The following is a 72089-nucleotide window of genomic DNA, read 5'->3' on the forward strand; positions in this document are numbered from 1 at the left end:
CAACTTCGACAACCACCTCCGACTATTATAAGACTGATGACTGTTAAAGTATGTTGTAAGGTTGTTGATTATATAAAAAATATATATATTATTTTATCTACATTAAGTGCAATATTTATACATAAAAAATATTTTTAGTTAATTGAATTCACATATCAAATGAATGTTAAGAATATTTAGACGAAAAGTAAGTATGTAGTTGAAAAGTATGTAACATATAAAAAAAAAACATAAAATGAAAAATTTTTCCTGGAACATTTTCTAGCAAAAATTAGTGAAAAATAAAGTTTTGTTCTCCGAGATCCTCTAAATTTAGAGGAATTGAAAATGAAACTGTTGAAGAAATATAGTGACAGTCCATTGGTTGCTAAGATGATGGGAGAGATTTGTAAGAGTGTATTAACATGCAGTGGAAATAACAAAGATCAATAAGCATTCAAATTCACTAATTTTGGTAGAAACTAAAGCATGCTCATCTAAAATAAGAGGGTTTGTAATCATATCTTTGTAGAACTCTTCAAGATCTCGATCAATCAGCAGTAGTCTTCTCCAAAGAACACCGTGAACCACTTCAAATCTTCCCCACTATCCTCTTGGAGCTTTAAAACGAGTTGTGGGACTCAAGAATAGCTTGAAGCAATGAAAACACAAGGAGAAGCTCACAGCAACACACTACTTGAAGAACCTTTCTTCCAGCCGAAATTTTCTCTAAAATTTCTATAGAATGCATCCCCCAAACTCACTCCATTCTTCTTTATTTATTGCAGGTGAACGTGCAAAAAAAAAAATGTTGCATGACTTGCAGCTCATGCTTGGAGTTAATGAAGATGAGGAAATGGGTTTTGTGTGAGCATGAAGAAGATGGTAATGGAAAATCTTGTGCATGTATTTCAACTTCCCAATTTTTCTTTAAAATCATAACCGATTTCAAAATTCAATTTTGATTTCAAAACTGAAAATTTAATTTTCTAAAATTAATTTCATTAAATTAATTTATAAATAATACTAATTAATTTAATATCAAATATTAAATTAGATTTTGCATAAATTCATCTTCATATATTTAAATCATATTTAAATATATATTCTCCTATTCCGTTTAATTTTAATTTGAACATTTCAAATTAACTTATCAAGCTACTCTAAAGCTTATCTATTTACGAGCTAGTAGGGGGACCTCACGGATCTACAGATCATGGGCCCCAACGATCCGAAATTAATCGGCTAAACTCATTAAACCGATCTGTTAGAGTGTAATAACATGCAGCGGAAGTATCAAGAATCCATAAGTATTCAAATTCACTAATTTTGGCAGAAACTAAAACATGCTTATCTAAATAAGATGTTCTTCATGGCTTGCAGCTCATACTTGGAGTTAATGAAGTAGAGAAAATGGGCCCAGGATTCAGCACCTGATGGCCCTGACATTCCCCTGCATCCCCTCGACCTGGCTAGGTTATCCCTCACGTGACCTGAATGCTTTATTTGTCCTCACTCACATGCATCCTAGGAAAATTCCCAGGAGGTCACCCAACATATGATTACCTAAGCACGCTTAACTTTGGAGTTTTTATGATTGAGCAACCGAAAAGGATGGTGCACCTTGTTGGTATAGGTAGTAACTTTCAATTCTTTTAAGCCTTTCTTAACCATACTTTCATGTTCTCAGAATCCCTCTCATTCAGATGTGATATCGGTTCATTTATGTACCCTCCTGAACTCGGGTCGTTACATGAAAAAATTTGGACAATTTCTCAATTTGTGCGTGTCACATCTTTGCGCAGGGGCCTTTCTAACTTTGGAGTTCTTAGAAAGTAACATGATATTGTTTCAAATAAGTTATACAATTCATGGTAGGAGGTGAAGACTTTCTGAAACGTGGAGTTAATGCTAATTAAAAATTCTTTGGCAGAATTATTGGTCTAAAGAAGCAATTTGGAAACATGAGAATGAGATAAGAACTAAGTATCACGAGCCTTTAAGGATTTGAACTTTTGAGGGCGAAAGTTTCTTAAGGAGGGAAGAATGTAACATCCCGAATTTCAGAAAAATTTAAGTTAATTATCTAAAATTATTAAGTTTAAATTTTCCTTTCATTTGGAAAATTGAGGTTAAATTGAAATAATTGAAAAACTTTTATTGATTAAATTGAATTTAATTGATTAGATATTCGAACTGATTATCTTGAAAATATTGAATTTTGTTTCCCTTTGATTTTGGATTTTAGGGCCAATTTAAAAAATAATAATTAAGAGATAATTAATTTCATGTGGTTTAATTGATTTAAATATTTGGAATGATTTAATTTGTATCAAATTGATAGATTTTATGCCCTTTAATTTTGGTTTTTGAAGCCTAAATTAAGATAATTTGAAAAGTTAATTGATTTATAAAATTAATAGAACCTTTGGAGATTTTGGAGATATTGTGATAAAATATTTTATTTATATTTTAAAATTTTGAAAAAAAAAATAAAAGAGTTGAGATTTTTTTCGAAATTAAAGGAGAGTGAAAAGAGGTAAAAAAAAAAGTTGGGGAGAAAGCAATTCGATTTTTCAGCGACAACTTTCACTTCTAAAAAGCATTCAAGGCAAGGGAGGATGACATAGCCAGGTCGCAGGGGACGCAGGAGAATGCCGGGGCCATCAGGGGCCGAATCCGGATTCCGAATCCTGGTTCGAATCCTAGGCCTAGGGCGTTACAGCTATGTCCCCAGCTATTCATCCGATCTTATCCCAAAATGGGAAGCTTATTGAGCAGTGTTGTTGGACTACTCCCACCGTTTACAGATCAAAGGATAATCCCGAACAAACAAGAGTTCATAGCTAGCTCTAGATTAAGATCGAGTTAACCTAGGTTATTTGATGAATGAAATAGTTAGTTTTAACAGTAAACGGTCGTTATAAAAAAAAGTGATTATTTTCATGGTCCAGTCTATATGCATATTCATTTCATTGGACACCCCCACTCACATGTCTCAATATGAAAGTTCTGTGGAACACGTCGTTTCACTTTACAACTTCTTGTACAACTACAGAGTGGATCATATCCAATAGTGTTACCATAATGAGATACCCAATTTCATCCATATACTTATTAGACCATTTAAGCTATATACTGTTAACTTGATTCTGTTTATGTCACTACATAAAGTTACAGTATTTAGACTATAGCTAAGGATATGTTTATTGGATTTTTATAATAAGATACAAAATAAACAAGTCATTATTATTGATAAATAGAATGTTTAACACGAATTGCGAGTTCTAGGACATTCCCAACACGATTTAACCCCCATTCGTTAACTAATGGGTCACTCCACTATAGCTCATAGTTGAACTTCCCTCACTTTAGATATATTATGTCTACTAATATGCCTATAATCAGTAAGTTAATCCTTCACAGGTTGTTTATAATCACATCTGGGTCAATATAACCACCCCTATGAATACATCTTGTTCCTTATGTTTCCACTGACCCTATAATGAACAATTATGGTTCATAATCCCTATAATCAAATCCTTTCTCCATCATGAGAAGGCAGGGCCCTGATTGTTCAAGACCTGGAATCAGTAATTAAGAAAACAACCTATCTGCTAACCTTAAATCGGGTAGGAGTGAATTTCATCTTGCAAGGCTATGTCCCCAACTATTCATCCGGTCTTATCCACAAAATGGGAAGTTTATCGAGTAGTGTTGTTGGACTACTCTCACCATTTACAGATCAAAGGATAATCCCGAACAAACAGAAGTCCATAGCTAGCTCAGGATTAAGATTGAGCTAATTTAGGTTATGTAATAAATGAAATAGTCGGTCTTAACAGTAAACGGTCGTTATAAAGAAAAATGACTATTTTCGTGGTTCAGTCTATATGCAAACTCATTGCATAGGATGCCCCCACTCACATGTCTCAACATGAATGATCTGTGGATCACATCGTTTGTAGCACTTTACAACTCTTTGTAACAACTACAGAGTGGGCCACATCCAATAGTGTTACCAGGATGAGATATCCAATTTTATCCATATACTTATTAGACCATTTAGACTATATATTGTTAATTTGATCCAGTTTATGTTACTATATAAAGTTACAGTATTCAGACTATAGTCATGGATATGTTTATCGAATTTTCATAATAAGATGCAAAATCAACAATTTATTATTATTGATAAATAGAATGTTTAACACGAACTGCGAGTTCTAAGACATTCCCAACAAGATTCAATTAAAAAAAATAATTACATAGTAAAAGTATAGAGCAACAACAAAAATAAGAAGAAAACGAAGAAGATGATAATGAAATTCATGGAGAAAAATTATAAATAAAAAATTTTTAGTTCTCTTTGGTTTCTCATTTTATGTAATGAGTTAATTGTTGTTCATTGCCAAAAACGAAATAAATAAAGAAAAAAAGAAAGAAAGAAAGGTTTTAACAATTAAAGGAAAAAATTGCAATATATTTTATTCAAATAAATATAGGTAAAATTACTAAATAAAAAAAATTATAAAACAAAAATAGTAAAAACATATTATTTGGAGTTCAAACTGCACCAGATATCCCAAACATATGAACTCAACTTTGCATCCCAAACACAGACATATGAACTCAGGCTAAATAACTCTACATCTCAAACACAGATATATGAACTCCATAGATATATGAATTCCAAATATCCTATCTCAACTTAATATCTCAAACAACCTTTAAATAATGGACATCTATCTTATTCTAGTCATAATAAAAATCAAAATTTCAAAATTTCAAAATTTCAAATCCAAGGGGGGTTGTAGAGGGAAATCTCTTTTGGGTCAAACCTCAATGTAGTTTGATTTATATTCAAATTTCGCAATGCTCATCAAATCCCAATTTCAGTTGATCATGATCTGTTTCTTAAATTCAAATTTCAAATTGGGTTTGATTTGTATTCAATTGGATTTGAAGAACTAAAATTTACCGTTGAAATTGGAGGACATTTTGATTTTATTTATTTATTTATTTATTTTATCAAAATCAGTCCTTAATAAACTGTCGATAAAAACTAAAAATCTATCTCAAATAAAATTAGACCATATTCTAAATTTTATTGCAATTCAAGTTATTCAACTTTACTTTTTTTTATCTTCAAAGTCAAAATAAAATTGTAAATGAAATTTCAAACTTCTCTCAAATTTAAATTTAGTCATATTTCAAAATTTATCTGAACTTCAAATCATCTAAGTATAGACTTTTATGCTCAAGTCAAATTAAATTGTGGATAATAACTCCAATTTATCTCAAATTTAAATAGGAGACATAATCCAAAGTTTTATCCCAAAGTAAAATTGAGTGGAGTTTAAATCTCATCTTTGCGTTCTAGTTCAAATTCAGGCCAAACATCCTGATTAAAAGTTCACTTTTATCCAAACTCAACTTTGATTTATTAGAGCATAAATTTTACTTAACTTCAAATCAAAATTTATGTCAAGAAAGAGAGTAAAAAACTTTGACCGAGAAGAATAATAAGAATGTGTGTGTCAAACATACACAAAATTCTAATCAACCTTGTGTCCAAATTCATAGTTTGATTAAATTGACATATCGAATGGAGTCAAATTCAAGAACATATAGCTTGTATTTTGATTCAAATTTTATCATTTGTTGAATTATAAATTTTGGACCAATCACAAATTGCCACATCATTTCTCAAATGAATGAAGAATTAAAAATCATCAAATTTGAAACTTATTAAAAAATTGACATGTGTCCCAAAGTGAAATTAAAGACGATAATTGGCCGATCCTGGCGATGCCGTGTGTTTTCGTCTTGACCATTGGATCAAATTAATTATTTTGGTCCAATTAAATATTAAGATTTGTGCAAGTCCAATTGATCTTAAAAATAGGCTTAATTTGGCCCAGAGGTCAATTAAGACCCAAATCCAATTAGTTGAGCCTAAGGGTCAGGTCCACGGATCAACCAAGCCCAACCCAAGCCCACAAAGCCCAGCTAAGATAAATAGTGAAGTTATCTTCATTTGAAGGAAGTCATAAAATTTATGCTTCAGAAAGCCTAGAGAAAATTTCCCACCAATTAGAAATTTTTTTTAACTCCTGAAGAGTACTAGAGATTAAATCACATTCGTATCAAATCTACATCGCCATAAGTTCAACTCCACGAAACACGTTTCTCCGAAAACCTCGTGCAAACAAAGGGCATAATGGTAACATAAACAAATTACGACATATTTGTAACCTTTTTTAAATATTAATATACTATTGTAAAATTGAAAAGTAAAATGAGGTATCACGGGAATACGAATATCGAAAACATTAATATTTAAAAATAAATAAATAATAACTTTGAAAAAGAAGTATAAATAATGTTTCTCTTTGACTTTTATCGCACAAAAATGTAATCTACAAAATCAACAGAAAGAAAAAAACTATTTATAAGTAATTTGACAACTAGAACGTGGAACTACTTGCACACTCAGGATATGTGATCATAAAATATACGAATATTTTCTCATTACATACATGGACAATAGGAGATAAGTCGTTTAATTTGTAGGATAGTAAGCATAAAAATCTATTTTGCTATATAATATTTATAATATATATATATGATTTTGGATATATTTATATGAATAGAAAAAAAATGTCAAATTATTTATAGAAATAATAAAAAAAAACATTGATAGACACTGATAAACTTCTATTAGCATATATCAGAGATAGACTTGTATATGTTTCTATTATTGATAGAATAGATGATAGACTTATATCAGCCTCCATCAATGATAGACTTTTTTTTTTTTTTTTTTTAAATTTCTTATAGACACTTATCGGTTTCAAGTAACGTTTAGCGATAGACTTGTATCAATTTTGATCACAGATAGACGTTGATAGACTTTTATCAGTTCATTCTCCTCCGATGCTTTCTCCTCTGGCTCGCCGGCCTCCATCGTCGATAAGCTTTAGAAGGCCATCCGTCTCTTTGAATCATAACTTCGCAGTGAGGTCCTCTCTTGCCACAATGATCTACTCTCTCAACTATCATATCTCAAGCATGCTAAGAATGCCCTATCCATTGTTCGATCCGATGTCTCCTCCCTCAATTCCACTGTATGTCATATCCGATCCAAGCTTTCCAAACTTACAAATGTCATTTCTACCAAAACTATTCAATTATCCAGTCTTCATCAAACTACCGAGCTTCTTCAGAATACAATCCATGCCCTTCATTTTTTGAAGAAGCTTAAGGACCTTGTTTTTGTATCTGCTGATGAGCCAGAGAAGCTGGATCTTGCTAAGGTTGCCCAACTGCATCGCGAGATCTCGAACCTTTGTAATGAGTTTGACCTTGTGGGCATTGATGTCCTCGATGAGGAGTTGAAATGGGTAAAAGAAATTAGGGATAAATTGAGAAGTGAGGTTCAAGGTTATGGGGAGAGAAATGGAGGGTCTCAATCAAGCTGGGGACTGGTTTGCAAATTTTGGAGAGAGGAATGGAGGGTCTGAATCCAAAAGAGATGGAGAGGCGGGAAAGAGGGAGAAGCGAAAAGATATTAAATTTTGCTACTGTGGGTAAATATATATATATTTTTTCTCCTTATTTTTTCTGCTCATTATTGCTAGCAATTATCTAATATTTAACCTCGAGATCCACTCATAAATTGAAGAAAAAAAAAAGAAAAAATTCATGTGGAAAGACATACTTTCTCTGCAACTCGCCTGGCGTCTCCGGCCGCACCAATATAGATATAGATAATACGTACTCTTTAGGGTTTGGAGTCTAGTCTACTCTAGTCCCTTGCCTCTTTCAAATTCTCTAGCGTCTGGGATTAAAAAAATGGCTAATCAGCTGCACGGTTACAACTCCGTCTACGGCGCGGCACCTGCCACTGCCACTGCCACTGCCGCTCCAACTCTTTCCACCACATACTCGTCTTCCCGTTCCCTCTCCGACATCGTCTCCGGCCGTTATCTTCTGCCAGACTCGCTGTCCTCCAGTCTCTCCATAAAGCACTCTGTAACTGATCGTGCCTCCATGTTTTCGACCCAGAAAGAAGCCCTTATGTTATCGGCTGCCGATATTGTCCCAAGAACGTCGCATTTGGTCTCTTCATTCTCTTGGCCGGGTTCTGATGTTGCTGTTGCGCTTGACTCTGTTGTTTCTGGCATCAAACGTTCTTCTGACGGTGAGTTTTATTATTTGTTTATTTAAATCTCTTGGAAAATCACTTGCTAATAATTACTCGAGTGCTTGGAGATTGGCTTTAAGCTTCACGAAAACGAGGCAGGATAAATATGCTCACTTCTGGTTTCAGAAAACATCACCGATGGGATACTGATATGTTATAATTCTTTTTACTGCTTTCGCCACCAAATGGCATTCGAGATCGTGGGGCTTTGTTTTGGCTTCAGTGCTTCGATTCGTGGTGTTCGCTGTCTTTTTCGTATATGTACGTGTGTGTGTATATATATGAAATGCATTTTTCTCGTTTTTCTTTTTCTCGTGGAACTTTGGATACGATCTGTGGCATAAATCGCCATGATGTTCTAGTCAATTTATTTTCTCCCTTATCTTTGGCATATTGGATGAACACCAACCCAAACAATAGTTCAATACAGCTAGGAAAAGATAGTAGTCCTCATTCCTTTACATTCTCTCTGTTATGGACAGAGGGATTTCCATATGGTTTTCGTAACAAAGTATTTTATATATAAGCCATCTTTCCTCCCTGGAGGCTGTAACTAAGGGCGTGTTTGGAGCAAGAACTATCCTAAGATCATAATAACCACCACTTGCTATAATAAATACTGTTTTGTATCCTAATTAGCTACCGCCAACACTATTGCAAAACACCCATTTGCTACAGTATTTACTATTTGTTATAGTTTTTACTATTTTACATTCATATTTTTTTAAAATTTTTTTGCTACAGTGTTTACTATTTCCTTCTCAAACTAAAATCATTTACATTTCAAACACATATTATTATAACCTAAACTAAAACAACCTCAAACACAAACTATTATAATCCAATTATAATAATCTAGGACTATAATAACCAACCCTTTACCCCAAACAACCCTAAGACATTATAAATTTCTAGTGATTCATGCACACCCACTATATCATATACATAATTTTATGTATGGGGTTGACATAATGGTTCATTTGCATCCTGCTGCCGTACAATTAAGAGGCACCATAACACTATGAAGCAGTCTTAAATTGATATGATTTTTTTGCTATTTTGCTATTATTTAATTGCAAAGGTCCTAAATTCTATTAAACTTCATCCAGACTGTTTATTGATATGATATATATTTTGAAAATGTTATATTTTACATAATCTACTATATTTAATTTCTAAATCTGTACAGCCGAAAGAGTAGTTGTAAAAATACTTATATAGTAACGTACATGTTTGTCTTTCTTGTACATATTTGTCTCCTATGTATAATAGTGCTCTACGATCAGACTGTTTTGGGTTCCTATAACACTTTGGGGCAAAGTGAAGCCTGGTATTCTTCAAATTCTTTAGCCAAGCGTCCTAGATTTGAAAGTACAAGCAATTTGCCTGTATATCCACAGAGGCCAGGAGAGAAGGACTGTGCCCACTATATGCTCACAAGAACCTGTAAATTTGGGGATAGCTGCAAGTTTGACCATCCTATTTGGGTTCCTGAAGGTGGAATCCCAGATTGGAAAGAGGTGACTGTTTCCTGCTATCTTTATGCCTATAAAAATGAAGTATGATCGAGAATAATCAAATACTTTAAAGAGTTTATCACATCTGCTTAAAATTAGGAGTGAGTGATCTGGGGTTTTGTATTCTTAATTTGAATGATATCTTGATTTTGTGCTGTACTTGATGCCACCTTTTCTCTATGGCGTACAGATTTTTTTTTTTAAAATTTTTACTTTCAAAGTTGATCTTCCGTTTTTGCTATCTTTTCTTTTCTTTCTTCTTTCTTTCTTTTTTATAAGGAAATAAGGTTTTTCATTGATAAAATGAAAAGAGACTAACGTTCAAATTACATGAAACAAGATAAACAAAATATAGCAATTACAACCACTATAGCCAAATACGACCAATAATAGCACTTGAAAAGAATTAGAAGCTCTTTGTTATCAACTAAGTAGAGAGTACAGAGATTAGGCTACCAACAAAGAGAGGGAATGAATCTGCCAATAAGTCAAAGCTCCAACTTAAAAAATCTAGATGCAAAGCCACTCTTTTACACGAACAATAACTTAGAATAATCTGAAAATCCAAACAAACTTCATCTGTCAGCAATTGACAAAGGAGAGAGACTTGAAAATCTGCAAACCAGAAATCAAAGGTCAAACTGATGGGTAGTAACATAAATCTGCAACAGTCGGATAAACGTAGTACAAAACCAATAACTCAATCAAAGGAACCTTCCTATGAGAAAATCTGCTGCCACGGTTTAAAAGCATCAATAGAATCTACGGTGTAACCAAGCCTTACAATTACTTATCCAAAGCTCAAACCAGTATTTACAGATATGGATCATTAAAAAATATTTCCCATGTAAGCTTTGAACTAATTCAAACCACTTCGGCAAAAGGCCTCCTGAATTACCAAAGAGCTCCACAAAAGACCAACCAAAATCCAGAATTCCACAATGATTTAATGGAAATTTTGTAAAAAATTGCTTTTGTATCACTGAAAAATTTCAAGATGTAACCTAAACCGAATGATGCTTGGCTTCACAAAATTGCAAATGACAAATCTCGATAATGGAGGAGAGATGTGGCAGAATTTTAGTAGGAGATGGGAGGAAGACTTACAGATGGGACTTGAACAATCCTTCTTTCTTCTGTTACTGCTGCTTACATGTTGGAATTGGGAGGTGAATTCACTTTTGGCTTGATGCTTGGTGTAAGGAGTAGTCACTCAAAATGGGTTTTCCTCAGCTATTTCATTCCTTTATGGTTTGGTTTTTGACCATTGGGATTAAGAGACTTGTTCACAGCACCTTACTTTTTGATGTCAACTTTGGTGACATTTCAGTTTTTCAATAGCTTTTGGGCAATTTGGTTGATAAGCATTTGCTTCATTCCCTAGATTCTAGGCATTGGTTTTTGAATTTCTATGAGGCTTTGTAAAATTCTAAAAGTCCCAAGCAAATCAAGTGTTCTTGCGTGGATTATGTTTTCGGTCTTGTCCTGTCTTCAAGATCTCAATCTTATGGTCCAATGTAGGCAACGATTTTTCTTCTTCTTGAGATTTGGTTTGATCGTAATTAGAGGGTTCTTTTCACAATAAATTAACTCCTTGGTCAGATTGTTTGGGTTTTGCTCGTCTTCAAGCCTCTTCTTGGTGTTCTTTACCTAAGTTCTTTAAAAAAACAAAATAGAACTTTTCATTAATATAATGAAAGAGACTAATGTTCAAAACTATCAAAACTCCAAAGAAAAAAAAGAAAAGAAAAAAATAGAAAGGGACCAGTAGACCACAATTCTCCTAGATTATAGGTGTTGGTCTTTGAATGCCTCTAAGGCTTTGTGGAATTCTAGAAGTCCCAAGCGAATCAACGTTCTTGTGTGGATTATGTTTTTGGTCCTCTCCTGTCTTTGAGATCTTAATTTTATGGTTAATTGCAGCCAAAGTTTTTTTTTTCCCCTTCTCCTAAGATTTGCTTTGATCATAATCAGAGGGTTTTTCATGATAAATTAACTTCGTCGGATCGTTTGGGCTTTGCTCGTCTTTAAGCCTCTTCCTAGTGTTCTTTATCAAAGTTCTTTAAAGATTTTTTTTATTAATATAATGAAATAGACTAATGTTCAAAACTACAAAAACTCCAAAGGAAAAAAAATAGCAAATGACCAAAATTCTTCGGTAGGTTCTCTCTACCCTCTAAAATTTTAATGTTTCGCTCCCCAAAGACCCACAAACAAGCACAAAAAGAATCAAACCAGAGCCTTCTATTCTTTTCCCAAAAGGGGGAATGGGTAAGAAACTCCACCAACATGGAACTGAGGCTCCTTGGCCTGGCCAAACTAATCGAAAATGCCTATAAGAATTTCCACCTAGGTGATTGAACAATTTGACATGTCCAAAGAAGATGATTGAGGTTGTCAACAACTTCCCCACAAAGAATATAACACATAGGCCCAATTAACTTGGGCTTGAACCCCTAAGCATGATCCAAATTATTCACCCTAGCAAGGAGAACATGCCACACAATTTATCCTTCTTTGGAATTTTCCCCTTCCAAAGAATGGAGAAGATAAGAGAGTTTCAAAATGAGGACAAACCCACCCGACAATGGAAGAATGACTGGCATGCAAACATATCAAAGGGGTTTGGGCTCCAAAGCCGAAAGATAACATGGAATGATGAAGACAAAGGGAGATCAAGGAAAAGTTCCTAGAAGAATGGGAGGATAGAAATGAAAAGTTTGTGTTTCTTGTTAAAAGAAAATAAGGGAGGATAAAAGCAACAAAAGAGAACTTTGTAATAGACACATTATAAACACGAGGGAACACCACATAGAGAGGGCTATCCCACGTCAACTTGTCTTTCCAAAAGTAAGTTCCAGACCCGTCTGTGAGAGTAAAAGTTAGTGGTATATGGGTAGGATTAGTATGATATTAGTAAGGAGTATTATGGGTAATTACCTAATGGCGTATTTGCTATAAATGATCCACTTGGTCCATTTAGAGGGTGTGGATCATGTTGGGTGAGAGTTTCCATTGTGAGACTTTGGGAAAGATAGCTTTCTTGAAAGGCTATTGGTGTATTGTATCTTCTCTTGATTTTGCAATTGTGTTTTTATGTTTCTTTTATTTTTCTTATTAGGTGGTATCCTACACCGTCACCTACAATACAATTAATGAACTGAGAAATGAAGGGGAGACCATCTGAAATAGCTATCCTGAGGTTTTTTTTTTTGGTAGTACTTGAGGACCGTATTTTCTTGAAATGACCTTATGCCACAAGTTGGCTCATGAGGAAAGTGCCAGAACCACTTAGCCAACGAAGGGCTTGTTATGCGCCTGCATATACCCACCCAAGCTCCCAAGATTCCTTGGTTTAGATTTAACTTCCCAACTAATCATACGAGAACCCTTCCCTACTTGCCTTTCACACCTTCCACACCTTCCCATATGAATGTGCTTTAGGATTTGGATAACACTTCATGGGGATGTCATTTTGCGCACTTGATATGGGATAGACGTTCACAATCGATCTTGTCCCTCCATTGAAGTGCTGTTTCACACACTATTTTGTGGAATATCTAGTCTTAGAGGAATAGAAGGATTTTTGGAGGGGAAGCCTAGTTAGGTTTCAGCATGGGCCACCATTTTTGTGCCGAGTTAGATCCTTTGTTAAGAATGAAATGAGTTCCAAATGTGCTCCTAATAATGGATACAGTTAATGTTTCTACGTATCTTTTTTTCCAAATTCTTTTGCATTTATAGTCTGAAGGTAGTTTGCGAGTTCTAATTCCCTGTGATATTGCCTTTTCCTATGGCTGTTTCTCTCATTTATAATTTATTTAGGTCCCACAAATAGCTAATGGTGAAGATCTTCCAGAAAGACTTGGGGAGCCAGATTGTCCAGTGAGTTCTATTTGTATATTTTGCATCTCTTTCTCTCTCTCTTTTTCTAAAAGTAATGAGCACTTATTTGCTTGAACTACTTCATGGCCTTTTCGATTCCTACAGTACTTTTTGAAAACTCAAAGATGTAAATTTGGTTCAAGGTGCAAGTTCAATCACCCTAAAGATAGGTCTGATTCTGTGGTAAGTTGTATGAACCTGATGTCTTCAAGCTGTATCCTTGTCTTGTGTACACCTTTTTATCCCTTCTTGATATGATATTCTGTTTTCACTATTTTCAGGGTGCTGAGAAATCTGATGCGTTGACATTACCTGAGAGACCATCTGAGCCACTGTGTGCAGTAATATACACGTAACACACACATGCACACACACATATGTTCTTTACTAACCCTTAGGGTGTGCACGTCGGATATTGAAATATTGTTCAATTTCTTCTCCTGCAGTTCTATGTTAAGACTGGAAATTGCAAATTTAGTGTCAACTGCAAGTTCCATCACCCAAAAGATATCCAAACTTTATCAGGGGAAGAAAATGGAAATAGTGAACAAACTTTGATGGCTAAGACAGAAGAGAGAATTGGGGACTTCAAGCTTGTTAAGCCTCCTGTTTCATTTTCTCCAGCCCTAATACACAATTCTAAAGGACTTCCAATTAGACCGGTAAGAAACGGGGTTACATTTATTTAGATAAGAAATAATTTCATTGATTGAATGAAATATCCAAAGCGATACAAAAGGGGCCCATTTACAGGGTGTGCAAAAGATTTCTCCAATTTGCAACAAGGAAATTTATACTATAATCTTGTAGAGGCTGTAAAGTTTTACACCAAAATTGGGTTTTTATTGAGCTTTAAATATTTATTTTCTTGTATCCAACAGGACGTCAATGTTTTTAATACTCTAGTTCTTGTGTTGCCAATCACTTGGCTTTCTGGAATTTATGACTCAAGTTTTAGTGAAAACATTCTTCATTTTATATTTTTGAATAGTTTTGCATTAAACAAGACCCAAATTTTACTTTGAGCCCAATTCTCTTTGGCGAAGGATTATCGCTAGTAAACATGACACTCATCCTTTTCAAGTGGTTGGATAAAAAGATTAAAGGCATCTACCAGAATCTTTAGAAAGATATTTCGAGAGAGCTCCTTACTTATGTGCTTTGGGTTTGGTGTGTGGTGGGGGATGGGAGCCATACTTTTGGGAAGATCACTGGGTGGGGGAGAGACCTCTCTGTGAGTTATTTCCCCAGTTGTATCTAGATATGTCTATCTAACCCATGGGGTCAGGGCCTGGGCCCAGTGTTTTAAAAAGCCCTCTCGGGCACGCGCCTAGGCCCAAGGTGCAGGTCTGGCGCCTTGCCTTGGAAAAGCGAGGCTCACAAAATAAGGCACGCCTTAGGCGCGTGCCTTTTGTGAAGCCCCAAGGATCAAAGCCCTGTGCCTTGGGGCTTTTCAATTATTTTTAAAAATAGTAATAATTAAGGATTTTCCTTCTTTATTAACTAAAAGGATCAATTTTACCAAACCTAAATGCAAAGTTTTTTGTGTTTTGGGTCCTTTTTTTCCATATTTCCACTTCAATTATACTCTCTTTTTAATGTAATATTTTTATATATAGGCTTTCTAGAGTTGGGATGTGATGAGGGGTGCTAAGGGGGTGTCAACCTAGTTGAGATGTCCAGGTGCACTTGCTGATCCTTATGAATTCCTTGTAAATTGAGCATTAGTCTCGCTTCATTTTCTTAATGAATAAAGAGACTCGTTTCCTTTTCAAAAAAATATATATAGTGTGTCTCACAAAAAAAAGTCCGCGCTTTTTTGTGCACCTTGCGCCTAGGCTCCAGAGGGCCATTGTGCCTTAAGGCGCCTTGGGCATTTAAAAACACTGCCTGGGCCTGCCCCCGAATCGGGTGGGTAGTCCTCGATTAGACGGGGAGGGGGGGGTGGTTTCCCCGTTGGCTAAATGTGGACGGGGACAGGGATTATATTTCCCGCCCTTGCTCTACTTCGCCACCCGCCCCGATTATATACATATATATGTTGAGGTTGTGATTTTTTATATATATTAAGTTAGAAATTAGGATATTTTGTTGTAATATTTAAATTTTAATTTTTAGAAATTATGAAAATCAAACATTTTAATTATATCTTTTGTCACATATGAGTGAGAAATTTAACTACTAAATTAAAAAATGTACATAGTAGTGATTTAAGTGAATTAATATTTTTCAAAAAAAAAATCAAATAGGGAAAATTCCTCGTGGGGAATTTTGCGGGGATGGGGAATGAAATGGGGCAGCAGGGATAGGGATGGGGAAGCCATCCCTGGCCCCGTCCCCTCATGGACATCCCTAGTTGTATCATCTATCTTCTTTTAAAAATCATTTCGTGGCTAGGTGTGGACAAGGAGTTCTTGCACGTTTTCCTTCGGGTTCCGTCGTGCTCTTTTCGATAGGGAAACGACGAACGTGGTTGCTCTTCTCTCTATTCTTGAGAGTCATCCCTTTGGTCTTGGGAGGAGAGATGTGAGAGTTTGGAGCCCTATCCACTTGGAAGGGTTTTTGTATAAGTCTTTCTTCCAATGTTTGGTTAATTCTTCTCCTCTGGGTGAGTTGGTCTTTTTGTCGCTAGGGAGGATTAAAATTCCTAGAAAGGTTAGATTCTTTACTTGGCTGGTTCTTTACGACCATATTAGTACGTTGGATAGACATGTTAAGAAGATGTCGTCGATGGTTGGTTGGGCCTTTCTGCTGTATTCTTTGTCGAAAGGCAGAGGAAGGCTTGGATCATATTCTTTGGCATTGTGAGTATGTGAGCTTTGTTTGGGACTATTTTTTTTTAGACGTTCAACATGATGTGTGCTCGCCATAAAGATGTTAGAGATATGATTGAGGTGTTCTCCTCAATCCGCCATTTGGGGAGAGAGGACATTTCTTTTGGCTTGCTAGTATTTGTGCTATTATTTAGGTGTTGTGTAGGGGGGTTGAGATGGATGCTAGAGAAAGTTGGTCTCTTGTTCGTTTTCATGTTTCTCATTTGGCTTCGATTTCAACGGTTTTTTGTAATTGTTCTATGGACATGATTTTGTATAGTTGGAGCCCCTTCTTGTAAAGGGAGTTTCACTGTGGGCTGGTCTTTTATATGCCCGTGTATTTTTTCATTTTTTCTCAATGAAAGCTATTGTTCTTACTTTTTCATTGAATTAATGAAATTAGTCTAATGCTTTAAGTACAAGATACAATGCAAAAAACCAAACTTGTTCTTATAAAAAAAAAACGATCCAAATTTTACAAAATAACTCTTTTTTCTACAGGGTGAGGTGGATTGTCCATTCTACTTGAAAACTGGCAGGTATGTATATGAGCACGTGCAACTAATTTGTGATAGTATCAGTTGAGAAAATTATGATGAGTCCTATGTTTATTGGTTGTTACCTATCAGTTGCAAGTATGGTACCACTTGCCGCTACAACCACCCTGACAGAAATGGTATGTGTGTTATGTTCTCGTTTTCAGTTTTGAAACTTGGAAAGGTATCTAATGATCACTTAAAATATGCTTGGGTATTTTGGCAGCAATCAATCCATCTACTCCTGCAATGGTTCATCCTGCTATGGTCTCAGCTGCTAATATGAATACCGGAATTGTTAATCCTTCTAATGCTATTTATCAAGCTGTTGACCCCAGATTGATTCAGCCATTGGTAAGTCAGTCTTAGTTGTGAGTGGCAGCGTTGATATTATGGCTATTGGAACAGATAGCAACTTTCTACTCAATCAGCCCTTTGTTTTTTCTTCTAAAATTTTCCATTTGATGGTTGTGCTGTCTTATGTTATTAGGCCTTAATCTTCTAGATTGGAGTTCATGTTTCGATAGGCTGGTTTCTGCTTGGCTCCTTTTTGGGCTGTTATTTCTGTAGGCCTGTCTTTTGTTGGTTTTTGGGTTGGTCCAGTTAGTTGTATTCTTTCATTTTTCTTATAGAAAAACTTGGTGTCCCCCTAGGGTTTTGTGCCAGCACTGTTTTCATTGCGAATTCATTGTTATCTGTTAATTAATCATGTAATTATGCGGTCAAGGCCTTGAATTCAGAGTTATGGTTTGAAAGAATTTAGAGGATTTTTAAGACAAATATTGGTCCTGGCTCGATGGTTTTGAGACACCATGGGCAGTTTCTAATTCTTTTTCTAAGTTTTCATTGGAGGATATTTGTTTACATTAGAAGTCTTTTATTCTCTCTGTCATTTTCTTTCTCACTTCATTTCTTTGGAGTTTATATCTTTGAGTATAAGTTTCTTTTTATCTCTTCCCTGAAAATATGTCAAAAAATTGTCAAAACATCATTATTGTAACATCCTGTTTGAACTTTTGAAGTTTATGAATCCTCTTGTAGTGAATAACTAAAACTATTTTGCTATGTTGTAGTTGGGATCTAGCTCAAGTATTTACCCTCAACGACCCGGGCAGATAGAATGTGACGTGAGTACCTTTTCTCACCTCCTTCCATCCCCCAATAGGATAATAGGATCTTGGAGTTATGCATTGATGATAGTATGTTGATGGCTCATAGGTTCTCTGAGGCTTAAGCATGAGGCGCGCAAATGAAAAAAAAGGTTTTTTTTTTTTGTTTTTTTGTTTTTTTTTATTTTTATTTTAAAATTAAAAAGACAAGGTGCACTATATAATATGGTGTTGATGGTGAGAGGCAAGGCGATATTAGGCCTTTACATTGGTATTTCTCAATGTAATTTTTAATTTCAATGAAAAAGTCGCTTCCTTTTTTCAGGAAAAATATTACCTTGTTTTATATTTTAGTTTTCTTCTTTTAACTTATTTATACTTCGTATGTGCAAATTCTTGTTTGTTGATTCAATGTTCTATTGACACTCAATTTTATCAAAAAAGAAAAAATGGCACTCAAGTATTTGTTTTTGTTACTATTATTCATATTTGATCTGTTTCTTAAGGTAATGATATCACTCATTTCACTTATTGGTGTTGTTATTGTTATTACTATAACTTTTAGTTCTTGCGCTTTTATTGTTTTGTTGATATGCTCTTCCTCTCTTAAATATGTTATTTTTGTAGTTTTATATGAAGACTGGGGACTGTAAATTTGGGGAACGCTGCAAATTTCATCATCCTATAGATCGGTCAGCACCAAAGCAGGGTGCTCAACAGACTGTGAAACTAACACTAGCAGGACTACCGAGGAGAGAGGTATATATATCTGCCATTGTTAAGTTCACTTTATATAAATGTTGAGTACTCATATTGAGTAGTAATGCCTGAAACTGTTATCTTAAGATAAAGCTCTCATCTTTCCATCTCTTCAATGGCAAGTTTTGTTTCTTGTTATAAAAAAATAAAAATAGAAAATAAACTTTTTTGTCTTTATTTCCAAAACATTTCTGTTTAAAGAGGAATCGCCAACCATCTATTAGTTGGAGAAGTTCTTCCTAGTTGTCATATTGCCAACTCTGAGGGAGTTGTTCTGGGGGAAGGGTTGTGTTCTCTAGCAGGCTGGTTTCTCAAATGGTAAGTGGTATATTTATTGGTAAGGAAGAGAACTTTCATGGTTTTAGATGGTTTGTCGGAGGGTGTTTTCACGTTGGCCCATTTTATTATTTGTTCTTTCATTTGTCTTAGTGGAAGTTGATTTCCCAGTTCAGTTTCTTTTAAAGATGAATGTTGTGCTGAGCCTCTTCCTCTGAACCATGGATTTATCTTGGAACTTGTTGATACTCTATTTGGACAAGGTTAGTGCACTCATTCAATCAAACATTCCCCATTCCTCGGTGTAGTTACCATCTTGATTGGTTTCAAAGAATCTGGGTTGAAATTGATGGGTAAGAATCTCTCCTTCAATGAGCACTATATATAAAAGTACTACATAAAGAAGAGAAAATATAGTTGAAGTGGAAATATGAAAAAAGAAAACCTTAAACATAAGGAAATTTACATTTTTTTTTTAAAGGAAACGTTGTTTTTCATTGATATAATGAAAAGAGTCATGCTTGAAAACGATACAATTAGTAAGAGTAAAATTCAAAGTGACATAGTTAGACTGATGAAATGAAAACCATTCCAATTTAGACAAATATCTCTAAGGGTGATCATCGGTCGGACAAAGTCGGTTTTGTGCTAAAACCACCTCCGCCCACCGACATATTGGGTTAGATCGGTTGGTCTCAACATATAGTGAGAATAGTAACTAGGCTTTAAATGATAATAGTGGACCAATCAAGACTTAAAGAGAGATATTTGCACGAAAGGTGTGCCCAAAAACCCAATTTGATTTTTTATAGTTAAAGAAGGAGAAACCTTAATATTACTATTGTATTAAAAATAATGAAAAAAAACCCTCAAGGCCCTGGGCTTTGAACCTTGGAGATTCATAGAAGGCGTGCACTTAATGTGCACCTTATTTTGTGAGAAGGTGATGCATCGGACTAGGCGCAAGCCAGGGAGGGCTTTTTAAAAACACACCTTCAACAACATTTTCATTTTCGACCAAGACTTGATCTAGGGCCTTCTAATTCTTTTTCTGTTTGCACTTAACTGATCTTACAAAATCCGAGCATGATCGTCGAGACATCTACGCATGGGACCTCCTCCAAATTTGGCTTCTGGGAGTGGAAACCCAGTCCTATCCCAACGTCGTTGCCGCCCATAGGGGGTTTACTGCATAAGGCCCCCTGATAAGAGGCAATATCAAAGAGAATACCTCAAGCGAGGCTCCTTTGATTAAAAAAAAACGATACTTTTTTTTCTTTGATATGAAAAATCAACATTCATTGAGAAAAAAATGAAAGAATATAAGGGCATACAAAAACACAAGCCCCCAAAAGCCACCCCCTCAAGAAAAGGTTTTCAACTAAGCATAATATGTTGCCTAAAGAATAATTACAAAAAAAGCTTCGAAACCGAAACCCAAAGCGACACATGAAACCTCATTAGGGACCAATTCTCACTTGGGTCCTTTTCAAAGACCTCTAAGCATCCCTTTGTTCCTTTCCCCCCAAACATCCTACAACACAACACTCACCCCCGCAAACCACAACAAACGACCCTTCTCTCCAAACGGCAAATGGAGGATGAACTCCCAGATCGTGGATACAATATCTCTTTGGCCGACTAACTAGACATCAAACTCCTGCTAAAGGCAAGTCCACACAGTCCTCGTTACTGATAGTTCCAGAAAAGGTGATCCAGGTTTTCGTTTACCTTTTGATAGAGAACATAGCAGAAAGGACCCGTTGACGTGGATCCCTTCTTTGAAATCCTCTCCAAGGTGTTCACACGGCTAAACAAAACTTGCCAAGTGAAGTACTTAATTTTCTTTGGTATCTTAATCCTCCAGACCACGTCAAAGACTGACTCACAAATAGGAGAGGGATCCAATAACCTAAAGAAAGATTTACAGGAAAAGCCCTCAAGTGGATTAGGCTTCCAGATACGAATATTGTCACACCCCCTCCCAGGTTACCTTCTTAACCTAGAAAAAGATGTGAAGACAGTAGATGTCATCCCTCTTATGACATCATTGCCCATCTCAACTCCTTATACCTGTCTCCATGACATTTGTTGTACCTGATATATAGTTAATATACACACTCATCCCGATTTCCAACAAACAATTGAAGCTTAACACAGATGCACACACCATATATACAAGCCAGAACAATTTACATAGGCTTATACAATAGTGGTTCCTCTAGGGTTCTACCCTTGCCCCCTAATATGTACATGATGGGTTGATACTTAAACAAAATAGGATGGACCACCTAAACTTCAACTTCTTGGAATCTTTGAGTATGTGGCAGACTTGCAGATTAGCTAGGCTCCAAGGAATTGACCGCTATCTGGGAAAGTGAAAACATTTAAAAAGGTGAGCTAAAAATGTCTAGTGAGTGACTTCTTTTAAAAACATATTGGTATAATAAACATGGCATGAAAACATAGCTGTTAAATAAGGCATATAACTCTATATCTCAGGGTTAGGAAATCATCTAAAAGTCATAGAATAACAAAAAGCTATAGAAAACATAATAACATCTCTGTGAGTGTTTTCAAAACCCTGGAAAACTCAAGTGTCTTCAATCTTGTCGAAAACCATCATCCTCTTGCCTTAGTTGAGGGAGAACTCTTTTGCTTGATCGCTTAACATCGATTTCCTTAGCTGATGTAGAGTAATCTCGATACAATCAGTGCCAATAATACTAATCTACGTGCACGTGGTCTAGCCCCAAAGGCTACTTATATATACATACACCTTGAATACCGTCATCCTTTAGGTATCAGGGGATCCAGATACCTTCATGCCTTTAGTATCAGGTTTCCTCAATAAAAACATTCTAAAACATAGTTTAGGTTAAAGCTCAATAGTCTAGGCATAAAGCATTCCATTGGAAACACATCATAGAAATCGAAATCATGAGAAGCAATTCATTTCAAGGAATGCTAGCGAGCACATGGTTCAATCTATAAAACTCAAATATGCTTCATAAATCTCTTCTTAAGGTTTATCATGCATAGGCTTTAAAACTCACTTTGAAAATAAGGAAGCATAATTAAAAATTCTTGGCATAAACCTTAATAAAAGGCATGCTTCATCTTACTTCAAAACTCTACCCCTTAAAGAAAAAGGACCATGCGTCCATTCAATCATAGATTTTTGAAAGGTAAGCATGTGTTGGAAACATCATTCTCAAACTCTTAATATAAACTTGTGAACACATGATACTAAAATCAGTCATGCATTGGAAACCTCATGGAGAACATGTGCTGTAGCACATGAAAATCAAGTCAAGATAAATTTTTATGAAAGCTAGTTACTCACTGTCTTAGCTACTCCCTCAAGGTTTATAGGCTTCTCCAACTTGTGTTTGCCTTGTGACATGAATAATTTCCCTTGGTTAGCATCATTAGCTCCCTTTTGAGCCTAGCTCTAGTATTCAAGCTTAACATCACACTTAGAAATTCCTTACAACTCACCAATGCCGGGCCTATCCCAACACATCACCCATTCTTAGCTATTTACCTTGCAACTCGGCTGGTTGGGCATCTGCACTTGCACACGAACACTTAGATAGGCGCTTACGCTCACCACACTTAGGCGTTAGGCGTTCGTTGAGTGTCACATCTAGCGCGCCTCGGCTGTTGGCACCTTCCACCGTGCAGCCTCACGCCTCACCTCGCATGCATACCATGGCCAACGCTTGCCTACGCTTGCGCATACCCTTGCCAACTCTTGCGTATGCTCACGCACACCCTCGCCCGACCAGCTATTTGCGTATCCCTTGGTTGCAGCTGCCTGGTTATTCATCCATCAAAATTCCATATTCAACTTCCAGCCTTAATAACTCAAATTTCAGATGTTATCTCACAAAATTTCCTTCTAAGAACTTGTTCCTAAGCATTTTAACACTCTTACCTTAAAATTTGAGCCTTTAATTCCCCTTGGTGAGCTTAGAATCTTCCAATCTACCCAGCCTGCCTGAGTAATCCAGAAACTTGGAACACTTATCAATTTCTTCAGATTTCAGCTCCAAATCGTTGGAATTTCTTCTTGGTAGCCCAAGACTACCTTCAACATTGACTAGTCTTCAATTTGGCAGCATCCTCCCTTTTGACAAGAGAGAGTTGAGCAAATTGAACTTCTTCTTCACAACTGATTTTTATACTAAGTTGTGCATGATCAAGAGGCCTAATTGAGTGGCACCTAGGCCACTAACCCTTGCTTAAGGCCCTAATAATGCCACTTAGCCCACTAGCCGAGTGAATATGCTTAGTGCTTCAGCTTTACTCCAACGCATAAGGCTAGTGTCCATCTAACCCCTCTCTCGCCCAATGCTTGTTCCTGGCCGACTACCATCACCTTGCCTGAGCCTCTATCTCACGCCTTGGCCGCTCATCCTTGCCTCAAATAATCTCCATGGCAACGCTCACCCCTCCAAGGCGATGTTGCTCGCCCATGCCAACGCTTAATCCCTTGGGCAGCCCACACACCTTCGACCAATGCACATCTTATAGCCACACCTAGCTCCTTATCTTGGCGCCCCCCTCGAGCGCTCATCTTTGAGCACTTGGCTACTTATATGCCGCTTGTCTTTGGCCTTCACTAACCTCTATGGAGGCTAACACATACTTCCTTATCAGCCACAACCATCACCTCACTCGATAGCCAAACCAACGTCCAACGTGGGCCTTTAACACACGTCTTGCTACACTTAGCCAATTTTCCTTCTTGGTTCCTTAGACGCATGGCATGACATGACTCCAACTCCTCAAGCCCTCTTATTTTCCTTCTAAATGTTGAGACTACTTATTGCACCCGAGAGCCTCAAGTTCCATACTTAGAGAATTTCCTTCACTCTTTGGCCTAACTCAATGCCTAGTTCCCTTTGTCTACATCTCTCAAAATTTCACAAAGTGTTGGCTACTTCTTCAAACTACCCGAGAGCATCCTTGCCTTGCACTTAGAGTAATTTTCTCCTTCTTAGCATTTCTATGCATTTACATTACTCGCAACATAATACGTGACTAGGTTAACAAATATAAACATCATATGAAAAATATACTCAAGCATGATTACTTGGTAAAATAGGTTCTAGGGTTTACAAATATCCTTTCTCCCTTTTCTGGAACTACACTCATCCAACGAAGGAAGAGAGGCAACCTCCGTCGTCTCCTTATTGGATAAATGATGACATAAACCAAAAGAAAAGGACACAACGCTTGTCGACCACACCAAAAAGTCAGAGATCGGACGATTTTTGAAGGAAGACAAGTGATAAAGACGAGGGAATATTGAAAGAACTATCCCCAACCCACTGATCTTCCCAAAAGCAAGTATCCTAACCATCCCCCATCATACTATAGACGAAAATGGAGAAAGATGTGAGCTTTAACACAATGTCTTTCCAAGAGTTCCGGTGTGTGCCTATAACCCCCTTCACCATCTAGACAAAGGGATGAGTTCCATATTTACTACCAATAACTCTAGGCCACAAGAATTTGGGCTCAATGTTAGAACGCCGTAGCCACTTAGCCAATAGAGCCTTGATCCAAAGTCTTAAATTCCCAATCTTCAACCCCCTTTGGTGCACAGGGCGCCCCACAACTTCCTAACTAACCAGATGAGATCCTTTTATCTTCATCTACATCATCCCACAGAAAGTCTCTCATGTATTTCTCAATACTTTTGTAGACTCAGCTAGGGGCCCTAAATAGTGAAAGATAATAAATAGGGATGCCACTCAACACAAATCTGATTAGTGTGAGTCTCCCCGCCTCGGAGAAGTAACCTTTCTTCTAAGAGTCGAGCCTTTTTCGGATTTTCTTAGTAATGAGGGTTTCCTCTAAAGAACTTAAAGCTACTTAGGGTTTCCTCCCAAAGAGAGACCAAGAAAATGAGAAGGAAAAGTTCCAACCTCTCTAGCCCACCTATGCTTGTGTTGCTCGCAGTTAATACCCGAGATTCTTAGTAATGAGCCTTTTTCGGATTTTCTCGGAGAAGTAACCTTTCTTCTAAGAGTAGCTTTAAGTTATTGATTGTCGGCGTGTTAGATGATTTACTCATTACCCTAAGTAGCTTTAAGTTCTTTAGAAAGACCCAATGTGAGAATGGTTTCATTTAGGTTTAGAAATTTCAAACAAGCGTTTCAAAAGTTCACACATTTCGAAAGATCATCTTGCAAGGGAGAAATTCATCTGGTTGCAAGGCTTTTATGGAAATGATTAATAGCTTCTTCAACGGTAAAAGTAAGAAGAAAGGTTGAATTCCTAACCCGAAAAGATTCTTCTACCTAATCGTTTATTGAATTGATGATAGCAAAGGATCCTATTTCGATTTCAAGAAACACTAATTATAGTGGAGGGGAGATGAAAACTCTTGTGGTCTTCTCTTGGATCAAGAAGGAGCCAAAGAACGTAATGAAGAAAATAGGTGATCTAGATGTTAGGAAATTATTTTGGGACTAGACGTTGTTTTCATGATGTTTGGAATCGTATTCATGAGACCCTTTGCCAAGCGTTTCAAAAAAGATGGATGAACCCCTTTCAACCAGATAAAGCTCTTCTTTAATGCACAAATGCTGATTTTGTGAGGATAGTAGCTTAAAAGAAAGGTTGGACAGTGACAGGTAATTTCACTTTAATGCTTGAGTTCTAGGATGAATTAAAGCATGAGAGAATTCTTTGTTGGTTTTTTTTTTAAAAAGGAAACAACCTTTATTAATCAATAAATTTAGTACAAGAGATGAGTACTTTGAGAATAAAGGCGAATACAAAGAACCAAGCAAGAAACCAAAGGATCAGTAGGTGCACCCGGGCATCTCAACTAGGTTGACACCCCCATAGCACCCTCATCATATCCAACATAGATGAAAAGCCGTCAGAGGCTAATAAAAGAGCAGTCTAATGAGACAATACAAGGAAAAGCTTCACAAACGGAAGATGTAAAGAACTAAGCTACAATGATCTAAATTACATCAAAGAAATTAAGACAGTTAAGAATACTAATGAAAGAGAGGCTGCTGTCTCTATCGCCAGAGCTTCGGTTAGTCTTCCATTTGAAAGAAAGTCTGCCAATTTAAGCTTATGTCTTGCAAAGAATAGGCTTCAAAGCAATTAGAAAGGGAGCACCAAAGAGAGGCGTTGAGTTTTGCCGCCTCAAAGCGAGCGAACCAAGGAGTTTCCTTCCTATTGAACACTTTTTGGTTTCTTTCAAACCAGATTTCAACCAGCACTGCTTTTACCCCATTAATCCATAGTAAATTGGAGTATTTCTTTAGAATAAGACCAGAAAGTAATTGTTGTACATTGCTTCTAAAAGAAATATCAAAGGCCCAAGAGGTGTTGAAGCAATTAAGGAAATCTTTCCAGCAATTGAAGGCAAAACAACAGTCAAAGAATAAGTGTTGAAGGTCTTCTTCAGCTGACTTACAAGAACACACCAATTGGGGGAAATAGAATAGCAAGGCAGCTTTTTTTGCAGCACCAAGGAACAATTTAGGGTTCCAAACATCATTATCCAAACTGTTATATTAACTCTCCGAGGGCTGTTGGACTTCCAATGGCTCTTGTGAAGGCTGGTTGAAATTGGGGTGGTCTCAGAAAGGTGATTAACCAGTGATTTAACTGAGAAAGAGCCATTTTTTTCAAGGGACCAAATGCGAGTGTCTTCCCTATTGGATAATTTTTGCTTAACCAACAATGCTAATAGGGATTGAAACTCTAAAATCTCATCATCTTTTAGGTCTCTTCTGAAGTTTAGAGTCCATGAGGAGGTGTGATAATCCCAAAAGTGTGATATTGAACCGTTGGGAAGTGATGTTAAGCCAAAAAAGGAAGGAAATCTGTCTTTTAGATGAAAAGAATCCAGCCAAGGGTCTTGCCAAAATGCAATTCTCTGATTCCATTCCCCAACTTAAAATCTACCAACTTCTCGCTATTCAACCAAGATCTTGAAATATTTATCCAAGGGCTTTGAAGACTGCAATGTCCTTGCCAGAAGTGTGCCAACCGAATTGACTGCTACCATGGATACTCAAAATAACTTGACTCCACAGGGAGGGTTGCTCTTTTAGAAACCTCCAACCCCATTTAGCTAGTAAGGCCACGTTTTTAGCTTTTAAACCTCCAAGTCCGAGTCCCCCATCTGCTTGTTTCTTAGAGACTAGTTCCCACTTCGCTAAATGATTTATCTTTCCCCCTTTAAAGCCTTCCCAAAAAAAGTTTCTAATGATCCTTTCAATGGCTGAAATCACTTTTTTAGGCATAAAAAAAGAGGACATGTAGTAGGTTGGGAGGTTGGCGAGGACTGAGTTGCTCAAGGTAGCTCTTCCACCTCTTGAGACTGAGTTGCTCAAGGTAGCTCTTCCACCTCTTGATAAGTTGCATCTTCTCCATTTGTCAAGTTTTTTATGAACTTTGCCAAAACAACAATTTCTTTAGGTGCCCCCAAGAGGAAGGCCCAAATATATGAAAGGAAGGTGTGCTAATTGTCAGCCTTGAAGCTACTGCCCTCAACTTAGAATCTTCAATATTTAACCCACATATGACAGATTTTTCCCAATTAACTTTCTGTCCCGAGCACCACTCAAACAAAGTAATAGATTTTTTAAGATTGTCTAGCATATCATCGTCGTACTTACAAAAAAGTAGAGTATCATCAGCAAACTGGAGAATAGAGAGTTGAACCTTGTTTTTCCCAACCACAAAGCCTTCAAATAGACATTTTTCTTGGATTCTGGCAACCAAAACACTAAGCAAGTCGCTAACCAAAAGGAAAAGGAAGGGGGAAAGGGGGTCACCTTGTCTAATTCCCCTTGTAGCCTTAATTCTTCCTCTTGGCCTTCCATTAATGAAGATGGAGAACATTGGATTAGAGATACAACCCAAAATCCAAGATGTCCACTTGGGGTGGAAGTTCCTTTCTTTAAGGGTTTTTTAAAGAAAATCCCAATCCACTCTATCAAAAGCCTTTTCAAGGTCAAGTTTTAAAATCCAACCCTTTTTCTTCTTACTTTTGTAGTATTCTATTGCCTCATTAGCTATTAAGACCGGATCAAGGATTTGTCTTCCTTCAATGAAAGCACTTTGAGTTGGACTTATAAGGCTAGGCATTACTTTCTTGAGTCTTTCTGCAAGTACTTTAGCTATAATCTTATAGATTATAGTAGATAGGCTAATAGGTCTGCAGTCTTTCACTAAAACTGTCTCTGATTTCTTCTGGATTAGGCAAATAAAATTTTCTTTGATGCAAGAGTTGAGCTTTCCATTGCGGTAAAAATCATCAAATATACTCTTTATATTGTCCTTTAGTAAATCCCAAAATTTTAGGATAAATTCAATGGTGAATCCATCTGGTCCTAGAGCTTTGTTTCTACCCAACAACTTTACTGCTTCTTTAATTTCTGCCAAATTAAATTTGGAAATCAGCCTCATATTCTGATCTGAAGAGACCCTTGGCCAGCTCAAATTCTGAGGTATATATCGTGATCCTTGACTTTTTAAGTAGAGATGACTGTAAAAGTCAATAATTAGGGTTTCCACTTCTCTGAAAATCTTTGTAGCTTCCCCTTGATCATTGACTAACTCTGTTATTAGGTTTTTCCTTTTCTTGGCTGCAAGAAAACGGTGGAAAAAGGCTGTATTTTCATCTCCCAATTGTAACCAATTCAGTTTGCTCTTTTGAATAAGATCTCTTTCCTCTATTTGGTAAAGAGAAATTAAGTCTGCTTTTAGGGAGATTCTTAAATCTTCCTCAAGAGAGGGTTCCTCTTGAGACTCCATAATCATATCTCTTTTTCGAATTTTTTCTAGTAGTGCCTCTTTATTAGCTTTCTGCTGTTTGATTTTTCAACATGCCATCTTTTAAGGGCTTGTTTCAATTTTCTTAATCTGATTGAGAACACGAAACCAGCCCACCCTTGCTGATTTCCCAGACTTAAAGATCGTTCAATAATTCTGCAACACTCCTTATCAAGTAGCCAACTATTACAAAATCTAAAAGGGGAGGGGCCCCATTCAACAGCTCTAGCTTCAAACAAAAGAGGAAAGTGATCAGAAATTGGTCTAGCTTTCCTTGAGACTCTTGAGTTTTCAAAAATATCATCCCAATTACTTGTGATGAAGAATTCTGTCAATGAGCGACTTTGAGTGACCTTGAGACTGTTTCTCCTTCTCGTGACCAAGAGAATCTTCCATTTGACATAGGAATTTCAAGTAGATTTGTATTTCTAATGAAATTATTAAATTGTTTGATTTCTCTAGTTGCTCTTCCTACTGGAAACCTTTCTTGTCTTCTTCGGATACAATTAAAATCCCCACCAATACACCAAGCACTATCACATCTTTCTGCTAATGAGGTTAATTCAACCCGCAAATTTCTTCTTTCCCTAGGACTGTTTGGTCCGTATACATTGGAAATCCAGCATAATTTCTTACAAATGGTGTTGCACTTTAATGTTAATGAGAATTCTGCCTTGAAGACCTCCAAAACTGCAATCTTGCTTTCATCCCACAAAGAAAGAATGCCCCCTGATCTGCCTTGTGATTCCACAAGTGCCTAGCCCACCTCCTTAGAACTCCAAATGCTTTTTATAAAAGGAAAGTCGAAGCTGTCCTTTTTTGATTCTTGGAGTAGAACAACATCTGGATTTATTTTCCTCAGTAGTTTTTTTTATAACCAATCTTTTAGTTTTATCTCCAAGGCCCCTAATATTCCATGAGATGATCTTCATTTACTAATTTTGCATCAGAACAATATCAGAAGGGCAGTAGTCGATCCTAATTATACCAGGATAGTGTCACAAATATCTAAGAAAGAGTTGAGCTCTTGGGTAATTCAGCAAGGGTTGGAGGGGCTAAAGTTTCTAAATCTTGTAACTCCTCATTTTGGAAAAGCAGATTCAGGTTTAATACGGCATCTTCTTGATCTTCTAAGCCCTTGAATTTCAACTTATGATCCTCAAAGTCTAGGTCTTCACTGCTGACACTGGCTATTGAGACTTCATCAAAATCTTGTGGTAGCTTTCTAGAATCAGAGATAGGAGATCCTTGCACATAAAGGAAAGAAGGATCTAAGTTTTTGCCCACTTGAGGAGTGACTGAAGAAGGAAAAGGGGGTGACCTTTTTGACTTGCAAGAGGGATTTGCACCCAGGCACAACAATCTTCCAACAAATCTGAATTTGCAATTAAAGACCATGTTTTAATAATGGAACTTCTTCTTTCGAAGTATTTGGGAAATGGTTTGAGAAGGTGAGAACTTCGACTATAGAGAGCCTCTGAATCTCCTTCCAAAATCTTCAAGGACTTATCAGCTTCCAGGGAGGTAAACTGATCAGGGGAAGGCTCTTCTTCTTATGATTTTAATGTAGGTGTCTCTTCGGTATCATTTGAGCAGACATTTACTTTTCTTCGAGAGTGATGCTTCAACTTCCTCGGCTTTCCGAATGAAATTTTGTTTACTGTCGAGCTAGGATTTGTTTTCACGCAGGGTGGTTGGTCTTTCTCCTGAAATGCTGGTAGTTTTTTCACTGTGGGGCCAGGTAGATCTGAAGGTGAAAGGTTTAAGACAGGCGAATTAATTTCCTGTCCTTCCAAGGAATTTGAACCGCCAGCCAATAACTCAGATCTTTGGCTTTTTTCCGGAATAATTACTTTAGGAGGGATTATAGATGAGGTGTTTTTAGTGATAAATAAAGGGGCGACTGATGGAATAATCGAAGGAGTGGCTGTTGGACTTCCCGTGGGAAAGATTTGGGTTTCTATTGCCTCACTCATTAAATTCTCTTCCTTCTCTTCTTAATGAATTCTCTTCCTTCTCTCTTCACATGTTCACACCTAACCGGTTAGGGACTTCGAACAAAGTGACTTCTGATTGGCCAGCCATTTTTTTCGGCAAGCTGCTTCCACCTTTTTCCGGCAAATAAGTCCCCTGACCTATCTTTTCCGGTGATCTGACATTGTTTGCATCTTGAGGATTCAACAATACTTTTGAAAACAAGGGATTCCCTTCAAAATTCGAGTGATTTACTGCTGTATCAAGAAAGGACCGATTTTCACCCTCACTTGAATGGTTTAAGCCTTCATCGATCTTAACCTGGTTTAAACGAGCTAAGTCAACCGGGTTGTGGAAGTCATTTTCATTCAAAATTCTCTTAGCTTTACTTGGTGGATCCAAGAACTCTATATCCCCAAAGTGTAGAAAAATATTACCTCTGTTTTCCTCTGATATTTCTACTCTGATATTTCTATGGTTGCTGGCAGAAAACCACAAATGTTCTTCCTGACTTTAATCTTTGCTTCAACCACATTGAGTAGATTTAGTGTTTCAATTGCAATGGCTTCTAATCCTCCAAAATAAGCTCCTATTGCTTCAAATGTTTGCTTGCACCAATAATCCAAAGGCAGGTTTTTAATGGATATCCACCCTCCATATCCTTTTATTGATCTTGATTGGCTGTGGAGAGATTTGTTCCATCTTTCGAATTTCAGTGTAAATGCCCTACTCTTTGCCATCTTCTCGGTTGTTCTATTAAGACTTCTAGATTTCCTTTTTCCAATTTAAATAGAGCAGATTCTGTTGATAAAGGGTTAATGATAACATTAGAATTGGACCAAATCTTAATTTCCTTTGAAACTTCCAGCCATTTATTAGATTCGAATAGCCTTGAGACTACCCATAAATTGCTGAAATCTTCCTTGAGTACTTGATATTTTTTTGTCCAAAACTTTGCCTTGCTCTGTTTTTTGAGAGCCGAGCATGAAGGGGGCTCTGCTTTGAACTGTTTATCAGACTAGTATTTTGAGACAGGGGTGGTGATGTTGGATAAGCCTTGGATTTTCTACCTCTTACTATATCCGCAAAACTAATTGAAGGCTTCGGATGGTCTTTCAAAGCATCACTTCTTCTTTTAATTTCAGGGATCTGCTTAGCATCTTAACAAAAAAGAACCAACCTGAATTAAGGATACCTGATGGAACATGAATGAAGAGTCTTCCTCCAGTCGTAGGCCAAACAACACATCTTATCCGCCACCTTGAAGAAACACGAATTTTTGAAAGCTTCATTACTCCAGAAGTGTCTTGACCACTTTTGACAAAGAAACTGGATGTTGGGAGTTTTAGAAGGGCAGAAATATTCTCCACAAACCACAGGAGCTGTGATGTAGATAAAGATATATGCTTCTTGGCTTCCACGTCTTCTATGATGAAGTTTGCTTCTTGTAGGTGAGCACAGAAATGGACTTCGTTTATCCTGCAGCTAATAACTTCCAAAGAAGAGTTAATCGGCAGAGCTGGGGAAGTGGAGTTAAGGATCTTGGGTAAGGAGGTTGGGAGGGGGTTTATCTTGGCCATGAAGATCGAGTGTGGAGGAAGGCAAGAGGACAGAAGGAGGGTAGAATTCTTCGTTGGTTGGTTGTATGGAAGTTGTTTTAATAGAATTATTGTGGTCGTGTCGACTGAAATTGAGTTGACTCACTCTAATGGCCCACTTGCGATTGTTAGTGTTGCAACGTTATTATGTTGCAAAAATAATATAAAACATAGTAGATTAGTTGTTTGTTTTCCTCGTCGACGTCTGATACTTCCCATCTTTCACAATCTTCACTGTCTTTCTCAATCTATGTCGGCCAGGAAGTCTTTAAATCTGAATCTTCTTCCATTTGAAATCAACCTTTTAAAAGGTCTTCAATGACGACTTCGAAGTTGATTACTTGCATCTTCTACACGGTGGTGGTGTTATTACAATTATCATTTGATCCTGATTTCTTTGATCCGACTGTGATTAAATTATGTTCTATAGAAACAAAGCTTCTGAGTTATTGCCTGGAACAGAGCCCATGATTTTCCCCTGGGATGTGCCTTTCTCCGGTTATGGGGGATTTCATCGTTGAGTATGTGAAGAATATGAACGAAAGGATTAATTATCACAAGACTCGACTTTTTTAGTTTGCAAGTGATTTATCTGTTGAGTCTTCTTATTATCTTGTGGAGTTTATTTTCACCGACCAAATGAGTATGCAATTGTGAGCAATTTTATAGGTGAACCAATGAGCATCTAAAACAATCGAATAACTTGACAGGACGCCATAATTTGTCCATATTATCTGAAAACTGGTACATGCAAGTATGGCGCTACTTGCAAATTTGACCACCCACCTCCTGGAGAAGTGATGGCAATGGCTGCAATACAATCTGTCCCAGGAAAAGAAGGCGAAGAACGGATAGATGAATCAGTTAACGAACAACAGTAGAGATTCTGGTGGAATTTGGAAATATTAGTCATCTTTTGGTTTGTTATCCGTATGTTCCTTAATCTAATGTCGTTCACAACCGTTGTAGCTTGTTTAAATAAATTGAAACTGTGATTCCATTGTCCTGCATCAAATTTATTCCTTGTATTTGACAGAGCAATACTTGTTCTTCCCTCCCTCCACCCCTCCCTCCTTTTGTAATGTTACTGCCCGCGTATTGATTTAACACGTAAATGAAATTGAGAAATGTCTCATCGTTTTTTTTTAGCTGTACTCCAGCTATTTTCACGGCTTTTGGTGTTATTTTTTCGTTTTCATGTTTTGGAATGGACTCTTGGTGGAATGAAATATCGAAAAAAAAATTATAGGGCAAATATCAATTGATACGATCGTATCAATTAAAATTCTGAACCAATAAAGCGTAATGGTAACATTACTTAACAAAAAGGGCTAGGTCGAATTCCCTCCGTTGGTTATGATGTGAGCCTTGTTAATTACTTCCGTAAGGATGTTGAAGTTTGCCTTTAGTGTTGTTATAAAAAATCTTTGAATTAATAATTGTTGTCTCAATTTAAACCTTGAGATTTTATAAGTATTAATTTACCTTTTAATTTTATTCGATTAATATTTTGTGAAAATTATGAATTGAGTCAATTAAATTCATAAAATTTCATAAGTGAATCAATTTAATATTTTTATTACATGAAATAAAATGTTTTTAAGATCTGAAGTGATTTCAAGTCCTATTTCACTTAAAAATTTTTTTAGACAAATGCTTGAATTTTGCAAGATTTCAGAGGATTTGAAAGTAAGTTACTTAATCAACTTTGTCAAATTCTAATTTTTCAATTAACACATCATAGTTAAAAGTCTATATTAGTAAATTCTTAACTTTCTTTTCTTTTCCGGTTGCCATCCAAATACACAATTTTAAATATGTTCATTTCAAATCTCTCTTTCCAACAAAGTAATTAATTTAAAATCATTTCTCGAATTTTAAATTATGGAATTTAAATAATTTCTTAAACTTTCTTAAATCCAAATGGTGGGTAAGAATTTAAATTGATTACTTTATAAAAGTTTAGAGGTTTAATTAAAAATTAGAAACTTATTACTAAGGCTTTGTTTGGTAACCGTTCTGTTTTTTTATTTTTGTTTTTTAAAATTAAGCTTATGACCACTACTTCCATTTTAAAATTTCTTTATTTGCTGTGTACTTTTCACTAATGGTTTAAAAAACTAAATCAAATTTTGATGACTAAACAAAAAATAACTTTCAAAAAACAGTTTTTTTTTTTTTTTTTTTTAATTTGTCTAAGAATTCAGAGGTAAGTTAAAGAATAATATATTTTTTAAAAGTAATGGCAAAAATAGGGTATATATGAAAAAAATTACAAAAGTAAGGTGGAGAAAAAATATTGACAAAAATAGGGTAGCAAAATCGTGTATCTGGTATACATTTTTATGTCAGCTAACAAACTCGTGGACTCCGTAGGCCTATAGTAAAAGTTTCTCCAAAAATGCAAAAAAATAAAAAATAAAAAATAAAAAATAAAAGAATAAGATGGAAAAATAAAAGAAGAGACAAAAGTTGGTGGAAAACGTGAAAAAAATAAATTTAGTCGGTTAGAAATTCGATTCAATTTTTATTTTATCGTAACCTTTAAGAATTTGAATTTCATTGTAAAAATTCTCTGAAAATACAAAAAACACTAAAAAAAATATTTGAATTTCAAAACTCGTGGACCCCGTCCACGATTTCACAACTCTATTTTTGTCAAAAGTTTCAAACTAACCATATTTTTGTCAATAAATATTAAAATAATATTATTTAAAAAAAAAACTCAACAATTCAACCAATAAGAAAGATGCAAATTAAGAAATATAAATGAAAAGTTAATTTTCAAAAAAAAAAAAAAAAAAAATACCAAATAACTACCAAAGGGTCATAAAATGATGCGTTTCTCTATTTTTAATGGGGTTTTCGCACATTACCCCTCTTGCTTTCTTTCTCTTCCTTAACTCTTACTCCCTTCTTCCTTCTCTCTCATGTACTGCCTTGCCGCCCCCTTTCTTTGTCTTCCTCACTGACGATGGCGACTCTCTTACACTTCAACATCTTTCCTTTTTCAAAATTAAATTAGAATAGAGAACTCCATAGTTGAAAAACCATAATTCTTAAGGTCTCATTTTATAATAATTTGATTTTTAGTTTTTTATTTTTAAAAATAATACCTATAGATACTATTTTAACCTCTAAATTTCTTTCTTAGTTATCTACTTCTATCATTTTTTTAAAAAACCAAGCCAAATTTTAAAAACTAAAAAAAATAGCTTTTAAAATTTTGTTATTGTTTTTGTTGGATTTCGACAAAATATTAAACGTGCAGTTTGTCCCAAATCAGTTAATTGAAGAATGAGGATGAGCTTCAAGTCTATAAAAGGAGTCTATGTCTCAAGTTGTCTCAATTAAAAACACTTTAAGTTTGAGTGTGGTAACTCTAAAATATTCTCCAGATTGAGAGTGGGAAAATGGTGTCAGTATTATAAAAACTTTGAGATAGTGCTCTTGTAATTGGGATCGAGAGAGAGAATTATTCTGTGTAATTGTAATAAATTTTCATATAGAGAATTTCTTTATAATGGATTGTAGTTTTTCTCCGAATTGAGAGTTTTCTACGTAAATTGTTGTGTTTCAGTTTATTGCTTTTTTAATTTTCTCAATTTTTTTTCCGGTTTATTCCTGTAGTAGAAATGAGAGGTTTATCCCAATCGTTTTTGGAATTTAGGTAAAAATTTAACAATTGTACTTAATGCAAATCATTGTAAGAAATGGAGAGGAAATAAGTTTAATTTTAAAAAAACAAAAAACAAAAAAACGAAATGGTTACCATACGGAGCCAAAATATAACCAATTTAAAATACGTGGTGATCATGAATTGAGTTAGATGTGAATGTGTAACATCCCAGGCCCAGGATTCGAAATTCGGATTCAGCACTTGATGGCCCTGACATTCCCTCGTAACCTGGCTAAGTCATCCTCCCTTGCCTTGAATGCTTTTTAGAAGTGATAGTTGTCCCCACAAACCAACACGGGTCCTTTGAGAATGCTTTGTAATATGAAAATTTCTAGGAGGTCACCCAACATAAGATTGCTTCAAGCGAAACACGTTTAACTTTGGAGTTCCTATGATTGAGCCACCAAAAAGGAAGATGCACCTTGTTGGTATAGATACTAACTTTCAATTCTTTTAAGCCTTTCCTAACCATACTTTCATGTCCTTCGAATCTCTCTCATTTGGATGTGATACCGGTTCATTTGTGTATCCCTCCTAAACTCGGGCCGTTACAGAATGTTTGATGGATACAAATCTATTTGATTTTTTTATTGCCTCTGAAGAGGACAACATTTGCCAATTTTTCAATAGTTTAATTTTCCTTTCTGTTTCTTAATACACGGTCGGACGATTCTTCTCAATAGAGGTATTCATGGGTTTAGGTTGGGTTGGATTGAAAGACTTTTTAGACCCAATCCAATTGTTCAGGTTGTAAATTTTTCAACCCAAATGATCCTTATTAAAAAATGAACCAAACCGAACCCAACCATGAAATATTTGGGTTGGGTTGGTTCAGGTTAATCATGTCATTTATTTAAAATTTTGTTCTAAAAAGAATAAACATGTAAAAATCTAATTTAATTATTTTCATATATTGAATTAAGATTAACAACTCAATTTCAATTTATATAGTAAAAATTTTCTTTCTAAAGTGCAAATAAACTACTTTTAAGAGTTGTTGAAGAATAAATTATTCAAAAAATATTGGAATTAAATAAAAACAATGTGTATAGTAATTGTGTTATAAGTAATAAAAAAATATATTTTAAAATTAATAATAAATTTCGGTTGGTTCGGGTCATACTAGGTGAATCCATGAACCAACCCAACCTATAAAATTTTCATTTCTTTGAATTCAACTCAACCCAAATGAGTTGATAACCCAACTTAAACCACACGGATTGAGTTAGGTTGATCGATTTTTTCAGATCATCTGATTTTTTGAACACCCCTACTTCTCAACTTCAGACCCTAAATCTTTAAAATAATGAGTATGAAATAAATATAACTCCTCAAAAACCTAAAATAAAAAAACTCTCTTCTATAGAACATTCAAAACATGTAGTAAAATAGACAGTGTCAAATTAATCATTGGCATGCCATAGTTGGGATGTTGAATGTTGATAGTTGATGGATACTGTAATACCAGACTCTTTAAGATTTAAACTAGATCATTACTACATGCATGCAGACATTTAAAAATGATACTTTTCATGAACGGACTAAAATCAAATCAATGTTATAAAATAAATAATTTTAACGAACTAAAGGGAATTAATTACATAAGATATAATTAATGTAATGTGTGTATATATATAATTAATTAATTAATTAATATAATGTATATGATACCTTATAATATAAAGCTTTAATGAGAGAAATAAATGAATATGATTCAAACATCAATTATATGCATTTGGTTCATATAAGATATAATTAATATAATGTATCTGATACATTATAATTTAGTGGGAGAAATAAATATTTGAATGTGATTCAAATACTAATTATATGAATAAAGATGTAATATAAACTATAGGTTATATGTTATATGTGATATAATATAAACTATAGGGTATATGAGAGATTAATGAACTATATAGGTTATATTATATGTGATATAATATAAACTATAGATTATATGTTATAGATGATATAACATATAGTTTTATTAATATATAATAAAGTTAGTTACTATATATTTTTATTTAAAATTAAAAATAATATTTATTTTATATTTATTTTTTAAATAATTAAGAGGAAGTTTATAACTTCCTCCCTTTTATCTCTCAACTCCCTATATATATGTGAAAATGGGTTTTCACGTTTTGACAGATTTTTCTCACTGCATCTTTTTCCTCTAGTGCCTAGGGCTTCGATGGTAGGCACACTGTGAAAAATTCTCTTCGTAATTCTCTCACAAAAAAAAAAAAATAAATCTCCTCCCTTTCCCAAAATTCATCCAATAGCGAGTCCACAACTCCGCATTGATTCTCTTTCTAAAGAATAATAAGGAAGTCCTCACGGTGGTAGTGTTTTTGTTGTTGCCATTGTTGTGCTCGGGGAGGTGAGACCGGGAACGTTGCCATTTGTGAGACTAGGAGAGGATTTGAGAAGATTGCGTATTCTACAAGGGTAAGTAGAATTTCTTTCTCTTCTCCTCTCTAGCATGTTGAATCTTGAGTATGTTTATCCTATATATTAATTCTTCTTTGGTTTTTCTGGTTGTATCTCAAATTGAAATTAAAGTCGTACAATGTTCACGCACTTCCGCTTGAGATTCAATCCCTTCACTTCTGTCAATAATTCATTCTTAAGAACGTTGTATGTAGGCACACATAAACGTCCTTGATACAAGAGACCATTATCTGGAGTTATTGAGAACTCACTATCTAAACCTAACTTGACCTTGTGAAATTTCTCAACAAGGTAGAGATCACTATTCTGTGCATCAATAATCTTCTTTCTTAAGGTCGGTTGTACTGTCAACTGTGCGAATTGTGCAATGGCCTCCCCCACCACTACTACAATCTCAACCCGTTCAAGATCCTTGCATAGATGAGTTTATATGGTAATTAAAGCTGTTGAATGGGCTGTCTTTCTATTTAGAGATCTGCCACTACATTTCTGTTGCTTGGATGATACAAAATCTCACAATCATAATCCTTCACCAATTCCAACCATATGTGTTGTCTCATGTTTGACTTCTTCTTAATGAAGAAGTGTTTTAAACTCTTGTGATCGATGAAAATTTGTATCTTCTCTCCGTATAAATAATGTCTCCAAATCTTTAAGGCAAAAACCACTACTGCATACTCCAAATCGTGTTTAGGGTAGTTCCATTCATGATTGTTCAATTGATGAGAGGCATAAGCAATCACCTTACCATGTTGCATCAATACGCACCCCAATCCTTTCTTGGAGGCATCACTGTAAATAGTGAAACTTTCTGATCCATTTGGTACTATAAGAACTAGTGCAGAAACCAACTTTTGTTTAAGATCTTGAAAACTGTCTTAACAAGCCTTATTGCAAACAAAGAAAGCTTCTTTTCTGGTCAACTGAGTCAAGGGGGTAGCTATGCGAGAAAAATCATTTACAAATCGACGATAATTGCTTGTTGACTCAGGAAACTGCACACTTCACTGACTGTGGTTGGATGAGGCCAACCTATAAGTGTCTCAATCTTTGCAGGGTCAACTTTGAAGGAACCGTGAGGTCCACTGCAGAAGCAAGGATCGTTTCCCAATTCTCAATTTTCACATAATATAAAATTGCAGAAAAAAATAAGTATCATAAACATATTTTACAACATGTAAAAGAAAAGAGAAGGAAGGGTTAGAAAAGCACTTACCCTTGAAGAACACAACTGTCTTCACGAAATCCTCCTCTCCGGTCACGAACAATCACGAACCAAAAGACTTCCAACAAGGACACCACCAGAGAAGTTTTCTCTGGATTCTCTGTAAGGAAAGAGAATCCTCAGAAGTTGTAGGCTTTGAGTTTTGGAAAGAGGGAATAAAGATTTGAGAAGGGAATTTTCTTTTTGCAGGGGGATCTAGGAAACCAGAGAGAATGATCTATCTTCTATAAATCTTCTATGAAGAAGATGAAGACCTCCACGAACTCTAACCAACCCCACATCAAAACTAAGAGAGAATTAAAGCGAAGGAAGTTATTTCGATCCCTTTAATTTCAAAACTAAATTAAAATTAAAATAATTTTAACTTAAATAATATATATATAAAATAAATAACTTATTATATGTATATATAACTATATGTTATATCAAATATAACACATAACTTATACTTTTTATATTGTATCAAATACAATAGAACCTATATTTTGTTTACCCCTCAATGATACATGGTATTTAATATAAATCACATTTATGCTAAATTTAATTATATGAATCTCATTTATATAATTACTGTTTTAATCATATTCAAATATTTAAGTCACCTCAAAATAAACTTTATATTATAATGTATCAAATACATTATATTAATTATATCATATATAATTAATTTAAATTAATTATATCACATGTAAATAATTCTCTCAATTAATTTGAACAATTCAAATTAATCCAAAATTGATTCTCAATAATCCCTGTTGAGCTACAGAAGGGATCTTATGGACCTGTAGATTGAAGCTCCAATGGTACTTAAATAATTAATTAAACTTCTTTAGTTAAATTATTCAACATCTATTAACTGTCAATCACTCCACTAAAAACCGATAGTTGCACTGTAAATCCCATACTCCATTTTCCCTACATAAGTGAGTAATAGGCATGCTAAGCAAAGACTAAGGATATGTTAAAGTAAAGTTGGGAAAGGAAGTAAAGAAAGTATGAAGATAGAGGAAGAAAATACTAAGTGTTAGAAAAACCTAGTCTTGGGTGAGTTTTAAATAGTTTAACAAGTGAAAAATTGGCTAAGTATAGAAGCCAAGAGTAGAAATGCATTGGTGTTGGGAAGCATTGACGCATGAGGCATTATGTGTGTGGCAACCAAGGCTTGTAAATGTTGTGTGAGGCTAAGTATTGAAGCCAAGGACAAACTATGCGTTGGAGCTAAGCATGAACACATGAGTTGATGGATTTTTCATGATGCGTTGACAAGGCATGCGGTAGCCAAGGGGCTTGCGAGGTTAGTGAGCATGCGGGCATGGTATGTTGGGCATTGGCGCAAAGCCAGGCGTTGAGCCTAGCGCAGAGTGCAAGGGATGCGTTGAGGCTTGCGTGATCGTGTAGCGAGGAAGAGCCATCGTGCAACGAGTATGGGCCAGGCGAGAGCGTGGGCGCTGGGTCATTGCACGAGGGTGCTCGCATAGTGGCATGCGGGGCTGTATGATAAGCGCTAGACGATGAGGTATACGATGTTCGCGGGGCTAGATGATGAGTGCAAGGCTGAGCTTTGAGGCTGGGCGTGCGCGCTCACTAGTGTGCAGTGATGAACACAAGGCTGGATACTGGATGTAATGGAGCGAGGAAGTATACGATGAGGTATGCGATTGCGCTGAAAGGCTGTGTGATTGCTTGGAAAGCGTTGACAGTTTTGGAGCAAGGTACATGAGGCATGTGATCCTCGGTGGTTGTGCATTGAAGAAGGCTTAACACTAATTGATGATGTGTTAAGAATAAGCTATGCGTGGGCTAGGACATGCGTTGGTTTAAGGTATGCGACCATAGAAGGAACGCGATAGCCTCAAGGTGAGCTATGCATTGGCCAAGGTTGGGCGGTGCATTGTTTGAAGGAGGTATGCGGCCAAGTGGTGCAAGCGTTGGCTTGAGAGTTGACCCTTACATTGTGACCAAGAGGAAAGGATCAACTTAGTGATCGACTAGTTAGCCAGCTGTCATGCTTAGGTTTGTTGTTATCTCTTTAAGAATGAAGTGGCAGTTTATCAATGAAGGATAAGCAGGCAGCTGCTAGTATAAAAGGGAAGCTTAAATTTGAAGAAAGGGTTTGAGCAATTTACTTGTGTAAATGGAGTGATTCCAGAACCATTCAAACCCTAAGCTAAGTCTGTTTAGTTGCTGAGATTGGATTGCCGGAAGGAAATGCTAGAGGAATCGGGCTGGAGATTGAAGAATCCGACTAAAGGTCGAGCTCTCAGGTAAGCTTGGGCCAGTCTTGATGATTTGAGGATTCTGGCCAAACCACGAGAAGTTCTAGGCTGAAATTTTAAGTAAGCTTGCTAAGATATTGTAGAGCATGTTTGTAGAAGAAAATTTCTTGAGAAAAGGCCTGTAAAATTAGTTATGAAAATTTATGAGTTGAATTTAGAATCTTGAACAAGCAGGCAGCTTGAAGGGCCAGACGGTGATGCCGAATGCATGCGTTGAGGGTTAAGCTACATGCAAGAGATGAGTTGGCGTAAGGACGCACTGAGATGCGTTGGACCATGCAATGCATGCTAAAGCCATAAACGCAAGAGTGCTGTGTGGATGTTTGGTCTGTGCAGCAAACTGAACAGGTTGTGCAGGTAGGCACACAAGGTTGCGCTGGAGCATGTGGCACGCGACTGGATGAACGCATGGGGCATGCGTTTATGTGTCATAGTGCATAAGCTAAACGATTGGTGCAAAGGTTAGCTATGCGATGGGCTGTAGGCGTGGGCTGGAAGCTTGAACGCATAAGAGGCTTGAACGCCTAAGGCAAGACATGGATGCATGGTGATAGGCAATGGTAAAGTTGTTACTGCTAGTCAAGTTGAGGCCTAAGAATTTGGCTAAGTGTTCAATGCACAATGAGCTTGGCATTGAAAGGTTTGACATAAAAAAGGAGAAGCTCATTAATCTTTAAAGGATTGCCAAAAACTATGAATGACTTTAAATGCTTTAAATGAATTGATAATGCTTTATGAATGTTTTAGCAATTCATGTTTACTGAAAGCTATTTATGACAACTATTCTCAAATAGTTTCCAAGTAACGCATCTCTCTTTAATTTTATGTTTATGTTATGCATTTAAATGATCATGAATATGGGTTAGTACTGAATGCTTTAGGGCAACTAAGTCATAAAGCGATAAGCATGTGCCTTAGAACATACGAATAGCTTAGTAATGAAGGACTAAATGAGAAGGTACTGGAGCTCAATCCTAGATACGAGTTTAACATGAATAACTTAGTACGAAAGGACTAAATGAGAAGGTACTGAAGCTTAGTCTTAGATTTGAATAGTACAGTACTGAAGGACTAGATGTGAAGGTACTGGAACTAAGTCCTAGATATGAGTTCTGAGGATTGGATCCAATCTACGTTCACGTAGGATAACTGAAACTAGGAGAAAGGTGATTGTGAAACCCGGATTTCTATTTTCCTTACTTAAGCAAGTGATAAAAGGAATTAACTAAGTGAAAGTTAAATCCTATGTTAAAGGGAAGGAAATTTCTAAGTGTTAAGTAGATTTCCCTTGAATAATTTAAGTTCAGCTTTAATTGGAAGATTGTGATGAAATTTGTATAATAAGTAGGTTGATGAGAAAGTTAGTGTGGAATGATATGAAAATTTAGTTTGGGAAAATTGAGAAAATTCGGCTAAGTATGGAGAAATTAGGTGAAGTGCGTTATGGCTGAAAGACTGAGAAAAATATGGAATTTATGTGAAATGTGAAAAATATGGGAAATTACTTTGGAAAAATTTGGAAAATTCGTGTAAAACTATCACAAAGTGGTGAGCAAACGTGTACGGAGAACATTGTTCGCAGTAGCTAACAATAAGGGTAGCAAGATTGGAGAGAAAGTTGGAGAGAAACTGGGAGAGAGCAAGATTGGAGAGAGCAAGACCAGCGAGAGAATGGGAAAGAGCGAGATTGGAGAGAGCAGTTTAAGCGAGAGAATGGGAGAGAGCGAAAGTTTAAGCGAGAAAGTTGGAGAGAGCGAGAGTGGAGAAGCGAGATTTTGAGCGAGAAAGTGGGAGAGAGCGAGAGCAGCCTGTGCGCGTCAATAATGCCTTGTTCGGTGCTGCATTTGAACGTCACGCCCACGCGATCGAACGACCTCGCCTATGCATCGAACAGCCGGGCAAGCTTCTGTGCGATGAATTTGGAAGCGATAGTGTGGATTATGCATTTAAAAACCCTAATTTGAATACAAAAAAAGCTTAAAGACGTAAGGGCAAATGTCAATTAAAATTTAGGTGTCCGATTAAAGGAAATTCTTAAACCCTAAGAAATTGTGTTGGATGCGTTTGGGAAGAACACATTGAACTAAGGTGAAGTCAGCTTACATTGATAAAGAGAGGATTAAACATTTGGCCATGCAGCCAAGTAGATGCTGTCAATCCCACGAGAAATTTGAATGCCTATAAATAGGGAGTTGGGATTTTATTTTCAAATCACACAAAAATCATAAATTTCGTGAGAAAGTAGAGGGCAGTGAGGATTCAGACAAATATGTCAACTTTGGACGAGGATATCTCTCAATCTACTCGTGCGTTTGGAGTGATTCCAAAGCCATCTGAAAGCTCTGGAAGTCTAGTTTTCAGATTAAGGCTGCCGGAGGAAAAAGTACAAAGGAACTAGGCTGGAGGTTGAGAAGAAGGTAGAAGGGTCAGACTTTCGGATCAGTCTGGGCCAGTCTTGAAGATTTTGAGATTCTAGCCAAACCACGAGGAATTCTGAGCTGAAAGTTTAGGGTAAGATTCCTAAGACATTTTAGAAAAGTTTTTAGAATGAAGTATTTTCAAATAAGATTCAGAACTATGAGTAATCTAAGCTGTAAGTTGAATCTGGATTCTAGGGGTGAAAAAGGGACCTGAGGAGCTACTAGAGTGAAAAGTTCCTAAGAATTCGAGGTGTGTGGCTAAAATTTTTTCTAACTAAAATGTTTTTAAGCTGTTTTGGATTACAACATTTACAGAAAGCATATTTGCGAAAATAATTCTCATGCCTACTAGTTTTACAAAGTGGTTTCGAAGTAAGTTTGAATTGTGATTTGAACGCATGCATATTGTTGAAAAACTATTTACATATGTATATGTATTGATTTTATCCAGCATGCGTTACCATCTTTAAAGCCATGTTGTATATGTGTTATACTGTACATGCTTTAAAGAGAAAAGTTGTTTATAAATAGTTTTGGTAAAATGCAATGCTGAAGTACAAGGAGAAGGTATCCACCCAATTAGATACTGAAGTACAAGGAGAAGGTATCTATTGGTACTGAAGTACGTTTGAGAAGGTACCAAGCTAACGGGATACTGAAGTACGTTGGAGAAGGTATCCTAGTAGCTCGATACTGAAGTACAAGGAGAAGGTATCTGAGCAGTAGTACCTAATGTGGCCACAGGTGAATAAAGTCAGAGATTGAACAAAAGGGTTCTCTCTGGACTAGCAGTTGGTGTTGGGATTATTTTACCCGTTATAAAGAAGTACTTGATTTGAGAAATGCTTTTACTGTTTTATGTTTAAAATAGTTTTATATACATTACGCTTGGAAATTGTTTATGTTACATTAAATTATATTTCAGATAAAACTATCTTCTGAAATTATGCATGAGAATTTACTATGTTTTCTCGGTTATTCACTGGGCGTAAGCTCACCACGTTTTCAAATGTTTTGTTCCCCCCTCCCCCCCTTTTCACAGGTAGCAGTCAAATCCTCTGAAGATAGCTCTACGTCTGCTCTGCCACTAAAGGACTAAAAGACTTGTAATCGTTTGCTAGGTGGTTACGGTTAATATTGTACACATCTTGCTATTGTTCATATAGGGACTAGGGTTTGTGGGTTTTGGGATTGTAAATCTAGTGTTGTAATGACTCTAAACATATTATGTTTCTAAGTTAATAAATTGTGGACCTAAAGACGTCCTGGTGCATATGAATTATAATTGGAGTGTCAGCCTAAGGGTTGGTAACTGCTGCAGTCACGCCTTTCTCTAGGCTAAGAAGGTGGTCTGGGGTGGGGTGTGGCAATTTGGTATCAGAGCATAAGTTTTTGGGACAATTGAGGAATTAGTTTATACCAGTTTGGTATCCAGTATAAGTTTCTGGGAAGGTTAAAGAGTTAGCTGGTACCAGTTTGGTATCAGAGCAAAGGTTTACATAAAACCTGGGAAAAGGTTAAGTGTAAAGTCTAAGTTGATACCAGCTTGGTATTAAAGGATGGGTTATACGTAAGTTTGGGAAAGATTTAAGCTAGCTTAGTACTAAAACATAATACTTTGGGTGAGAGAGAGTTCATGCATTAGATTAAGTCCCATAGATAAGTCCCTAACATGTGTACCTAATAGCTAGGCAAATATGCTGAGGAGAAGTGGCAAGCGGAGCAAGTAGACTAAGGAGAGGAATGTTGACCCTACCAACGGAGGTCCTGAAGTCAGATGGGACCCAGATCCGAAGGGGAAAAGAGTTAGAGACTCAGTAGAGCAGGAGCAACTTCTGAAAACGAGTCTAGTATACCGAAAGTAAATGTAGAACCTCAGATGGAGGATCGAGTGTTTGATAGAATTACTCAAAGATTAGCGGCGAGTGTAGGATCAATCCAAAACGATCCAGAAAAGAAATTCGGCGTCGAGAGGCTGAAAGCTTTAGGATCCATGACGTTCGATGGAACCACAGATCCATTAGATGCTGAAATCTGGTTGGATTTGATTGAGAAGTGTTTTAAAGTTATGAGATGCCCTGAGGACCGTAAGGTCGAGTTAGCGGCATTCTTGCTGCAAAAAGGGGCTGAGAAATGGTGGAAAGTGATAGAGGCTATAAGGGGTAGTTCAGAAACTTTGACTTGGTCTGAGTTTAGACAAGTATTTGAGGATAAATACTACCCTAGTTCTTTTAGAGATGCGAAGAGGGAGGACTTCCTTAGGCTAACTCAGGGAGTGATGACGATTGCTGAGTATGAGCAAAAATTTACTGAGTTATCTCAGTATGCCCTTCCGATCATCGTGGAAGAGAATTAGAGGGGTAAGAGATTTGAGAGTGGCCTAAGAAGAAAAATACGTACACTTGTTACCTCTACATCTAATTGGGTGAATTTAACTTAGTTAGTTGAGACTGCTATCCGAGTAGAGCGGAGTGTAGCGAAGGAGGATGAACTTCAACCAGGAGAACAGTTTAGAGTGCCTGGAGAAATAAGAAGTAAAAAAAAATTAGATCTCGTTCTCTGGACAGTCGGGGATAAGGAGTTTTGGGGGCATGAGCCAACAAAGTTTGAGTCGAAAGAAGTCCAGACCTATAGCTAAACAAAGTGGTAGATCAGTATCAGGTCGTGCTAGTGAGTCGGTGGCTAGTACGGGGAGGAACCGCTGTGTGTAAACTGTGGTAAACCTCATACAGGGGTATTCTACGGTAATAGGAATATGTGTTTCCAGTGCGGACAAGCTGGGCATTTCAGAAGAGATTGTCCTCAGCTAAGTCGTGGAACACAAAATGAACAAAGACAAGTAACACAGACGGGGAACCAACCTAGAACAACTGGGACTAGGGGAGAAGGATCCGATGTGGCTAAGCAGAAAGAGGTAGTTGGACGACCACCGTAGCAGCAACAGGGTAGAGTATATGCCATGACACACCAGGAAGCGGAAAAAGCTCTAGATGTCATAACCGGTACGATAACTTTATGTAATCAATCTGCTTATGCATTATTTGATCCTGGTGCTACACACTCATTGATATCTAGTATGTGTGCATTACATATAGATAAAATACTTGAACGTATGGATGAGGAATTATTTATCTCTACGCTTGTAGGAGATACTCTAGTGGTACATGAGTATTATAGGAATTGTGAAGTAATTCTTGGAGACCAAAGTTTTTGGGTCGACTTGAATCCATTAAAATTACTAGAGTTTGATGTTATCTTAGATATGGATTTCCTAAGTAAACACTATTCCACTATGGATTGCTTTAGAAGAGAAATAGTGTTTAGGAAACCCGGTGAAAAAGAAATAACTTTGATAGGAAGTAAAAGAATACTCCTAGAAAGTTTCATATCAGCAGTAAAAGCTAGAAAACTGTTGAGTAAAGGATGTGAAGCTTATTTAGCATCTGTAGTAGTTTCCCAAGATAAGAAACTAAAACCTGAGGATGTACCTGTAGTACAAGAATTCTTAGATGTGTTCCCTGAAGAATTACTAGGCTTACAGCCTGATAGGGAAGTGGAATTTACTATTGAGTTAATTCCTGGTACTGCACTTATATCCTAAGCACCATATAGGATGGCCCTAATGGAGTTGAAAGAGTTAAAAGTTCAATTGCAGGAACTTGTGGATAATGGGTACATTAGACCTAGTGTATCACCTTGGGGAGCGTCAGTCTTGTTTGTTAAGAAGAAAGACTGTACTCTTAGATTATGCATAGACTATAGACAGTTGAATAAGGTGACCATTAAGAATAAGTACTCATTTCCTCGTATAGATGATCTCTTCGATCAGCTAAAGAGAGCAACGGTGTTCTCTAAGATAGATTTGAGATTGGGCTATCACTAGTTGAAGGTGAAAGACACATATGTTCCAAAGACTGCATTCAAAACTAGATATGGACATTTTGAGTTCCTAGTAATGCCGTTTGGATTGACAAATGCTCCTACAGTATTTATAAACTTGATTAATAGAATATTCCATTCTTATCTGAATCAGTTTGTGATAATATTCATAGATGACATACTAGTGTATTCCAGTAGTGTGGAAAAACACAAAGAACATCTAAGGATGGTAGTAAAAACTTTAAGAGAAAAGAAGTTATATGCCAAACTTAGTAAGTGTAATTTTTGGTTAAATAAAGTCATATTTCTTGGGCATATAGTTTCAGCTGACGGAGTTAGTGTTGATTCCCAAAAGATAGAAGCAGTAGTTAATTGGGAACGACCCCTAAATGTAACCGAAGTACGCAGTTTTCTGGGTTTAGTAGGTTATTATAGAAGATTCGTGGAGGACTTTTCTAAGATAGCTCTTCCATTGACAACCTGACAAAAAAAATGCGGAGTTTGAGTGGTCGCCAGAATGCGAGCATAGTTTTTAGGTATTAAAACAGAGGTTAGTGTCAGCACCAGTATTAACTCTACCTACACCAAGTAAAGAGTTTAAGGTCTATTGTGATGCATCTCGACAAGGGTTAGGATGTGTGCTAATGCAGGAGGGAAAGGTAGTAGCCTATGCTTCGCGATAGTTAAAGAAGCATGAATGTAACTACCCTACACACGATTTAGAGTTAGTAGCAGTTGTGTTAGCTCTAAAGTTGTGGAGACATTACCTGTTTGGTGAGCGTTGTCATATATTCACGGATCATAAGAGTCTGAAGTATATCTTTGATCAAAAGGAAATGAACTTGAGACAGAGAAGATGGCTCGAGTTGATCAAAGATTATGACTGTACAATTGACTATCACCCAGGTAAAGCAAATATGGTAGCTGATGCTTTAAGTCGAAAAACCGGATCAGCTAGAGCTAGTATCAATTCAGTGAAGGGTACACTGATTCATGAGTTGTATAATGCTAGGGCAGCATTATCAGTCGATCAAACATGAGGGTTACTAGCTTCATTTCAAGTGCGTCCTACTCTCGTAGAAGATATTCTACGTGAAAAATTAAAGGATTCTGATCTCCAGGAGTTAACTGAAGAAGTGGATAAAGGATTGAGGACGGATTACCAATTAGGAGCTGATAAAGTGCTATTAAAAGAAGGTAGAATATGCATACCTAAAGATCTACTAAGGGAGGCAAGTATAAATTTGAGTAATTCTTATTTAAAGTTTGAGAAAGAATTGTTATGTGGTAGATAGTTTGGTTCAACATCTAGCTTAGAGATAAGGTGAGGTATCATTGGAAAACTAAGAAATTGATATCAGAGTAGCGCAGTGGAAGCGTGGTAATAGACAAGGTTATAGGAGGTTACAACAGTGGTTGTTGTGAAACCTTAAACCAGAGTTAGTTCGAGTAAATTTTGAGGACGGAATTTTCTTAAGGGGGAAGTAAATGTGAAACCCGGATTTCTATTTTCCTTACTTAAGCAAGTGATAAAAGGAATTAACTAAGTGAAAGTTAAATCCTATGTTAAAGGGAAGGAAATTTCTAAGTGTTAAGTAGATTTCCCTTGAATAATTTAAGTTCAGCTTTAATTGGTAAGATTGTGATGAAATTTGTATAATAAGTAGGTTGATGAGAAAGTTAGTGTGGAATGATATGAAAATTTAGTTTGGGAAAATTGAGAAAATTCGGCTAAGTATAGAGAAATTAGGTGAAGGGCGTTATGGCTGAAGGACTGAGAAAAATATGGAATTTATGTGAAATGCGAAAAATATGGGAAATTACTTTGGAAAAATTTGGAAAATCCGTGTAAAAGTATCACAAAGTGGTGAGCAAACGTGTACAGAGAATATTGTTCACAGTAGCTAACAACAAAGGTAGCAAGATTGGAGAGAAAGTTGGAGAGAAACTGGGAGAAAGCGAGATTGGAGAGAAACTAGGAGAGAGCGAGATTGGAGAGAGCAAGACCAGCGAGAGAATGGGAGAGAGCGAGATTGGAGAGAGCAGTTTGAGAGAGATAATGGGAAAGAGCGAGAGTTTAAGCGAGAAAGTTGTAGAGAGCGAGAGTGGAGAAGTTAGATTTTGAGCGAGAAAGTGGGAGAGAGCGAGACCAGTGAGAAAGTAGGAGAAAGCAAGAGCAGCCTGTGCGCGTCAACAACGCCTTGTCCGGTGCTGCATTCGAACGTCACACCCACGCGATCGAACAGCCTTGCCTATGCATCGAACAGCCGGGCAAGCTTCTGTGCTATGAATTTGGACGCATTAGTGTGGAATATGCATTTAAAAACCCTAATTTGAATACAAACAAAGTTTGAAGACGTAAGGGCAAACGTCAATTAAAATTTAGGTGTCCGATTAAGGGAAATTCTTAAACTCTAAGAAATTATGTTGGATGCGTTTGGGAAGAACACATTGAACCAAGGTGAAGTCAGCTTAAGTTGATAAAGGTTAAACATTTGGCCATGCAGCCAAGTAGGTGCTGTTAATCCCATGAGAAATTTGAACGCCTATAAATAGGGAGTTGGGATTTCATTTTCAAATCACACAAAAATCTTAAATTTCATAGAGAAAGTAAAGGGCAGTGAGGGTTCAGAAGAATGTGTCAATTTTGGACAAGGATATCTCCCAATTTACTCGTGCGTTTGGAGTGATTCCAAAGCCATCTGAAGCTCTGGAAGTCTAGTTTTCAGAGTAGGGTGTTGGAGGAAAAAGCACAAAGGATCTGGGCTGGAGGTTGAGAAGAAGGCAGAAGGGTCAGACTGTCGGATCAATCTGGGCCAGTCTTGAAGATTTTGAGATTCCGGCCAAACCACGAGGAATTCCAAGCTGAAAGTTAGGGTAAGATTCCTAAGACATTTTAGAATAAGTTTGTAGAAAGAAGTATTTCCAAATAAGGTTCGGAACTATGACTAATCGAAGCTATAAGTTGAATTTGGATTCTAAGGGTGAAAAAGGGACCTGAAGAGCTACTAGAGTGAAAAGTTTCTAAGAATTCGAGGTGAGTGGTTAAAATGTTTTCGAACTAAAATGTTTTTAAGCCGTTTTGGATTACAACATTTATAGAAAGCATATTTGCGAAAATAATTCTCATGCATACTAGTTTTACAAAGTGGTTTCCAAGTAAGTTTGAATTGTAATTTGAACGCATACATATTGTTGAAAAACTATTTACATATGTATATGTATTGATTTTTATCCAGCATGCATTACCATCTTTAAAGCCATGTTGTATATGTATTATACTGTATAAGCTTTAAAGAGAAAAGTTGTTTATAAATAGTTTTGGTAAAATGCGATATCGAAGTACAAGGAGAATGTATCCACCCAACTAGATACTGAAGTACAAGGAGAAGGTATTTATTGATACTGAAGTACGTTTGAGAAGGTACCAAGCCAACGGGATACTGAAATACGGTGGAAAAGGTATCCTAGTAGCTCGATACTGAAGTACAAGGAGAAGGTATCTGAGCAGTAGTACCTAATATGGCCACAGGTGAATAAAGTCGGAGATTGAACAAAAGGGTTCTCTCTGGATTAGTAGTTGGTGTTGGGATTATTTTACCCGATATAAAGTACTTGATTTGAGAAATGCTTTTACTGTTTTATGTTTAAAACAGTTTTATATACATTACGCTTGGAAGTTATTTATGCTGCATTAAGTTATATTTCAGATAAAACTATCTTCTGAAATTATGCATGAGAATTTACTATGTTTTCTCGGTCACTCACTGGGCGTAAGCTCACCCCATTTTCAAATGTTTTGTTCCCCCCCCCCCCCCCCCTAAGTACCATTGATCCTTTGGTTACATTGGTTACATCTAACTTCTTAAGTACAATTGATCCCTCTAAGGAACAATAAGTCATAGTCCAACTATGATCGAACCCCTCTCAGGCGCCACATTGTTTAAGCCTCGGAATTAGCCCTTAAGGAAGTAATGTATTTACTTAGCCAGACGTTAGGAAAATAGTGAATTCCATCTTGTGTAGCTATGTTTCTAGTGATAACGGGCAGAAATGCACATTACCATAGTGTTAAGTTTTTAAAAAATGCTGGTTTGCGTTGATAAAACATGTTAGATTGCGTCCAAAACGCATCAAATTCATAATATTGCAGTCGCATGCGTTCATTGCATAGAAACAGTTGATTTTTGTATTTTATGCAGAATATGCGTTGATGCAAGGCGAAAAGAGGGATCACAGGAAATCATTGGTCGAGCACAGCATTACCGCAAGGCTTTGCAGTGATTCGTGTTCGCAAACATCTGCTCAAGAAGGACTGTCGCAAAGAGCCGGCGCAATATGGTGGGCGCATATGGGTGAAAGGCATAATTAATCACGATGGGACAGAAAGCTAATAACGGTCGAATTCAAATTAAGTTGACAGCCGTTAAAGATAACAAGTACATTAAGCTTTTCGGTGACAAATATTTGCCGCATCAGTCAGGGAATTAAAGCCGTCCAATCTATGCAATCATGAAAGAGAAGCCGCCTTTCACCCTGGAAGTTCTATAAATACCGAAGGCATCCTTCAAAAAAGGGGTTCAGCTGCTTTCAAGTTCACAAGTTCTATTGATAGTTCAGCCTTATTCTTAGATTTTCTTTTATTTTAAGGCGGACGCGAGAGAAAGAGGTTATGCCAACAGATCGTTTCGGTAATCTTGGGAGAGCGCCGAAATCTTCAGGATCAGAGAGAGGGCCAGCTCCTGCGGAAGCAGGAATATCTTTTGAACTGAATAGAGATTGACAGTGTAAAAGCCTCGGTCAGCAAGGAATTGCTACCAGGCTCTCTACATGTATCTTCCATTGTTATTTTGTATTCAATCTCATTTATAGAAATGGAAATTACTTCTCCATATCTGTTCACTATCTGTTATTTACGCATAAGTAGCTAAATCTGTTGAATGGGTTGAGAAGCACTTAGCTAGTTTAACTGGGGATCTTCATTCTATGCGATTATCTTGCATTATGTATGCTTCATTCGTCCATTAGAGATACTCGGGAGGGTAGTCTAAGGACAAAATCTAGGCTTGGAAAGGTCAAGTTAGAATCTAGGCTTGGGAGAGTTAGATTAGAACGCATAATCAAGAAATAGGAGCTTAGGAATAAGCATTATTTGCTATTAACACATCGCATGCATCCTAGAGATAGGATATGATTGTATGTGGTCACCTTGCCATTGTACATCTTGCATCATCGCATAGGAAGGAGTAGAGACTTAGGAATAAGCTGTATGGACACTTTTACATTCAACACATGCGTCTTAGACTTAGGAGCACCGTATTTGCATTGGGAAATGACTTGTTGTGCATGGGTGTAGCATGATCGCATAGTCTAATGTATTCCCAAGTAACGCTAGCTAAAGACCTTCTCAACCTGTTCATCCGCATACTCAGTGCATCTATCACACAATCAGACTTTTCTCAAATCCGCCGCATTTGTTTATTTTTCATCACCGCAATCAACAAAACCAAACAACTATTTGAGTTACCGATTACCGCAAGGTTTTCTAAAAATTACCACTGCAACCTGTTTTCCCAAGTCCCTGAATTCGACCCTGGACTTACCAGGAACTCTGTGGGGTTTACACTTGGATTCCACTGAGAAAACTTGAGTGCTCAATGCATTTTCATCATCGCAATTTCATCTATAATTCCACCTCATAAAATAATGCACCACCTAGCTCCCCAATTAGACGAATCCTCAAAATGGTAGGCTTATTGAGTCGAAAATCTGGCCACTTTCATCCATACAAATCAAAGGACCGCCTTTATAGTTGGAGTTCACACTCATTCAGGATTCAGGTCATGTGAACTATAGTCATCATGGTGAAATGTAACGACGTTATATAATGAGACTATTTATTTCGTGGTCTGGTCTTACACAACCTTTTTGTATAAAACACCTCTGCTCACATGTCTCTACATGAGTGATCAAGATTAGATCATTTGTAGCACTTTACAACAATTGTAACTTCTACAAAACAGGTCGTATTCATATTGGATAAGGTATCTTGCCTTACCATCTACTACAGACCATTTAGGTTATCACTTAAAATTGATCCATCTGTATGTCTCTATATACATGTTTAAGCTACAGCAGATAACCTTGGATGCTAGTTTATTGGTTTTGTGGGTTAATGCTTACTAAATGTTGAATAAAATATATCATAATTTATTAAATAAATAAAATTGTTTGTACATTGTAATTACAAACTATAGGAACCACAAGATTTATGACTGTAACGGAAAATTTATGTCTAATGACAATCGTACAAGCTCATGTCCCCGACAACGACGCCATAAACTTGTAACGGTAAAATTAGTTCCTTATTATGCATGCACTGTGATGATAGATAATGTGCTACAAGCTCATGTTGCCATAAACTTGCTGACATAAAAATGGAAATGGAGTGTCATGCTGTGTTATTGCTTAGGCACACTACTTCTAAATATGCGTTGTTAATGATATGCTTGTAGTATGCGATAGAGTAATGTATGTCACAAGTTTCCTTGTGCTGAAACCAAGTATAATTCCAATGCAAGTTTCTTAGAATAATCTGAGGTCGAACACAGGGATTGTTGTCGTTAATGTGTTACATTTATGATATATGCGACCGGTTTTTACAATTAATAAAGATTGTGTGTTTGTACAGGAAAGTAAATTGCGGTAAAGTAAAATTGTGCAAATAAACTAAAGTTGCGCTAATAAAATAAATTGCGATGAAAAGAAACCTAAGCTAATGTGATGCAAGATACAAGATACATGATATACATAATACTGAGTTCGAGATTGACTGTGAAGTTTATACAAAGGATCGTGGTATGCGATGGCAAGACTTTATGGATGAATCAGAAATAGAAAGAATAATTAGTAAAAACATCGCAAGTTTGTCAATTGCGTTAAAAATGCAACTAAGGTTCCGTTTTCCCTTCGCGTACACTTTTCGGTGATCGGCCGCGTTCCCATATTTCTATGGTGAAACAGGGATGAATGTGATGAACGCAAGGTTGCTTCCATCTTTGGAAGTACTTCTCGCTTTAGATAATGCATTCTTCCCACCTTCTGTCACTAGGTGGAATAACATCTTCACTTTTGTCATAGGTGAAGATGCCGTCGAGCATGCTTTAGCTAAACTTAATTATTTCCTTAACACAGATTAATTTACTTGCTTAATTCTTATTAATTACCTAGGGAATTAAGAAAACATCATGGAAAAAGTGAATCATGGATGGACGAAAATAGACAGAGAGATGATAATGGAAATGATCATAACAATTAATACTAAAATTAAGCGTCTGATACATGGTGAGAATGATAGAGTAAAGAAGATGAGTACGAATGATGAAAACGAAATAGAAACAAATACAGAAGAGTGTCAACGTCTTGACACAGATCTGGACGGAGGTTTTGCTTTCCGACGTGTGGAATGGATGAACAAAAGAGCTTCCCTCTCAGGCTTGCTCATCTGGTAGAGCTGACCTTCGTACAGAGCTTCGATGGCGAGGATCGAAAGGATTCTTAGCCCGGAGACTTACTTCTCGGCCTTGTCTCTTTCCCGGATCTACTCTAATTAGTCGCTCAACTAGTCTCTCTCTTAGATCAGTATATACACTTTTCTCTGTATTCAAGCATCCTTTTTCAGTGGAATGGCTGGAGCTATTTATAGGCTAAGCTTTGACTCTCTGACTTGTGGTCCTTACTTTCTTGTTAAGGTAGTTCTGAAAATGATGGAGTGAATATTCCTTCTGTTATACAATCAATCCCGTCCGAAACGCACAACAATCAGCTGTACACACGTCAGAATCCTCCATAATTGCGTTGCTCTTTACATCTTCGATCGTTTGCCCGCATGCGGTGTTGTTTTTTATTACCACATGCGGTTGAGACTGCGTTGATCGTCTATTCATTCCTGAATGATGGGCGTAATGCGACGTAGATACGTTGTTCATTTATCTTGAGCCATGAACACATGCGGTGACTGATTTCCTGCAAAATAGAGAATAAAACATTCTATTTTACCATCACAATGGTGTTAGTGGGTATATTGATGACAATTTATAATTTTCGCATTTCTTAGCCAATTTTTACACTATTGACGCAACTTTTCTTTCTTTTAGCCGCAATATCTAAATAAAATAGTATCAATGACTCGTATTTCTACGAGTTATCAATGACATCAATCCTAACAATCTCCCACTTGTTCTAAAGCTAATGGGGTGTACATAATAAAAGTCACACTAATAAAAGTACACAAAACAACAAACTAGGGCATAATATGTGCCCAGGACAAAATCTCCCACTTTTCCTAGACCAGATATGGCCTGTCCCGTGGACTCATACTCTGCAGGTAACCCTCAAACACCTTAATCGTGAGGGCCTTAGTAAATGGATCAGAAACGTTGTGCTTTGAAGTTTTTTGCGTGACGATCACGTCCCCTCGATGCATAATCTCTCGAATGAGATGATACTTCCCCTCTATGTGCTTCCCGCGCTTGTGACTTATAGGCTCTCAAGAATTAGCCACGACACCACTATTATCACAATAAAAGGTGATGGGCTTTGATATGTTTGAAACCACTTCCAGATTAGTCAGGAATTCCCTGAGCCACATAGCTTGTAACACCCAAACCTTCGCAGTATTCCTTAGGTTGAGAGAAGAACTCATAATTAAAGGCTTGGAAGGAAAAAGTTTGGTTAAGTCCCTAAACTATGGCTTGGAGTTAAGAATACTTAATGGGAACCCAAGCTGGAAAGTTTGGAAGCAAAAATTTGGCTAAGTATTAGATCCATGCTTTGGAGGTAACATCAAGTAGTCACCTTTACTAGTTGAGAAAATGGTTTAAGTATAGAGACCATGTGGTTGACATAGGAATAAAGGAGTTAGAGAAGGAAAGTTTAGCTAAGTGTTAAAGAATTCAACAGTTGGAAGTATCGTAGGTTAGGGGGGCAGAATTTTGGCTAAGTGTCAAAACTATGCTTTGAACCTAGAATTGGCCTGGAAATGGAAGAAAACAAATTGGCTAAGTGTTGGGGGACAAGTTAAATGCATAGGCCAAGGAAGAAGGAGGAAATTTAACTAAATATTAAATATTAAATGAGTCATCCCGGAGTTAGAAGCATAACTGGAAAAGGTAGGAACCTTGGACGCAACCCTGGGATAGAAATGCTTATTTGAATGCATGTTAGGGAAACTCTAGCAACTCTGGATAGGTCAAACGCCTAGGGGGAAGAAATGGTTTAGTGTTGGACAACCATACTTTGATCTAGGCACAACTAAGTGAAAGATAAGGGTTGGATGCATGGTAATGAGGTAGGGAATGCATAAAGGTCAAAGCTAGGTGTTGGAAAGCATGTGACCTAATCATGAGGTAGACCTTGGAGCTTGAAGGTTGGACGCCCAGGGGGCATGTTGGACGAATGAGAGGATAAATAAAATCCAATATAAACCTAAGGAAAGAAATATTAGAGTTTGAGGTAACCATGGAAGGGGAAGCTAAAATAAGAACCTTAAGAGGAACAAGGAAAATGCATGTCTTGAGAACATAATATGCTTGGACGCCTAGGTGAGAAAAGTGTTTTGGGGAGCACTTAGGGAAGTCTAAGTCACAAAGGATTGGTCTTTGACACATAGGTACCAAGTAGATAGGCGTTGGACTTCACCTTGGACGCATGACTGAAGAGTTGGAAGTTTTGGGACACTTTCAAGGAGTCATGCATTGGAGTAGGGCTAAGTAGGGTCGAGGTGTCTTCACCAAATGCAACCTCGAGAGTCTCAGTAAGAGGTGGATGGCTTTGAATCAAGATTAAAGCATGCAAAGTGTAAGGAAGACACTTCAAGCAAGCACTGGGCTTGGACATGGTTGGAGAAGGACACATCAAGTAGCATGCAAATAATTGGTGGCTTGGACTGGGCGTTGGCTTCACCTAGAGAGGGCACTTCAACTCTATGCAAGGTGGAGGTGTCAGGCATCTGAGGCATGTAAGGGTGATAAGAGTGGGCTGCCAAGGCCTATAAATACCCTAGATCTCTCACTTCACTTTAATCATTCGGAGTTCTCTTAAAAGGATTCCATAAAAGAGTGAGTTGGAGAGGAAATTAGGGTTGGGGAAGCTATGGGCATTTAAAAACAAGTCCAAGTGTTGGAGGGGAAGCTTTGGGTGTTTGAGGACAAGTCCAGGCATTTGAGGGGAAGTTTTGAGCGTTTGGAGACAAGTCCAGGCATTTAAGGGGAAGTTTTGGGCGTTTGGGGAAAGGTCCAGGCATTTGACGGAAAGCTTTAGGCGTTTGGGAGCAAGTCCAAACGTTTGAAGGGAGGTTCTAGACGTTTGGAGGAAGAATTCCAGGCGTTGGAGAAGGTATCCAAGAGTTAGGTTTGAGCACTAGGTATCTTGAGAGTTGACCAGGCATTGGTAAGTTTGGACAAGCGTCCAAACAAGAGTCCAGGCATTGGGCAGTAAGAGTCAAGCGTCCAGATGACAAAACAGGGTGTAGAAAAGACAACTTTATGTCCAACAACTGTTCTTGCATTTTGGAGGTTTGATTTAGGTCTTTAGGGGTTGGTAAGCTAGGGTTAGGGTTAAGGAAGTGTTCTAAGTTTATTCTAACCCTAAACATAGGACTTTAAGTAGATTATTGGCTTATTATAGGGCCGGGATTCTGGGGACAAACAAGGCTACAAACGGTGTGGAAATCGTACACCAGGGAATCGTGAATGGTTTTATTATTTTCATATGTTGAATTCTATATATATATATGTTATTATATATATGTAAAGTTTGGAAAATTAGCATGATCGGGAAATGTGTTTTCTATATTTTATTGGTTAATGTGATTCATGTTATTCTGCTTGTTGTGATTTGCATTGGAAACTGGGATTGTACCCTGGGAAATTGTTAGTGTGTCTATAACACATCTAACGAGATATTGCCGACATGTGCACATTCGACGGGCTATAAGGGTACTGGGATTGTTTCCACATCATTCAAATCGAGAATTCACGGGAATACCCATGAAAATACATGATCATGCTAGGGATATCCAGTTACCAGGTTGGAAGAGTTGCATTCTTATGTGTGATGATTGATTTAGTGTAAAAGTTGATTTCCCAAATATGTGTTCCTTCAACAAAACTTGTTTTTATTTGAAGGGTGCCACTCATTGGGCTTTCTAGCTCACGTTTTCCATTGTTTTAATTTATTCCCCACCCCCCCCCCCTCCTCAGGTAGTGAAAGAGAAGAGTTCCAGGGTACTGTTGAGGTCAAGGTTTGCCACACTACAACCATGCTTCGGGATTTAAGTTTGTTGTTATAAAATTATGTAATTAAGAGTCTGAAGTTATTAAGCTCAGTTGGGAATTGTATAAACATTATACTGATTGAAATAAAATAAGTTAAGCTAAACATCTGTTGTTTAGTTACTGGGCTTTAAGTTTAGTTAGTGAAATAGGTTAAGATGGGCAGTAGGTATCACAAAACGGTGGTATTTGTCGTTCTCACGCCTCTTTTTGGGTTCGAGATAAGAGCTCAGAAGGGGGTGCGACACAGCTTCCTTAACAACTTCACAAGCCGCTACGTACTTAGCCTCCATAGTGGAGTCAACAATGCACCCCTGCTTGGTGCTCCTCCAGACTACTGCCCCTCCGTTAAGAGTGAACATTGATCCTGATATGGATTTCCTAGAATCCTTATCAGTTTGGAAATCAAAGCTCATGAATTTGTAAGGATCAGATCCTTAGAACCATACACGAGCATGTAGTCCCTCATTCTCCATAGATACTTCATGATGTTTTTAATGACGGTTCAATGATCAAATCCTGGATTAGACTGATATCTGCTGACTATCCCTACTGCATAGCAGATGTTAGGTTTAGTACATAACATCCCACAAATCAGGCTACCAATAGTCCATGTTGGTAGGTCGTCGAATCACCGTTGCCAGTAAACCCGTGCTACACAAATAATATTTATAAACACCGAACAAACTGTGGCAAGTCCGGGGTCGAACTACAGAGAGTCGAATTGGATTCCTAAAAAATTGAAACTCATAGGAAGTAACCAGGGGGGTTTGTGAAAATTGCGAATTAAAATTGCACGAAAATCAAATTTCATAATGTGAAAGAATGTGTAAAAATATCAATTGAATAAAATACTTAGCTTCGATAGTTTTAGTTTATTTCATTCCTTTTCAATTCTATCATAGACTATTACAAAGATATGAGAGAAATTCAAATTACAACTTAGCCTACTAGTTTAGAATCCTATCCGGTAGACCATAAAATCAAGTTAATTAAAAAAAAAAAAAAAAGAGAATCCTCAGCTAATAAATCAATCAACATGCATTAAGATCTAATGCAAAACTAAGCCAAATACTTGATTTCCAGCAAGAATTATCTAAGTTAGAAAGCAATGCTTATTAAATGGACTCCCAATTTACCTTCACAAACTTATTTAACTCTTGCTCCTAGGTGACGACTACCTAACGATTACAAGTTAGGGCCAATCAAAGCAATCAATTATACATACATAGCTAATTTGTCAGATTATCCCATGCAAGACAATTGAATAATAAACTCAAGATAAATTCTCATAAAATTCAGAAAAATCTCATAGAATTACAAAACATAGTCTCAAGAACAAATTGGAATGAAAATAAACTATGAAACCTAAGTTAAGTTCTTACATTTTAGCCACAAATCATCTTCTAATTCATTACAATGCTCAAAGGGGAAGAAGATTCAGAATTCTGGTCAAGAGAGAGGCTTATTGAGTTGGCAATCTGGCCACTCTCATCCATACTAATCAAAGGACTGCCCTCATAGGCATGAGTTCTCAAAACACTCAAGATTAAGGTCATGTCACCTATGGTTATTTTAGTGAGATGTAACTCTCAATTATCAAAGGCATTATATAAAGAGACTAATCATCTCGTGGTCCGGTCTTATATAAACTCTTTGTATAGGACACCCCCGCTCACATGTCTCCAGGTGAATGGTTAGGATCAAACCATCTGTAGTAGTTTACAACACTTGTAAACCTCTACAAAGCAAGGCATATCCATAGTATCTCCAGGATAAGGTATCCCTCATTTATCCTTATACTACAGACCTTTTAGGTTATTACTTAAGGCATGATCCACTTGTATATCTCATATACATGCTTAAGTTTACATAAATAATCACAGATCTTTGTTTATTGGATATGAGTAAATGCAAATAAAATAACTCTCATTTTATTATATTAATAACAATGTGTACAAACTGTTTACAAACTACGAGACTCTAAGAGAACTAGGACACCAATCCCAACACAACGTTGCGACGTTGTCCTGCTTCCGCGCGTTGTTCTAAGTCGTAGCATTGCAACGCTGCTCTATTCTTTCACGGAATAGCTAACTATTGTCGCTTAATGTTGCACAACGCACAAACTGAGCGTTGCGATGCTCCGACTGAGCAGAAAATTTCAATTTCTTAGCCTTTTTTTCTTCATGTCTTCAATTTGGCTCCTAGCTTGGCCATCTTAACGTCTTTTTGTCTCGAACGCTTCATTCGACCGCTTATACACTCGAGTCCTACAAAACAATCGATTTATACATATTAAGTAGCTTAACAATCCTGAATTAAGTAGAGGAAGATAGCACATTTTCGATGCTATCAAACAACCCCAACTTAGCTCTTGATCGTCCTCGAGCAAGGTAAAATAATAAATCATGTAAAAATAATCTCTCTTTCGCCTCTTCTCCATGTCGAATCAAATTCAAAATCAATTAGGTAATTAGTTTATGACCTTGAGTCAAATATTTCCTATTTAAGAATTTTTGGATGTGTAGTATATGTTCTGATTGCTCCACCATAGTGCACTAAGATGGGTCCTTAAAGGAGCTTAGGAATATATATTGCATATGATTCCCCATGAATTATTAAATATCTTGAACCCCTGACAGATAATGTATTTATTATACGATTTGCTGATTGTCATTTTAATGAGACAAAATTTCCAACATTAGGGGAAGGAATTAAGAAGTTGGAAAAAGAAATTACATGGAATGCATCGTTATTGTCTCATTTAAATCCCCGTACAGATCAATGTGAACTCGAAGTTCAAAAGATAATTCATTTGCAAAATATAGCAAATCAGTTACCAGATGCATTTATAGATGTAAAGAAAGTACTAAATCACATATACCAACTACGAATGTTCCATCGAAAATAATATCCCAACACAGCAAGTTGTCACTAATGAGTCTGGAACATGCTAGAAGCGTGGTAGACCAATGGGTTCCAAAGATAAAAATCCTTGAAAAAGAAAAATAATTAATAGTCAAGAAGACTTGGTTGAGGTTGTAAATACCCATGAAGAAATTCATGCATGACTAATGAGGAACGTAAAAGACCTAAAGATAAGAATGAAATTTTAGTAAACTATGTCATGACAAGAAAAAGATGAAACCGAACTCATGTAGTTATTGATAATATTTTTGCGTATAATGTCGCTCTTAATATTATATCTAAAATGAGGATTCTCAACCAAAATCTATTGGATAATGTCGACATAGAAAATATTGGCTTCAGTGGAAAGAAGCAAATGAGGCAGAATTAAACTCACTTTCAAAACGTCTGGTTTTTTAACCAGTAGTCCAAACACCAGAAAGTGTTAAAACCTAGTATTGACTTGAGGAGATGTATTCTCTAGTGGTGGATGCAATTATGTTAAGATATTTAATTTTTCTGACTATGTATGAAAATCTGGACATGCATCTTATGGATATAGTCACAACATATTTATATGGATCTCTTGATAATAATATTTATACGAGATTCCTAAAAGGATTTAAAGTACCTGAAATATATAAATTAAATTCTAAGGAATTGTATTCAATAAAGTTAAAAAGATCATTATATGGATTGTAACAATCAGGACAAATATGGTACAATCGCCTGAGTGGATATTTGTTGAAAGAAGGATATCAAAACAACTCAATATGTCCAGGTGTTTTTATAAAGAAATCACAGTTAGATTTTGCTATTATAACTGTATATGTTAGTGATTTAAATATATTTTGAACTCTTGAAGAGCTTTCAAAAGCAATAGAATATCTTAAGAAAGAACTTGAGATGAAAGATCTCAAAAAGAATAAAATTTTGCCTTGGCTTACAAATTGAGCATTTAGCAAATGAGATATTTGTTCATCAGTCAACTTATACAGGAAAAGTTTCGAAAATATTTTATATAGAAAAAACACATCCATTAAACATTCCAATGGAAGTTCGTTCATCTAGATGTAAAGAAATATATATTTCGACCTCAAGATAGGGGTGTACATGGGTTAGGTTAGGTTAGGTTAAAGGTATTTTTAGGACCAACCCAAAAATTCTGGTTAGTTGGGTTGGCAACCTAAATGACCCAAATAAAGTCTCCAACTCAACCCAACCCACCCCTTAAAATTTGGGTTGGGTTGGGTTGGGTTGTGTTGTCAGTTAATAACTTATTCTTTTCTTTTTAATTAAAAATATGTAAATTTATATAACTAATAACTAAAATCTCATAAAATCCAAATGTTAAACACCAAATATCTATAATATTTATTGCAAAGTTTATACAAATACAAATATAATCACAATTTAATTAATACAAACTAATCAAACTGTAAACAAAGATGTATATATATTATTAATGTTGGGATTGGTGTCCTAAATCTCCTGGTAGTCTTGTAGTTTGTAAACATTATGTAAACATATTGTTATTAATAAAATAAGTGTTATTTTATAAGTATTTACTCAATCCAATAAACTAAGATCCGTGGTTATTCTATGTAACTTAAGCATGTATGTGGAGATATACAAGTGGATCATGCCTTAAGTAATAACCTAAATGGTCTGTAGTAGATGGATAAAGAAGGGATGTCTTACCCTGGTGACACTATCGATACAGCCTGTTTTATAGATGTTATAAGTGTTGTAAAGTGCTACAAATGGTATGATCCTGATCATTCATGTAGAGACATACGAGGGGGGTATCCTATACAAAGAGTATGTATAAGACTGGACCTCGAAACGATTTGTCTCTTTATATAATGTCGTTGATAATTGAGACTTACATTTCACTAGAATGACCATAAGTGACATGACCTTATGGAGCAGACACGTGGAAAAGACAAAGAATCGAGCCAAAATTGCAAAAAAAAAAAAAAATTGGAGTTTAAACGTACTAAATTGAGTTGAGTTGAAAAAGGACGATTTTGCCCTACGCCAATGTTGCAATCCTCATATTAAGCCTGAGTCCAACACTCATTCAACGCTTTAAGATAGTAGCATCAGGAACAGGGCAGTGTCGCAATGCTGCCTCGAGCGTCACGACGCTCCGGAGTAGAGATATCGCCACCATCGCAACATCCTATAGGATTGTATCAGCAATAGCGAAAGCACAAGGATCATCTAAGCACTCTAATTCGCTAATTTTGGCAAAATATAAAGCACGCTCTTGCAGAAAACAAGTAAGTTTCAAGACATACCTCTTGTAGAACTTCTTCAAAGCTCCTTCTCTAGTTGCTATCTTCTTCGAATCTTGTTGCAGACCACCTCAAGATCTTCCCTACTATTCTCTTGGTACTCTAGATTGAGTTGCGGGACTCAAAACAAGCTTGAATCAAGGGATGAAGGAGAAATGCTCACATTAGCAATCTTGTTGAAGAACCCTTTCTTCAACCCGAATTTTCTCTAAAATTCTCTCTTGATTGCATGCCCGAATTTCACTCCAAACTCTTCAATATATTGCAGATAAACATGCAAGGGATAAAACTGCATGAGTTGCAGGTCATGCTTAGAGTAAGAAAGGGCAAAGAAGATGGCTTTTGTGTGAGCAAGTAAAAAAGATGGATAATGGAAAACCAATCTTTTCCATTTTATGTTTTGTTTTATAAATTTCCAATTTTATCATAAAATCAAAAATGATATTTCAAAAATCCATTTTGATTTTAAAAATTGAAATGAAATCAATTTCATAAATTAATTTTTAAATAAAAACTAATTAATTTAATATCAAATATTAAATTAATTTTTACACACATCCATCTTTATATATTTAAATCATATTTTAATATAAATTCTCCTATTCCATTTAATTCTCAAATTAAACACGTAATTATATCTCATATAATTACTAGTTCCCTTAATTCTAATTTGAAGATTTCAAATTAACTTATCACGCTATTTAGAGCTAGTCCGTTACGAGTTAGTAGGGGGACCTCGCGGACCTACAGATCATGGGCTCCAACGATTCGAGATTAATTGACTAAACACATTAGACCAAATTAATCCCCATTCGTTAACTGTTGGGTCATTCCACTAAAACCCATAGTTGTATTTCCCTCACTGTAGATATATTATGTCCACGTGATTTAACCATAATCAGCAAGTCGACCCTTCATAGGTTGTTCGTAATAACAGTTGGGTCAAATATTTGTTTTACCCTCGAAATTACGTCTTATTTCTCAAGTTTCTATTGATCCTCTAATGAACAACTGGTTTGTGATCCAATCACTAAACCAAACTCTCTTAGCCAGTGAGAGGGTGGGACCCCTTATTCAAGACTTAGATTCAGTAAACAACCTTTCTCCTATACCTAAATCGGGTAGGCGTGAACTCCTTCTTGCAGCCTATGTCCCCAGCTATCTATTTGGTCTTACCCGTGAAATGGGAGTCTTATTGAGTCGGTGCTGTTGAGCCAACCCTCACCTATGCAAATCTAAGGGAAATCCCGAATAAATAGGAGTTCATAGTTAGCTCAGGATTAAGATCGAGTTACCTAGGTCATCTAGGTGAAATAGTCAGTCTTATACAGTAAACACGTTATAAAGTAAGAGTGACTTATTTTTTGTTCCGATCTTATGTAAACTCATTGCATAGAACGGCCCCGCTCCTCATGTCATAACATGTACGAATTAGATCACATCGTATGTAGCACTTTACAACTCTTTGTAACAACTACAGAGTAGACCGCATCCAATGGTGTTACCAGAATAAGGTACCCAACCTTATTCATGTATCATAGATCATTTTGACTATTTACTCGAACTTGATCCACTCTTATGTCTCCACATAAAATTCAAGTACTCCTACAATAGTCATGGGTCTTAGTTTATTGGATTTAGACTTTCATACAATTTATTTTATAGAAAATGTTTATCATTTTACAAACTGTGAGTTTTAGGACATAAAACCTAACAGACCCCCTGATGCTGAGGACCTGACGTTGGAAGACAGAAGCGCAGTGTCACCATGAACTTTGACGAAAAATAAAGGCGCACGCAATGCAACTGAGCGTCACACCTACTGTCACAACGCTTGCTTGACGCTTCTTGGAGAATGCTGCAATGTTGTGACGCTTAACCTTAGTGTTGCAACGCTGCTGGGGCTATAAATAGAACCCTCAGGGTCAGCCAGGGGAGATCACGACTCATTCGAGAACAAGCCCGAATAAAGAGAAATTTGAGAGTTTTGTCCAATGTTTGCGTGTTTTGAGTCAAATTGCTGAGCAATTATTGGTATAGTCAGCCTCGATTCCCTTTTTTATCATTGTATTCTAAATATGCCTTTTAGAGGCTAAATTATTTTCTTGGGATAGTCTGTATGTCTTAATTCTTGAAGGCTAACTAGTTTATTTTATTCAATTGTTGTGAACCCTTTGGAGGATTTGTTTTATTTTTAATTGAATTCAATAAATTTTTCTGATACATTGATTTGTTGAATTTCATGTTTGCAAAATCCTTCTAGCTTATGCACCATTGATCGGTTAAGTTGCAAATATTAAGATCACATGGTTAAGGTCTAGACTTTTTCTGGTCGAGTTCATGTGGGCCTTAATATAATCTTTCCTAAATAAATCATGCAACAAGATGTGGCTTTCTGGCTTGTATGTCTCAACATTTAAACCCTTTCTTAATGCTTTTCAGTTTTCACTTGGGTGTCGCTAAGAAGGAAAAGTTTTTAAACTGAATTAGGGATGATTTAGATTTTTATCAAAAATTGGCTAATGGGCTGTTAGAATTCCTAATAGGTTGAGAGGCTTACATGATTGGAAAAAATTAACTAGTGCCTAAGGATAGAAAATAAAAAACATACAAACTAATCCCAAGATTTTACCTGAATTTGATTCAAACTCTTTTTTTGCACTTGCTCTTGTTTCTTTTCTCTATTTGTTTAATTTTCCTCATCAAAACCAAAATCATCAAAACCCCTTTTATTTGGAATTCATAAATTGGCCTAGATTGATTCAACAATCTCCCTGTAGATTCAACCCCGATCTTACCGCTTTGCTATGTGTGTGGTATAGGTTTTATATCGGTGAAAATAAATTAAATTTGTTCGATTTTGGGGTTGAGTAACGACATCGATCCCGAATCCCGAATATTCAATTATATGTGATATAATTGATATGATGTATTTGATACATTATCATTAGAACTATTAATATAAAAATGGTTAAATTAAATACCATAAAATAGAAAAAGAACTATGGTTTATATGTTTCATATGATGAAATATTAAAACTATAGGTTATAAATATAATATGATAAGTTGGTTATTATATATATTTATGATATATTAATTATTCTTTTTCTCAATAACCGACTTAAGTGAGAGGTTATTGGCGGCTTATGGTAATTGTGAGATAAAAAGAAAAATGGTTTTCCAAATCAAATGATGATTTCATTTGGGTTGTCACACAAAAGAAAATCTATTGAGTAAAAAGAGTTTTACTAAACGATAGTATCTCACAGCCTAAACGATCAAGTATTGAGTTTACTATACGATAGTTACTCGTTACTATACGATCGAGTAGCAAGTCTATATGATGGGCTTCTTCTTACTACACGACTGAGTATCAATTCTATACAATAGACTTCCTTCTTCTGTTGTATACTCGATCGTCTACTCGATTATTCACTTCCTCCATTCCTCTATCCAAAGTCATACAGAGCCTACAACTCCTGGATTCTCACACCGAGAATACCAAGGTAACTCTTGTGGTGGTGTTTTTGTTCCGTACGAGGGTCGAGGGTCGAGTTGTACTCGATTGTGATCGAGGTTCATCCATTTACTCGTTGAGATCGAGTTCTGATCATTGCGTTCAAGTTCGTGCTGTTGGACATGTTGCTGAACGATCGAGGGATATTTGAAGAAGAAAGGGTTCTTCAAAGGTATTGCATACTCTATCTCTTGTTTGTTTTAAAAGAAGCATGTTTTAATTTACTCGTTATGCATAATCTATTCTTCTAGACTGTAATTGTATGTGTTCTTTCTCAATGGAATTTGGTACGATCCGCTTCCGCTCACTAGTTCTCTATTTTAGAGTTCCTTCAATTAATATATATAAAATATCAACCCAAAGTTTTTTTATCCACCCCACGACCCAACCCAACCCAACAAAAATATAAAAAGTTGAACCCAACCCAACCCAAGAACAAAAGTAACCCAATCCAACCCTTAAATTTTGGGTGGGTAGTCCGGATTGTTTGGATTGTCGGGTTATTTGAACACCCCTACCTTAAGATGATAATGAAGAACTTCTTGGTCCTGAAGTACCATATCTTAGTGCAATTGGTACACTTATTTATCTTGCTAATAATACGAGACCAAATATTGCATTTTTAGTAAATTTATTAGTAAGATATAGTTTTTCTCAAACTAAAAGACATTGGAATGAAATTAAGCGTATACTCCATTATCTCCAAAGAACGATTGACATGGGTTTATTTTATTTAAATAAATCAGAATTTGATCTAGTTGTTTTTACAAATTCTGGATATTTATCTTATCCACACAAAGCTAGATCTCAAACAGGTTATTGTTGGTTTTTATATCCTAAAACTCGCAGTTTCTAAAATGATAAACATTTTCTATAATCAATATACTTATTATTGATTTTATAAATTGTATATATGAAAGTCTAAATCCAATAAACTAAGACACATGACTATTATATGAGGACTTGAACTTTATGTGGAGACATAAGAGTAGATCAAGTTCGAGTAAATAGTCAAAATAATCTACAGTACATGAATAAGGTTGGGTACCTTATTCTGGCAACACTATTGGATGCAACCTACTCTGTAGTTATTACAAAAAGTTGTAAAGTGCTACATACTATGTGATTCTAATTCGTACATGTTATGACATGAGAAGTGGGGGCGTTCTATGCAATGAGTGTGCATAAGATCGAACCAAGAAATAAGTCACTCTTACTTTATAATGTTGTTTACTGTATAAGATTGACTATTTCACCTAAATGACCTAGGTAACTGAATCTTAATCTTGAGCTAACTATGAACTCCTGTTTATTTGGGATTATCCTTAGATTTACATAGGTGAGGGTTGGCTCAACAGTGCCGGCTCAATAAACCTTCCATTTCAGGGGTAAGACCTAATAGATAGTTGGGGACATAGGGTGCAAGAAGGAGTTCACGCCTACCCAATTTAGGGATAGGAGAAAGGTTGTTCTCTCAAGTACTGAATCCAGGTCTTGAACAAGGGCCCCACCCTCTCACTGGGCTGAGAGATTTTGGTTTAGTGATTGGAACACAAACCAGTTGTTCATTAGAGGATCAGTAGAACTTGAAGAACAATAAATAATCTTGGGGGTAAAACAGATATTTGATCCAACCGTTATTATGAACCATTTGTAAATGGTCGACTTGCTAATTATGGTTAAATCATGTGGACATAATATATCTACAGTGAGGGGAGCTATGGGCTTTAGTGGAGTGACCCATTAATTAACAATGGTCTAATGAGTTTAGTCAATTAATCTCAGATCGTTGGAGCTCATGATCTATAGGTCCGCGAGGTCCCCCTACTAGCTCGTAAATGGATTAGCTCTAGAGTAGCATGATAAGTTAATTTGAAACATTCAAATTAGAATTAAGGGATTAGTAATTATATGATATATAATTACGTGTTTAATTTTAGAATTAAATTGATTAGGAGAATTTATATTTAAATATGATTTAAATATATCAAGATGGATATATATAAAATTTAATTTAATATTTGATATTAAATTAATTAGTATTATTTAAGAATTAAGAAATTAATTTTATAAAATTAATAAAAAAAAATTAGTTCTAAAATCAAAATTGATTTTGAAATTTATTTTGATGGAAATTGAAAAGTTGGTAACATGCACAAATGGAAAAACAATTTTTCCATTATCCATCTTCTATTTGCTCACACAAGATCCATCACCATTGCCTTCAATTACTCCAAGCATGAGCTGAAACTCATGCAGCTCTCTTCCTTGCATGATAGTCTGCAATATATTGAAGGGATTTGAGTGAATTTGAGGCATGCAATCGAGAGAATTTGAGCTGAAAATTCGTGGTGAAGAAAGGGTTATTCAACAAGATTGTTGCTGTGAGCACTTTTCAAAATCCCTTGTTTCAAGCTTGTTTTGAGTTCCACGACTCAATCTAGAGCACCAAGAGAATAGTGGGGAAGATCTTAAGGTAGTCTGCAACGAGATTCGGAGAAGATTGCAGCTGGAGATCGAGTTTTGAAGAAGTTCTACAAAGGTATGTCATGAAACTCACTTGTTTCTGCAAGAGCATCTTTATATTTTAAAATTAATGAATTGGAGTGCTTAATGATCCTTGTTGCTGATACAAACCTTCAGTTATCTATTCACATGTAGAGGAACTACTGTATCATGATGGTCAATGAAGCAGACCATAATGACTACTTCCTTCCTCAAATCATGGTGAAATTCTTGCAATTCACGAGGCTAGTCGAAAATGTGTATGGTTAAGATCGATGACTTGACATATTCGTGAAATATGTGGTTTGTCTTCTAATAAAAATCTTCTAACGATATTATATGAAGACAACATAGCATGCATATCTCAAATCAAATGAGGATATATTAAAGGAGATAGAACAAAACATATTTCATCAAAGTTTTTCTACACTCATGATCTTAAAGAAAATGGTGACATCACTATACAACAGCTTTGTTCGAAGAATAATCTAGCAGACTTATTTACAAATCATTACCAACCGCAATTTTTGAAAAATTGGCGCATAATATTGGAATGCGGCGACTCAAAGATCTCACGTGATGTTTCCATGAGGGGAGTAAATATACTATATTCTTTTTAAGAGTATTAGATTATATGAAATATGTACTTTTTTTCCCCTTCACTAATTTTTTCCCAATGGGTTTTTTTCTGGTAAGGTTTCAACGAGGCATATTATATATATATATATATATATATATAGCGAGCATCTAAGGAATAGTATTATAAATATTATAGAAAATAGATGCCAATTAGATGCTCATACTTAGTGTAACACCCCACACATTTTTTTAGTAATAATGTAATTTCAGCAACTTGATTATTTAGAATTTCAGTAATTTTCATTAGTTGAAAGGTTTTTTTTGGAATTTTGGACTTCAAGTATAAGTGCGGGAATTTAAGTGTTGGCGTGAAAATTATTCAATTTTGAAATTCAATTTGAAAATTAATGGCAGGAATTAATTTTCTTTTGAAAAGGAAATGAATTAAATAGTATAAAGTGGAATAAGGAAATGATTTAAATATAATTATACTATTTCCTTTTTAGTTATTATTATTATTATTTTATAAAA

The 72089-nt window shown here is 36.3% G+C and overlaps 1 protein-coding gene across 6 annotated transcripts; it reads left to right on the forward strand.

Moving 5' to 3' along the window:
• Positions 1–7540: 7540 nt before the first annotated feature.
• HUA1 (floral homeotic protein (HUA1)) lies at positions 7541–33625 on the forward strand. Of its 6 annotated transcripts, none has more exons than XR_016529728.1 (13): positions 7663–8185; positions 9461–9708; positions 13531–13590; positions 13696–13773; positions 13872–13931; positions 14037–14252; positions 16905–16942; positions 17033–17079; positions 17166–17293; positions 18013–18066; positions 18140–18200; positions 18676–18807; positions 33188–33625. XR_016529728.1 is itself a non-coding variant. In XM_039032823.2 (12 exons), the coding sequence occupies exons 1-12, from the start codon at positions 7837–7839 to the stop codon at positions 33356–33358; spliced, it is 1581 nt and encodes a 526-aa protein (XP_038888751.1). In that variant the 5' UTR covers positions 7541–7836; the 3' UTR covers positions 33359–33625. The 6 variants fall into 6 exon arrangements, 3 of the variants coding, with proteins under 3 accessions (XP_038888751.1, XP_090170087.1, XP_090170088.1); XR_016529730.1 differs by having other exon boundaries at positions 18158–18200; positions 32025–33625; XR_016529729.1 differs by having other exon boundaries at positions 18158–18200.
• Positions 33626–72089: the final 38464 nt, after the last annotated feature.

The sequence above is a fragment of the Benincasa hispida genome, chromosome 5 (assembly GCF_027475165.1).
Source record: "Benincasa hispida cultivar pf3 chromosome 5, pf3_genome.v1.1, whole genome shotgun sequence".
NCBI classification, from domain to species: Eukaryota; Viridiplantae; Streptophyta; class Magnoliopsida; order Cucurbitales; family Cucurbitaceae; genus Benincasa; species Benincasa hispida.

Bases quoted from the DNA above. Each gene is read 5' to 3' on its own strand.
- HUA1 (XM_039032823.2), top strand. From the start codon at position 7,837: ATGGCTAATCAGCTGCACGGTTACAACTCCGTCTACGGCGCGGCACCT. The intron at 17,294-18,012 runs GTAAGTCAGTCT...GCTATGTTGTAG, and splicing joins CCAGATTGATTCAGCCATTG to TTGGGATCTAGCTCAAGTAT. The intron at 18,808-33,187 runs GTATATATATCT...ATAACTTGACAG, and splicing joins CAGGACTACCGAGGAGAGAG to GACGCCATAATTTGTCCATA.